This window comes from Magnolia sinica, chromosome 1 (genome assembly GCF_029962835.1).
Source record: "Magnolia sinica isolate HGM2019 chromosome 1, MsV1, whole genome shotgun sequence".
Taxonomy (NCBI): domain Eukaryota; kingdom Viridiplantae; phylum Streptophyta; class Magnoliopsida; order Magnoliales; family Magnoliaceae; genus Magnolia; species Magnolia sinica.
Window position 1 is genome coordinate 111,888,915 of NC_080573.1, and position 72,089 is coordinate 111,961,003.

The following is a 72,089-nucleotide window of genomic DNA, read 5'->3' on the forward strand; positions in this document are numbered from 1 at the left end:
CCACCTTGATGTGTGTTGTATATCCACCCCCTCATCAATCCATTTTTCTGGCTCACTTTAGAACATGGCCCAATGAAGTAAAATCTTAGGTGGACTACACCTAATAATAATTTGCCACTAAAAACTTCTTGTGAATTACAAAAGTTTTGGATCAAGCTGATATTTGTATTTTCCCTTCATTTAGGTTGATTGACCTTATCAACAGATTATATGGCAAATAAAACATTAAACTATGCCCTATAAAGTTTTTAATGATATGCATTCAATGACCTCTGTTTCTTTTGGCATGGTTCGCCTAAGATTTTGGGCACATGTCCCAGAATGAGCTGGAAAAATGGATGAACGACATGGATATACAACAATATCAAGGTGGGCCCCACCCACGGTCACCACCTAACTGAATCCATGCCCATATTAAGCGGGTCCTAAAATGTGAACATGCCCTTTCCGGAAATTCAAGTTTCTGAAATGAGGGGTGCCAGCATATTTAAATTTTATTATTATTATTAGAAATTTCTATTTCATTGATTTTGATTTTATTTTTTTTTCAGTAAATCACATCCAACTTTTTAAATTTTATATTATTATTAGAATTTTTTATTTCTTTAATTTTGATTTTTCTTTGAAAATCACACCTAACTTTTAAATTTTATATTATTATAAGAAATTTTTATTTCTTTGATCTTGAATTATTATTATTATTTTTTCTTTGAACAAACCAGTGCCTTCCTGGATGTCTTTACTTTGGAATAATTAAACAAATTAGAACTAAGCCAGGTCAATTAAAACATGTATTTTCCAATTCCAAATTGCTTAACTTAATAATTCAATATTTGTCACCCACTTTTCTGTGGATGGTGAAGAATGTAAGGTTCAATTAGTGTGACTATAGGTTACCATCCACTCAACATATGACTTTCAATCCATGATACGAGTGACATCCAAGCTTTTTTTAATAAGTCAGTCCTACCATGAGGATCACCTCATCCAAAGATGAATTCTCATTAACTAGAAAATAACACGCTGACAAATAACAACATACCAGCGAATTCCACTTGATGAGTGAATGTGGCTGATTTTTTGCACAAGGTCATCCTGATAATGTGGTCGACTTATTCAACAGGTTGAATGTATGCACTTGTGATAAATTGAAAGTGTCCAATATGTAGATGATAACTTTAAGGTCCAGCCCATAACACTAGAGGCTTTTATGAAATGTCACTCTCTTTTCTTTCTTTCTTTTTTGGACTAATTAGATAGAACTAGCTTTAAAAATTCCATAGACGTCAACAGCTACATTTTTGGACATCTTTATTTTATCACTTGTTGTTGTAATCAAGTAATGTGGGTGGGTTTATTTCAAAAAATGACAAAAATGCTCCTGAGAAAAAAATAATAATGGAAGTATAAATAAATACATTTGATACATGTTTTAATGCATGAGTTCACCAATTGAGTTGAGTTTTGAGTTCAAATGCAGTGAAAACTCAACATATTCTGAATATCTAAATTGACAATTCCATATTCTAAAACTCACCATTTGGGACCTTACTCATGCCTCGGTGGTAGACTGACAAGAGCTTCAACATGAGGTCATGGGTTCAAGTACTTCTACTGTGTGGTGTGAGTGCGTTCAATATGTGTTCACTATTATTAAGGTCCTTTGTTGCGCACTAAAATCTATTCAAGCGTGTCCTCCTCTATTGCCTTAGGCAGCGGCTAAAGATTCAGATCTAAGATGTAGTAAATCTTTAACGCAATTAGGAGAAACTTTATCTTTCCTTGCCACCTTATAATTTGGTTGCTTCCAACGGGTGGTGATAAGTCAAATCTTGGTCCATCAGCTTACATAGGATACACCTTCGTTTTCATAATAATAACACTTTAAGTAAAGCTACCAGTTAAAACTTCCTATGGCCCACAGTAATGTTTATTTTCCATCCAACCTGTTTATAAGGTTAATTAGATTTGAATTAATGGAAAATACAAATATCAGCTTAGATCCAAAACATTTGTGGCCCACAAAAAGTTTTTCAAAGTCAATCACCATTATTTTCTGTGGTGTGGTCCACCTGAGATTTGGATCTACTTCAATTTTGAGCCTAAGGTCTAAAATAAGCTATAAAAACAGATAAACGGTATGGATATACAACAAATACATCAAAGTGGGCTCCACGGTTATAAACTGAACGAACTCCATCACGTCCCGACCTGACTGAATCTGCACCCGGTTAATAGATGGTTTGAATCTCATACACCCGTCAAGGATGACATGTTTTTTCAATCATAAACATAAGTAACATATCTGTCATTTAAGCACAAAATTTCACCAAACAAACACAAATGTCGTATAGTACCATTCAAGAATGACATGTTTTCATGACAATCTTCACCGTCCAAATTGTCAGACCCGAATTGTGAATAGAGCATAAGTTTGGATTTTGCCCTTCGAATATGGAAATCTAGGCCACACAAATGGGAACAATGCAAAAAAAAAAAGAAAAGAAAAAGCTCAGAAAAATGATAAATTCAAACTATGTGGCGTGCTTTAGTTTTGTATGCTTGGGATTTAAACCTGATTAACAGGTTTGGAGAAAGATATTGGCCATGGTTGTTGCTTACCGTCTTGGTTGGCATCTCATCCCTATTGTTTCATATGGTGTTGCCCATCTGATAGGTGGATCTAGCTTATTTTTCACCTTGAAGACTAACATCAAGGATAGAACCTGATAGACGGAGTAGATTTTAAATACGTAACATGATGGATTCCACATACCGGATGCTTTGTGCCCTGCATAAAAAAGGTGTGGTGGAGGAGTCCTTGTGTGGTGGGACAAATGTGGGCTGACGTCTATCTTGATTTTTACAGCGCCTTAATGAAATCTACTCCAATCACTTTCCCTAACTATAGTGTAAATGGTCCAAAATAATGAGTCACTGTTCTGATTTATCATGGCCCTAATGTTGCAATTATTTGACTAAGTGACTGTTCCAATTGGCAGATTGCCTATTGACACTACTTATGGTGCTCTATGGGCCCCACGATGATGTATGTATTTTATTCATGCCGGCAATCTATTTTGGACCATTATTTTATTGCATGTGATCCAAAAAATGATGCAATCCAAATCATAGGTGGACCACCCCACACAAAAACAGTGGTGATTGAATGCCCACCACTAAAAACTTCTTAGGGTCCACTGTAATGTTTATTTTCCATTTAGACTGTTGATTATGTCACAAAGTCCTTGGAAAAATATAAATATCAGTTTGATCCAGAACTTTGTGGCCCTTAGGAAGTTTTTAGTGGTTGGCCACTAATTGCTACTATTTTATGTGGTGTGGTCCATATTGAGACTCAAATATTGCATAATTTTCTCCATTTATATCTTGGTTTTATGAACATAAATCATTTTAATATTCTATTTTACTCATGTATGTGTTGCAAGGTGAATTTAAGAGCTTGGATTAAAAAAGGGTGCTAAAAAGTAAGAATTTGATGCTCAAAAATCACCAAGGCAAGGGATGGATCTTAGGAGATCAAGATTGAAGAATTCACATGTTAAAGATCCAAGAAAACCAAGTGAGGAATGAAGAGAATTGAAGATTTAAGTGAAGAATCCTGAAATCGTCCTGAAAAAAGTGTATTATGAAGCTGTGAAGTTTATTTTGAAAAACTGCGCAGCAGGAAGTCTGTTTTAAACGAACTATGCAGCGAGAAGTCTATTTTGAAAAAATACGTGTATTTGAGGCATTTTCTAGGGTTTTCAACTTTGTACAAAAATTGGGGTTCCCTACTTATAAATAGGGCCTCCTAAGGCATTCTTAAACATCATTTAAAGCATTCAAGAGCAATATTTAGATTTTTTTTAAAGAGTTTTTAGTTTTATTAAAGCTTTATAAGTTGTTTTTTTTATTTTAGATCCTTTCTATTTGTATTTTTTTCTTCTTTCTTTCTTGTTGCTTTTTATTTGTACAATTTAATTATGTTTTTCTAAGTTCCTTCTAGCTCAAGCTAGAAGGGAAGCACATGGGTTTATTATTTCTTTAAAATTATGATGATTGATTGTTTTAATGATGAAAAGAATGGTGTATGCATGTTATCTATTATTTAGGTTTTGTTTTTTATCCTCTTGTAAGATCCATATGTTTCCATCATATGAGATCCACATTGATGGATAGGCTTACCCTAGATTAATCAGATTTCCTAGATAGGAGATGTTCTCAACCTGTTATATTTCTTTAATATTTATTATCCTATAGATATTGAATATTTAAAATCACTTGCGCTTGAGAATATATGTCAATGGTGCAAATCCATTATTTTCTAATCTTTCATATCATTTATTAAAATATTTAAAGTGTTTTATTTTCCGATTAGGCTGACCATAGTGCTCAGATCCTAATTGTGTTATCCAAGTCATCATGATTTTGGAACATTAACCTATGTGTGGAACTTTGAAGCTTGGGTGTTTTTTTATTCAGTTGAATTACATCCATTTAAAAATCCCAAGATCAAATCATCAGATTAATTTTTGTTACTTAGTTTGTTTTGCATTTGATTTTTTTTCTTCTCGCAATTCATCTCCCTGTGGGATCGACCCTGTATTTACAGGATATTACTTATGAACCTCTGCACTTAGAGGCAAGCAATCAAGTTTTTGGCGCCGTTGCCGGGGAGAGATTGAGATAGATCAGATCTGTGCAAGATAGCTAAGGTAAGTTTTCTTCTAAACCCTTCAGATTTTCTATAGATTTTTTTTATTTTTTATTTTTTTATTTGTTTTCTTATTTTCTTTTTCTTTGAAAATAAATTCAGTTGGGTCTTTCAAGCATTAACTATGACATAAGGTTGCCCTGCTTGGGATTTTATCACCCAAGTGTTATGGTTGTCCTATAGTTGCTGTTTGATCACAAAGATCATCCGCTGAATCTATTTTCCATATTAGCATAGTTTAATTTCTGCATTAGTTTTACTTTTATTTATTTATTTTTTTTATTCTGCTTTGTGGACTGAACCCTCATGGTCGGCTCTGCCACCTGGGTTGTTGATTTATTTTGCTTTGTGGATTGAACACTCATGGTCGGCTCTGCCACCTGGGTTGTTGATTTATTTTGCTTTGTGGACTGAACCCTCATGGCCGGCTCTGCCACCTGGGTTGTTGATTTATTTTGCTTTGTGGACTGAACCCTCATGGCCGGCTTTGCCACCTGGGTTGTTGATTTAAGTTTTTATTTTTATTTTAAGTATCATACTTGCTATTTGAATTAGTGGTATTTGTTGTGTGGTATGAATGGTTTATGTCCCGTTGGAGTAGAGATCAAAACAATCGACTCTCCTCTGAAGGGGGACTAGTTCCATGCCTTGATCATTCACTTAGAAGAGGCACTCAACATCACTTGGATTTCATGGCAGACCCAGTTAATAATCCAAATCCAAATATGCCAGATCCAACTATAAATCAAAATAATCCTCCTGTTGAGGATGAAAATGAAGTTCATAGGAATGTGTTAAACCAACCACGGACTTTACGTGAACATTTACACCCTGAGAGATCAACTTTACCATCTTGTATAGTGTTCCCTGCTCACACAGGGAATATTGATTTTAAACCAGGTGTGATTCAATTAATTCCTAAATTTCATGGCTTAGATTCTGAAAGCCCCTACTTGCACCTCAAGGACTTTGAGGAAGTAATTGCAACGTTACAAGTAAACAATGGCAATAGGGATGTACTTAAACTTAGGTTATTCTCATTTTCTCTAAAGGATCGGGCCAAAGCATGGCTCAACTCTCTAAGACCTAATACCATCACTTCATGGCAAGTCTTAAGTAGAGAGTTTGAAAAAGTTCTTTCCCGAGCACAAAACAAATGCACTAAAACAAGAAATCATATCATTCTCTCAAAAGGGGAATGGACTATTTTTTCAAGCTTAGGAGCGCTTCAAAGACATTCTAATTACTTGTCCACATCATGGTTATGAACCATGGCACGTGATTGATGCTTTCCGAAAGGGGCTCACCATGGATACCAGTCAGTTCATAGAGATGATGTGTGGTGGAACCTTTCTTGACAAAGATCATTAATGAGGCTTGGAATTTTTTAGATATATTAGCAGAGAATACGCAGACATGAGATGTCTCTGCTAAATCAGACCAAACTAGACCCATTCCTAGAGAAAAAGCGGGAATATATGTCCTAAGAGAGGAAGACGACCTTAATGCAAAATTCGCTGCATTGGCTAGAAAGGTCGAAGCCTTGAAAATTAGGAAGGTTGATATGGTTAAAGCAAACACTTCCTTAGGTAATTTTTGTAGCATTTGTGGTGGTACAGACCATGATACAAAGGATTGTCCAATAATTTCAGTTGCACAAAATATCACGCATGAGCATGATCAAGCAAATGCTATAAATAATTACCAAAGGTCAGTTATTCAACCAATGGGAAACACATATAATCCAAATTGGCGTAACCATCCTAATCTTAGTTGGAGGAATGGACTACAAATTAATGCGCCCAATGCACCTCAAATGCCTCCACAAAATAACTTCTTTGGGGCACCTAACAATGCACCATATGTGCCCCCGCCAAAGCGATCATCTGTGGAGGATGCATTGACCACATTCATGAACTCTCAAGCTCAAATGAATCAGTCTCTAATCCAATCAAATCAGGAATTAAAGACAGCTGTGGCTAGGATTGAGACTCAACAAATGCTAGGGAAAAAGGCACCCTTCCTTCTCAACCTGTGCCAAACCCTCGAAACACACATTTCATTGGAGACTCAAATCCAAGTGAACTACATCATGAACAAGCTAAGGCCATCATTACCTTAAGAAGTGGAAAAGAGGTCGATAACAAGATAATGCAACCGGTAGAAATACCGGAGGATGAGCCACTGTCTCAAGAAAATGATGAATCGGCTATGGTTCAAGAGCCGTAACAACAAAAGGATAAAGAGACTAAGTCATATGAGCCTCCAGTTCCGTTCCCATCTAGACTTCGGAATCCAACTGTCCCCATGAAATATCAAGAGGTGTTGGATGTGCTCCAAAAGGTTACTGTCAATATTCCTCTGCTTGATGCCATTAGACAAATTCCATCATTTGCTAAATATCTCAAGGACTTGTGCACTGTAAAGAGGAAATTAAATGTGCACAAAAAGGCCTTCCTTACTGAGAAAGTGAGCGCTATCATTCAACAAAGGGTTGTACCCAAATACAAAGACCCGGGAAGTCCCACTATTCCTTGTATTATTGGAAATTTTCAAATTGAGTATGTTTTGCTAGATTTGAGTGCAAGTGTCAACTTAGTACCTTATTCGGTTTACAAACAAATGGGGTTAGGCGAGCTTAAACCAACCACGATTACACTCCAACTCGCTGACCGCTCTATTAAGGTACTAAGGAAAATTTTAGAGGACGTGCTAGTCCAAGTGGAGAAATTCTACTTCCCCGTGGATTTTATTGTACTAGACACTGAACCATGTGTAAATGCCAGCGCTCAAGTTCTCATCATTTTAGGCCGCCCATTCCTAGCAACTTCAAATGCAATAATAAATTGCAGGAATGGAATGATGAACTTGTCTTTTGGTAACATGACTCTAAAGCTAAATATTTTCAATCTATGTAAGCAGCCCATTAATAATAATGAGATCCATGAGTTGAGTTTCATGGACTGCTTGATAGAAGAAGAGGAATTAGAACCTAGTCTGACTGAGGAATTGATTCAAGTCATTGGAGACTTGAAAAATTCTGATTTAGAAAAAGTGCTTGCTGAAATTTCTGATGATAATGGGAGCACTACCCCGCAGGACATTGGTATGTACCAATGGAGACCGCGCACTCAAATCCTATCTATCGAGGACTTGCGACCTCTGTCATCACCAACCAATGATCCAATACTTGATTTAAAACCACTACCAAATGAGCTTAAGTATGTATACTTAGGTGAAAATAAAACTTATCCTGTGGTGATCTTTTCATTTTTAGAGAAGGATCAAGAGATTAAATTGTTGAAAGTTCTAAGGGACCACAAAAGAGCCTTGGGCTGGACCATTTCTGACATTAAAGGTATAAGCCCTTCCATATGCACCCATCGGATCCACCTCGATGATGACGCCAAACCAATTAGACAACCTCAAAGGTGTCTCAATCCAAACATGATGGAAGTTGTAAAAAACGAGGTGATCAAATTATTGGATGTGGGAATCATCTACCCAATATCCGATAGTGTTTGGGTAAGTCCAATTCAAGTAGTCCCAAAGAAATCTGGAATAACTTTTGTGCAGAATTCTAATAATGAACTCATACCAACACGTGTCACCACTGGTTGGCGTGTTTGCATTGACTATAGAAAATTGAACCAAGTCACAAAGAATGACCATTTCCCTCTACCATTCATTGATCAAGTTTTAGACAGGGTAGCAGGTCACTCCTTTTATAGTTTTCTTGATAGATATTCTGGATATAACCAAATAGAGATAGCCTTGGAAGACCAAGAGAAAACCACGTTCACTTGTCCATTTGGCACGTTTGCTTTCAAACGGATGCCATTTGGATTGTGTAACGCCCCAGCAACTTTCCAACGGTGTATGTTAAGTATTTTTTCAAATATGGTTGGGAAGTTTCTTGAGGTTTTCATGGACGACTTTTCTGTATTTGGGAGTAGTTTTGAGGAATGCCTCAACAATTTATCTCTTGTCTTGTCTAGGTGTGAAGAGAAACACCTTATCTTAAATTGGGAGAAATGTCATTTCATGGTTCAAAAGGGAATTGTTTTGGGCCATGTTATCTCCAAAAATGGAATCGAGGTAGATCGCTCAAAACTCGACATTATAGCTAATCTACCTATCCCCCGAACTGTTAGAGATATTAGATCACTTATAGGGCATGCTGGTTTTTATAGAAGATTCATCAAGGACTTTAGTGCCATTACTAGACCCTTGACTAATCTTCTTCAAAAGGATGTTCCATTTAAGTGGACAAATGAGTGTGCAAGTGCCTTTAATAAAATTAAATCATCCCTTACCACTGCACCTATCATGCGTCTACTAGATTGGACACTTCCTTTTGAACTAATGTGCGATGCAAGTGATTATGTCATAGGGGCTGTTTTGGGCCAAAGGAAAGAAAAACGGTCCTATATTATTCACTATGCGAGTAGAACTCTAAACTCGGCCCAAGTGAACTATTCAACAACTGAAAAAGAGTTACTTGCAATAGTTTTTGCTTTGGATAAGTTTAGGTCCTACTTGCTAGGATCCAAAGTGGTCATTTTCACGGACCACTCGGCTTTGAAATATTTGTTATCTAAGAAGGATGCAAAGCCGAGACTTTTGAGATGGATCCTCCTACTCCAAGAATTTGACTTAGAGATAAAAGATAAGAAAGGAGTAGAAAACGTAGTGGCCGATCACTTTTCTAGATTGGTGTTAGATGATTCCACTGAAGAGATACATATCCAGGACACTTTCCCTGATGAAAAATTATTTGCAATCTCTAAATTGCCTTGATATGCGGATATAGTAAACTATCTTGTAACGGGAAAAATGCCATATCATTGGAAGTCACAAGATAGAAAGCGTTTTGAAACCAAGGTTAGGAACTTCTTCTGGGATGACCCGTATTTATATAAATATGGGACTGATCAAATTTTTAGACGTTGTATCCCAGAGGATGAAGTTCGAAGTGTTATTTCTTTTTATCATATGGAAGCATGTGGTGGCCATTTTTCTGCTAAGAAAACCACTGCAAAAATCCTGTAGTGTGGTTTTTACTGGCCCACCATGTTTAAAGATACTCATGCTTTCTGTGTTGCTTGTGATAGATGTCAAAGGTTGGGAAGAGTGTCTCGGCGCAACATGATGCATTTATCCCCAATTTTACCATTGGAGATTTTTGATTGTTGGGGTATTGATTTTATGGGTCCATTTCCATCTTCTTTTGGATTTCTTTATATATTAGTTGGTGTGGACTATGTTTCAAAGTGGATTGAGGCAGTTCCAAGTATGACCAATGACAATAAAGTGATCATATGATTCCTCAAGGAAAATATTTTTGCTAGATTTGGAACTCCAAAGGCCATCATTAGTGATGGCGGGTCTCACTTTTGCAATAGAACATTTGAGGCTTTGATGAAGAAATATGGCATCAAGCATAAAGTGAGCACCCCATACCACCCACAAACGAGTGGGTAAGCTGAGATTTCTAATTGAAAAATCAAACACATTTTAGAGAAAACTATAAGGCCAAATAGGAAGGATTGGTCCCTCAGACTATCCGACGCTTTATAGGCTTATAGGACTGCTTATAAGACCCCGATTGGAATGTCTCCATAAAGATTGGTGTATGGGAAGGCTTGCCACTTGCCTGTAGAATTGGAACATAGAGCTTACTGGGCAATAAAGAAATTAAACTTTGATATGGATCAAGCAAGTGGACAAATGAAATTAGAGTTAAATAAATTAGAGGAGTTGAGGAGAGACTCCTATGAAAATTTTAAAATCTACAAAGAGAGGACCAAAGCTTTTCATGACAAAAATATCCTGAGGAAGAATTTTGAACCTCAGCAAAAGGTCCTATTGTACAATTCCCGTCTCCAGTTCTTTCCGGGAAAGTTAAGATTAAGATGGACAGGCCCCTTCATTGTCAAGAATGTTTATACTCATGGGGCTATTGAAATTGAAAATCCACGTAATAGTAATGTGTATAAGGTTAATGGTCAGAGATTGAAGCCTTATGTGGAAAACTTTCATTTGAAAGAGGAGTCCGTCCCTCTTCATGAGCCAGAATATTCAGAATGATGCTCCTGGTCTGACGGAGCATTTGTGTATGATTTATATCATATTCAATTTTTTTAGTGTCACATAGGAGGTGAGTTTTTCATGTCAGGTACTATCCACCCTTTCTTTTATTTTTACTGTTCTCTGCATTACATTATCATTACATTGGGGACAATGTAGATTTTAGGTTGGGGGGTGTGGATAGTCATCCATGTAAAAGTTTTTTTTTTGGAGGGGGTTTCAGTTTATTTTATTATTATTTTTAGGTTTCAGTTAGGTTTAAGTTTATTTTTTTTAGGTTTATGGAAAAAAAATTCTACATTTTCAAAATAATATTTTTATATACAAGAATGTGAACATGATATTTTGCGAATTTCAAAGGCAAATTTAATACTTAGTCTAGGTTGATAGTAGTCAAGAATCTGACAACTGAAAATTATTAACTTGAGTTCAATTATCTAATCACTAGTTTAAAGTGAGTTGTAATTTGATGTACTGAATTCACAATACACCCTAGCTAACTAAGTGAGGAATATGATATGTGAACTAGAATAACGACTTTTGATTCAAACAAGGTTGAATGAACTAGTACCATTGATATATGTTTGAAAGAGAGAATATTAAAGGAAAAAAAAAAGAGTGATGAAAAAAAGAAATTTTTATTATAGAGCATGAATGCAATGACCATAACAATCGTATCAGTAATCCGAAGTAAGAATACCTAAGTATCCATTACTGTTACCATTATAAGTACGATACCTTAAGTTATGAAGCAAACCCGATGGGAATCTTCATCTAAGGGTGGTCTATAATAATGAGGATATGATGATAAAAGAAGAAATGTCATAAAAAAATGAGATAACTAGAGATTTCATATTCTTGGGATGATTGAAAGGAGTTAGGATAGGGAACATGCATACTTCTCAAAGTTAGACTAATGTCACGAAGCATCTAAGGATATTGGGTTATAACTATTCTAAATTTTGATTAGGTCTCTGAACTCAAGGATGTAATGGATTAGAAAATTGAGATTCTAACTAACTTCAGACTTAGGTTAAGTATTGTTTTGTTTTGGAATTCATATGATGAATGGAGGCATAATTGTATAAATTTTATAGTGTTGAAATATTTTTCTTATTTTCAATATTTATGGGTAACATTTCTGTAAACCCTCACGAGACTATAACTCGTCCACTAGGGGAAACCTAGGGGTTTAAAGGCTTGTTGCATATGCTAAATGCAATCGAGATTACCTGTGAAAGTGGTGTAGTTAGAATTTTTTTCATTTTAATTTTATTTTTAAAATTAATTTTTATTCTTATTTTTATTTTTCTTCGCTTATTTTGCTCGGGACTAGCAAAATGTTGGTTGGGGGGTGTGTTGAGACTCAAATATTGCATAATTTTCTCCATTTATATCTTGGTTTTATGAACATAAATCATCTTAATATTCTATTTTACTCATATATGTGTTGCAAGGTGAATTTAAGAGCTTGGATTGAAAAATGGTGCTAAAAAGTAAGAATTTGATGCTCAAAAATCACCAAGGCAAGGGATGGATCTTAGGAGATCAAGATTGAAGAATTCACATGTTAAAGATCCAAGAAAACCAAGTGAGGAATGAAGAGAATTGAAGATTTGAAGTGAAGAATCCTGAAATCGTCCTAAAAAAAGTGTATTATGAAGCTGTGAAGTTTATTTTGGAAAACTGCGCAGCAGGAAGTCTGTTTTAAACGAACTATGCAGCGAGAAGTCTATTTTGAAAAAATACGTGTATTTGAGGCGTTTTCTAGGGTTTTCAACTTTGTACGAAAATTGGAGTTCCCTACTTATAAATAGGGCCTCCTAGGGCATTCTTAAACATCATTTAAAGCATTCAAGAGCAATATTTGAATTTTTTTTTAAGAGTTTTTAGTTTTATTAAAGCTTTATAAGTTGTTTTTTTAATTTTAGATCCTTTCTATTTGTATTTTTTTTCTTCTTTCTTTCTTATTACTTTTTATTTCTGCAATTTAATTATGTTTTTCTAAATTCCTTCTAGCCCAAGTTAAAAGGGAAGCACATGGGTTTATTATTTCTTTAAGATTATGATGATTAATTGTTTTAATGATGAAAAGAATGGTGTATGCATGTTATCTATTATTTAGGTTTTGTTTTTTATCCTCTTGTAAGATCCATATATTTCCATCATATGAGATCCACATTGATAGATAGGCTTACCCTAGATTAATCAGATTTCCTAAATAGGAGATGTTCTCAACCTGTTATATTTCTTTGATATTCATTATCCTATAGATATTGAATACTTAAAATCACTGGCGCTTGAAAATATATGTCAATGGTGCAAATCCATTATTTTCTAATCTTTCATATCATTTATTAAAATATTTAAAATGTTTTATTTTTCGATTAGGCTGACCATAGTGCTCAGATCCTAGTTGTGTTATCCAAGTCATCATGATTTTGGAACATTGACCTATGTGTGGAACTTTGAAGCTTAGGTGTTTTTTTATTCAGTTGAATTACATCCATTCAAAAATCCCAAAATCAAATCATCAGATTAATTTTTATTACTTAGTTTGTTTTGTATTTGATTTTTTTTTCTTTTCGCAATTCATCTCCCGTGGGATCAACCCTGTATTCACAGGATATTACTTATGAACCTCTGCACTTGGAGGCAAGCAATCAGTCCACCTTAGATTTTGATCTAGGTCATATGTAATTTTGGGCTCATGCCCTAAAATGAGTTAATAAAATGGATGAACCGTGTGGATAAAACACATATATCATGGTGGGCCTTATTGAGCATCATCCAGCAACTCACATCATTGTCCATATTGGATGGTTAAAAATGAAAATATCCAACAGTTCTAATTCAACTCCATGGATGGGAGTTTAGGCTTGCTCTCTACGCCTATCCAAGTCCAGCTCATGAGCTTTTGATTTTGGATTTGTTATGGGCTGAGCCTATCAGCCATCCACTCAACCCAGTGATGGACCAGACATGACTATTTGTTGCAACTTGAGGTGAATGGAAACAAACACCTAGCCAAGGAAGTCAAACCAGGTGGACCCTAATTTTAGATTTTAGGCAAGTGTGACAAAATGGGTCGTGCGTGGATGATCTGGGCCATCCATTGTAGTAGTGGGAGGCCCACTCATCTTTTGAGCCCCACAATTGATAAGTGAGGCAGCCATGGTGAATTGGTGATGCATGCATGGGGGAAAAGTGGATGGAGATTGGCATAAAAGAACGAAGATCACTGTATTCAATGTATCTACATGGCCCACCTGACAAGTTGGCTGGCCTGATAATTTGGGGTAGGGATGTTGGCCAGGGGGCCCACCTGAGGAATGGACCTAATCATGCACACTAAAGATATGGAATTATCAATTTGCATATTTGGAATATGCTTAGTTTCCGTTGCATTTGGACCAAAACCCAACTTAGTTCAATTGGTGAACACATGCATAAAAACATGTATCAAATGTATTTATCTGTACTTATATTATTTTGTTTCATAGGAGTATTTTTCTTCCTCTTCTTCTTCTTTTTTCTTTTCTTCTTCTTTTTTTTTTTTTTTGAAATAAGCTAACCCACATTTAGAGTTGGGCATTGAGTCGAGTCAGACCTAGTTAGGGTTGACCCAACTGGATCCGGTTTTGAAATAGGCCTGCCCGAACTCGATACTGAGTCCTGACCCAATTTGAGTCCTAGTCCAGCCTAGACTAATCCGGACTGAGTCCGACCCAGTCACAAGCACCGAGTCAGGTCAAGTCGGCACCAAGTCTAGCAGGGTGCAATAGGTATTTATGGGTTGAAATCACAACTCAAAACCCAGATTCACTTGCTAGAATTGCAGCCTCTCCATCAGCTACAATGCATCTCAGATCTGAAATGTCATATATGATTTTTAAAATATATATGTATGAGTCGAGTTTTGGATCAAGTCGAGTTAGTACCAAGTTGGATTTCGGGTAGAGTGAAGTCAAGTTACTAGGTGACTCAAACTCAACTTGGTTTGAGTTCTGTTTGGACAAAGTCAACTAAATTCAGATTGACTCACCTACTGGGTTCGGATTGATTTGAACGGTTAGACAAGTCAAGTTTACGAGTCAAGTCATCCCATGCCCAACTCTACCCACATTACTTGATTACAATGAAAATTTGTAAAATAAAGAGATGTCTTAAAATGTGATTATTGACATTTAAAGGATTTTTTTTAGTCAACTCTATCTAATTAGGCCAAAAAAATAGGGTAACATTTCATAAACATCTCAATATGTCATGGGTTGGACTGTATGCAACCATATACCGATTGGACACTTCCAACCCATCACATGTGTAGACATTCAACCTAACCGCTCATCAGGTGGACCACACTTGTATGTTGTTATATTGTCAGGGTGTTGTTTTCTTCTGGTGTGGCCCAATTGATGAGTGCATGGAATTAATTTTGGATAAGTTAATCCTCATGGTGGGCCTAACTTATTAAAATGGCTTAAATGTCACTTATATGATAGATTGAAAGTCATATATTGGGTGGATGGTAACCTATAGTGGCATTAATTCAATCTTAGATCCTCCACCATCCACAGAGAAAAATGAGTCACATGTATTCAATTATTAAATTAAATAATTTAAAATTGAAAATTCTCATATATGGAGAATACATGCATGTTTAATTTGACCCAGCTTACTTCTAATTTGTTTAGTTATTCTAAAGTAAAGATATCTACAACGCTCATTCATTCAAAGAAATAGAAATTTTTAATAATAATATAAAATTTAAAATCAAAGAAATAAAAATTTATAATAATAATATAAGATATAAAAAGTTGGGTCATGGGTGTGATTTATCAGCCAATGAATTAGGAAATCAATCAACTTGGTTGAAATGCTGGCACCTTTGTTCCATAAACCTGAATTTTCGGAAAGAGCATGTTGGTATTTTAGGACCCGCTTACTACGGGTGTGGATTCAGTCAGGTTGTGACCGTGGGTGGGGCCCACCTTGATATATGTGTTGTATATCTATATGGTCTATCTGTTTTTCCAGTACTATCATGCCACTAGAAATAGAGGTGATTGGATGCCTCCCATTAAAAACTTTCATAATGTTTATTTGCCATCCAACCTGTTGATAAGGATCAACAGACTTAAATGAAGGGAAAATACAAATATCAGCTTGATCTAAAACTTTTAAGGTCCACAAGAAGCTTTAATGATCAATTATTTTTATTTCCTGTGGTGTGGTCCACCTAAGAATTGGATTTAATTCATTTTTAGGACTAGCATTTATAATAATATGGAAAAACGAATAGACGGTGTGGATATACAACACATAAATCAAGGTGGCCTCTACAGTCACAACCTGAACGAACTCGGTCAGGTCTCGACCTGACTGAATCCGAGCCCACTTAATACACGGTTCGAATCTCATACACGCCCATCATGTGGGCGCACATGGCTTAGGTCACCCCCTCCTGTTTTCAGTTTTTTCAATCATAAACATGAGTAACATACCTGTCATTCAAACACAAAATTTCACCAAACATGCCTTTTTTTTTCCTTTTTTTTTTTTCCTCTAAACACCCACACACACACTCACGCCGTAGAGGGATTTCACCACCTATGGATGCTCCAGCCCTTGACCGGGTGTTGAAACTCCTGCCATTCAAGGATGACGATTTCATGGCAATCTAGTCTGACTCGAATTGTGAGTAGATCATAACCTAAGATTCTGACCTTCGAATATGGAAAATTATGTTGGCCACACAAATGGGAACAATGAAAAAAATGATAAATTCACATGATGTGGCATTCTTTATTTTTGTATACTCGGAGTTACACCTGATTAACGGGTTTGAAGAAAGATTTAGGCCATGGTTGCTGCATACAGACCTGTGGTTGGCATCTTATCCCTGTTGTTTCCCATGGTGTGGCCCATCTAATAGATGGATCTAGCTTCTTTTTTTTTAAACCTTGGAAACTAACATCAATGATAGAACTTGATAGACGGAGTCTATTTTAAATATGCAACATGACGGGGTGCTTGCGCATTGCATTAAATAAATAAATAAATAAAGGAGTTGTCTACGAATCCCTTGTGTGGTGAGCTACGCGTGAGCTGTGCTGAGACATCTACCTTGGATTTTTACAGGGCCTACTGTGGGACTATTGTGATTATAATAGGAACTCTACTCTGGATTATGTCATGCCCTTGCATGGCTGAAAATCAGTCGAAGCACGGGCTCTTTGGGCCCCACCAAGATGTATAAGTTTTATCCACACCATTCATCCTATTTTTTTAGACCATTTTGTGTATCAGCTTACAAAATAAGCAGATCGAAGGCTCAAGTAGACCACACAACAGAAGTGACAGTGATAATGATGCTCATTGATTGAAACCTTCATAGGGTCGACCGTGATGTTTATTTTGCCATCTAATCTATTCATAAGTCATAACATAGACCTAGATGAGGGAAAGCACAAATTTTAGATTCATCCAAAACTTTTATCACCCTTTGAAAGTTTTTAATGATGGGCATTTAATTCCCATTGTGTGGAGCAAATGAACCTTGCTATCTGGCTCATTTTTCAGCTCATGCCTTAAAATGATATGGAAAAATGGATGAAACACATGGATAGAACCAATATATTACAGTGGGCCCACATGGCTTATTTTGTTTCCATTTTTTCCATTAAAACTTTTTGGGGTTTGGATCAAACTGATATTTGTGTTCACAGTTCATCCATGTCTGTGTAACCTTATGATCAGGTTGGATGATCGGCCCACAACCCAGTGAGCTCTAGAAAGGTTTCACATTTGAATGGCACACATCATTATCTGTCTGTTTCCTCTGGTGTGGTCCACTTAAGCTTAAGTTATTCTTCTTCTTTTTTTATTTATTCTCAAAAAAGATATGGTAAATGGATGAACGGCGTGGATCATACACATACATTACGGATATGAATCCGAAAATGAGGCAAATCCAAGGCTCAAGTTGATAAAGAATCTTCTTGCGAGCGCGAACAGGTTGGATGACAAATAAACATCAGGGTGGCCCTTAAGAAGGTTTCAACTGTGAGTTTCATTATCACTGCAGCTTCCTGTGGTGCGGTCCACCTGAGTAGTGGACCTGCCTAATTTTTAGATCATACCCTAAAATGATCGGAAACCAAAAAAGGATAAAACCCATACATAATGGTGGGCTCCACATAACCGCCAGTGATGCATGGTTTTTATAAACACTATCCATTCGCTTGCAGTATAATTTTATGAAACAGGACCAAAAGTAACGCAGCTCTAGGGTTCAAATAGACCACACCACAGGAATAAGTAGTGATAAGACACCCAGATCCATAGCTCAATTTGGCAGACTGAGTGGATATACCTCCTTCAACACTTGAGGTCTTGGTATCGATCCCCACTGGGGGTGGCTAACATGGAGTGTGTGTACTGACATGGGTGTGTACTAACAGGCTAACCCCAAAAAAAAAAAAAAAATATAGTGATAATGACACTCACCATTGAAACTCTCCGAGTACACAGTATGTAATGTATATTTTTCATCCAACATATTCATAAAAGTAATTAGACCTAGATGAAAGAAAAACACATATATCAGCTCGATTCAAAACTCTTGTTTTCTCAAAACTTTTACAACCGTAAGAATTTAATCCTCATTATATGGTCCACTTATGCCTTGGATCTGCCTCAGTTTTAGGCCTATATGTTGAACTGGTACGAAAAATGAAAGAACGGTGTGGATAAAATCTATAGATTGGTGGTCAGTCGGAGCCCCTGCCCAACTGGAGCCAGAAACGAGCAGGGATTGGGTAGGATGCAATCTGCATTCAATAGAAATAACTATAACCAATCAATAGGTGCGTTTTAAAGACCTAATTACAATTAAATGTACAAAAATTATATAATAGTAAAATAAGTCCCACTATAATGTATGTCTTATTCATGTTGTCCATCTTTTTTACCTTCTCATTTTAGGCCATGACTGAAAAGACAAAGCGGGCTATAAGCCCGATGGGTCCCTTACTCTTGCTCTGGTGGTAGACTATCAGGAGTTTCAACCCTCGATCAAGGGTTTTAGTATCCATACGTTGCGAAATCCCACTACGAAACGGCAAGGCTATAAGCTCGATTCACAGTGTGAGCTCCAACGTGCTCATAAGTTAAGTGAGACATGAAAGAATGGAAAACATAAATTTCATCTTGATCGAAAACTTTTGTAGCCATTAGAAATTTTTAACTGTGGGCGTCACTCCGTGGTGTGTCCATTCGAGATTTGGATTGACTCATTCTTTAGCTCACGCCCTAAATAAATATCTCCAAATGAATGGCGGTGTAGATACAACACTTACATCATGGTGTGAAATGGCTAGAGAGGATACAACACATACATCATGGTGGGCATCATTAGAATTGGGTAGCTACGCCAGTTAGCTAATCCACGTCCCTGCTTCGTTAACATTGTCGGCATTAAATGCAGCAAGTGATGATGTAACCCAACAACGCAACAAGCAGGACATCACATTTCAGGCAAGCAGGAAAAAGTAGAATGGATCAGTTTTCGAAAGTTCTGTCGGTTCATAACCATACCGTGATGTCTTTCACTTTGGTGTCGGTCCAATCGCTGCTGGAAGTGGGAGATCGAGTAATCCAAAGGCATTCTTGAGTTTTGAAAGAATGGAAGGTACAAGCTGCTTTTAAAGGCAACACGAGCCATTCCATGTTATAAACGGTGCTTATATTTCAATATAGTCTGTTGTTATTGAAATTTTTTGATACACTGGTAACGTGTGATTGATGATACGCAGGTGCTTACGAATTGCTTGGAAGTTACATGTGAAACTTAAATTATTTAAATTGAACCGTGCAAATTGTGGGTCCCATTTCAGATTTATCCTGGTCTTAAAGTTGCAATTATTCGGCTAAGTGACTGTCTGCAGATTGCAACGGTATTAGATGGTGATCTGTGGGCTCCACAATGATATAAGTGTTTTATTCATGCAGGCCAACCATTTTAGGTGGGCATTACCTAAATCTTAGGTGGACCACCCCACAGCAAAACAACAGTGATTGAACGTCCTCCATTAAAAACTTTCTTGCACATACTGTAATGTTTATTTGCCATCTACCCTCTTGATTATGTCACAAGGACATGAAGAATGGAAAAACAAAAATATCAGCTTGATCCAAAACTTAGTGTTTAATCATTACCATTTTGTGGTGTGGTCTACCTATGGAATTTTGCAACCTAACAATTTACAATTGGTGCATCTAAGGGTGTAAGTTGGGTTGGGTCAACTGTAACTTGAGGAGTTTCAACACCCGGTCAAGGATTCAAGTATCGTGAAATTCTACCCTGAGGTAGTAATAAAATAAAATAATAAATAAATAAAAATTTAAAAATAAATAAATAAATAAATAAGAACACTGGAACTTGAGGTTTGAGGGATTTGGATCTGCCTAATTTTTGGGATTGAAGCCAAACATGTAGTGGCCCACCTGATGGATGATGTGTGGATCTCATGAATTTAAAGTCGTTTCTCACATTATCGGTAGGCATAGGTACGGCCCTGTACCTACACGAGTTACGGCTAGCATTTTCTCTTGAAATAAAAGGGAATAATCCTCTATATGAAACAGAAATCGGAGTACAATTTTATCCTACTGAGTAAACTCAGTTGGAAACACCGTGAATTTATTTGTCTTATCCACACCGTCCATCCGTTTTTCCAGATCATTGTAAGTGGTTGATCTCAAAATTGAAGCATATACAAAGCTCAAGTGGACCATACCACAGGAAACAGTGGTAATAATGATTTCCACCGTTGAAACCTTCCTAAGGCCCATAGTGATGTTTATTTGTCATCCAACCTATTCATAAGATCACAAAGACATGGATGAATAGAAAAAGCAAATATCAGCTTGATCCAAAACTTCTGCGGCCTCCAAGAATTTTTCAATGGTAGATGTTCAATTCATATTGTTTCCTATGGGGTGGGCCACTTGAGATTTATATATATATATATTCTCCTACAATAAAATTATCTGTTAAAATGGATGGACGGAATGGATAAAATACATAAATCACGGTGGTCCCCACATATTTTACTCAGTACGCGGTGGGCTTGCTACCTTCGAGGAAGTGTTTGAGATTCCAACCGTGTATTAAGCCGGCGCAGATTCAGTTAGGTCGGGACATGACTGAGTTCATTCAAGTCATGGCCGTGGAGCCCACCTTGATGTGTGTTGTATATCCACCCCCTCATCCATCCATTTTTCTGGCTCATTTTAGAACATGGCCCAATGAAGTAAAATCTTAAGTGGACTACACCTAATGATAATTTGCCACTAAAAACTTCTTGTGAATTAAAAAAGTTTTGGATCAAGCTAATATTTGTATTTTTCCTTCATTTAGGTTGATTGACCTTATCAACAGATTATATGGTAAATAAAACATTACACTAGGCCCTATGAAGTTAATGGTATGCATTCAATCACCTCTGTTTCTTTTGGCATGGTTCGCCTAAGATTTTGGGCACATGTCCTAGAATGAGAAAAACGGATGAACGACATGGATATACAACAATATCAAGGTGGGCCCCACCCACGGTCACCACTTAACTGAATCCATGCCCATATTAAGCGGGTCCTAAAATGTGAACATGCCCTTTCCGGAAATTCAAGTTTCTGAAATGAGGGGTGCCAGCATATTTAAATTTTATTATTATTATTAGAAATTTCTATTTCATTGATTTTGATTTTGATTTTTTTTCTGTAAATCACATCCAACTTTTTAAATTTTATATTATTATTAGAATTTTTTATTTCTTTAATTTTGATTTTTCTTTGAAAATCACACCCAACTTTTAAATTTTATATTATTATAAATAATTTTTATTTCTTTGATCTTGAATTTTTATTTTTTTTTTTTGCTTTGAACAAACCAGTGCCTTCCTGGATGTCTTTACTTTGGAATAATTAAACAAATTAGAACTAAGCCAGGTCAATTAAAACATGTATTTTCCAATTCCAAATTGCTTAACTTAATAATTCAATATTTGTCACCCACTTTTCTGTGGATGGTGAAGAATGTAAGGTTCAATTAGTGTGACTATAGGTTACCATCCACTCAACATATGACTTTCAATCCATGATATGAGTGACATCCAAGCTTTTTTTAATAAGTCAGTCCTACCATGAGGATCACCTCATCCAAAGATGAATTCTCATCAACTAGAAAATAACACGCTGACAAATAACAATATACCAGCGAATTCCACTTGATGAGTGAATGTGGCTGATTTTTTGCACAAGGTCATCCTGATAATGTGGTCGACTTATTCAACAGGTTGAATGTATGCACTTGTGATAAATTGAAAGTGTCCAATATGTAGATGATAACTTTAAGGTCCAGCCCATAACACTAGAGGCTTTTATGAAATGTCACTCTCTTTTCTTTCTTTCTTTTTTGGACTAATTAGATAGAACTAGCTTTAAAAATTCCATAGATGTCAACAGCTACATTTTTGGACATCTTTATTTTATCACTTTTTGTTGTAATCAAGTAATGTGGGTGGGGTTATTTCAAAAAATGACAAAAATGCTCCTGAGAAAAAAATAATAATAGAAGTATAAATAAATACATTTGATACATGTTTTTATGCATGTGTTCACCAATTGAGTTAAGCTGAGTTTTGAGTTCAAATGCAGTGAAAACTCAACATATTCTGAATATCTAAATTGACAATTCCATATTCTAAAACTCACTATTTGGGTCCTTACTCATGCCTCGTTGGTAGACTCACAAGAGTTTCAACATGAGGTCATGGGTTCAAGTACTTCTACTGTGTGGTGTGAGTGCGTGTAAAAGAGAGAGAGAGAGGGAGATCACCATCCCTACCGGGGGGCCTCACTTCAATCCCCAACGCTTGGATCTGGCTGTATAGATGTCTCCTTGGCGGGAACGACTTATTAAGTTCATGAGATCCACCCATCCATCCATAACGTGGGCCATTCCGTGTTTCGCATCTATCCCGAAAACCAGGCCAATCCAAATCTAAGGTGGGGCGCACCATACTGCTGCTACCTTTGGGCTTTTCCCTTCATCCTAGTGAGAGAGTAATATTGGGTGTCTCTATCATAACCGTTCCCTATGGTGTGGGCTAACTTTAGATGGTCCTGACTTTTGGGTTTGGGTTCGTTTGTGAACACGAGGCCGTGCACCTGATTGAGGGGGTGAGTCTCATACACGTTCCCTCCACGTGGCACCTAAACATATACATGATAGGAACCAATTATCAGGTGGACTCTTTTTTGGGCCGTATGCCATGACTCCAACTGATCAGGCAAATTTATAATCATTTGATTGGATAGGGACCAAAATTTTTTAAAATTTTTAAAGATGGAAGGATCTTCAGTTGGCCCTCCTTTCATAACCATCCATCTCGTCAGCTAAAAAATCCCTCGAAAAGAATGGTTAAGATTGTCCAATCAATGTCATCATTAGGAATGGCGCAGCCAAGGTGTACCCCACACGTTTAGATGGGATTGGATCTTTTAGAAGTAGCCATGCGGTTGCAGTAGTACGGGCTTTTGTGTGCAATACATACTGCATGGATGACTTGTAGCCAGTATGATGGCCAGACGCCCAGAAAATCAGACCTATCTAGTCATCATATGATCCACAGCCTAGAAAACAATGTAAGATGGGGAGTGAAAACAGTCTGGTACTATGGATTGGTGATCTTTGAGATGAGTGCACCTCTTCAAGGGGTTGGATGTGAGCCACTTTCAGTGCGGACTGGTACGAGTATGCACTTCAATTGAATCAATGTGATTTAATTTTTTTTAATTCATTCCTCTTTTTTTCCATGGTTTCCCTCGATGGCACACATCATCATCGCATTTGTATGAAACCATAGCGCTGCTCCTCATGTGGGACCGACTTGGTATCTGCAGGTCTAATATGGACCACCAGTCAAACTTCTATGCGGCCATAATCAAAGTTCAATGAGGAAAGGCCAAACACTGCATGACAGGGTCCTCTAATACAGTACGGAGACAGTTGTAGGGCATAGTCCATCCATCTGAGCCCATTGAATGGACGGCCTGGATCACCAATCTACATGCCCCACCTGTAAAAATTCCATATTTAGCACTGGAAACAGATTCATAACACCGACAAAGTGGACAGGGCTTGGTGCTGCCCACGGCATGGCGGGATTTTATTAGACTGCATGCTGCTGTTAGAGATTTCATTTGTGCGGTACAGGGTGGAGGGGCAGTACCCAGTCTGGGTCATAATACACTTGGGCTTCTGGATCAAAACCAGATGATGGATACAAATGCAATTCCAACTCCTTCAGGCCTGAAGAAACTCCGAAGGCCGCGACAACGAGTCCCTATCTTTCATTCTCCAGGTTTCACTCACGTTGGACTACTAAAGAATGGATGGTCCAAGGCTTGCCGGGCCGTGAGACGTTTGGATGGGTCAAATCTTAACAGACCGTGTAATAAATCGGATAGAGAAGCCCTTGAGCATTCCACATGCCGGAAAACCAAATCCTGCATTAACAACAAACAGAAATACAAATACAAGATTGTAAAAGAATAACAGAGATGCAAAAAACCTATAAGACCAAAGATGACCCCACCTCTAAAGATACGCTTCGCTTGTGGAGGGGCACGTTTGGTAGTTACACCCTCTAGAAAAATATTGGAATGCCGTTTTCATCATGCATGCACGTTTTAAGCACTCTTTCTATGCAGGAAGTAGATTCATTTCACGTGATAGTAAACACGGAAAAAGGCAAAAACCACACCTTGAGTCGGTCGAGTTTCTTTACGGCCCGGATGCTCTCCCTTGAAACTGCTCCTTCTGGCCAATTCAAGCGGACTCCTCGCCTAAAGTACTTTTCTACACAGCGGCTGCATGACCCAGAATCAGAAAGACACAAAAGGGTGATGAATTGGAAGTTACTACTCAATTCTAAGTGGAAATAGGTTTCTCAAGACATCAACACTCCCACATTGTAGAGGAGATATATGCCAACAACACTGGCAGTTGTTCAGCACATATGAGAAGTGGTTGTGCAGCAAAAGAATCACATGCAATAACAAGTGCCTGAAGTATTTAGACTAGAGGGTTTATCATTTGCACGTGCCAATCACATATTATGCTACGCACGAATGCATGTAAAGACTGACCATGGGAGTGCTTCAGCACATATGAGAAGTGGTTGTGCAGCAAAAGAATCACATGCAATAACAAGTGCCTGAAGTATTTAGCCTAGAGGGTTTATCATTTGCACGTGCCAATCACATATTATGCTACGCACGAATGCATGTAAAGACTGACCATGGGAGTGGATCCATCCATGACTGCAAGGCGGGACTACCAAGCAGGCAAGCAAAGCAGGACGGCCACATCATGCCTTTCTCACAGATGAGACAATTGGACTGCTGCCCAAGTCCTTAAAATGGGCTGAGGATGAGTAGCCATACATGGATTGGGGCAGAAAAGGCAGACGCAGCAGCCTAGAAGTCTGCTGGTTCTGCATTTTTGCAGCCAGGCCAAATGGTCTCACTCCTGCATTTATTGCAGGAGCAAACAGGCCCTAACCGTCTTAAAGATTGACACAGTTTCTCTGGCTAAATTGACCACAATCCTCCCAAAATTACAGGAACAAGAGGCTTACTGGGCTTTTCGAATCATATGTTCTGGCAAGGGTCCCAAGACCCCCTCCATCATTGCCAAGTGCTCCAAATTCTCATGCGTCTGAAACAATGCTTCACCCTGAAACAAGCTTCCACAACATCAGAATTGTCAACTAGGAGACTACTCCAATCTGAGATAAGCAGAAACAAAAGTATACAAGAAATTATCAAAACAGCAGACTAACCGAACAAAGCTCAACTAGTATGCAACCAACACTCCAAATGTCACAAGGGTAAGTCCATCCCAAGCCTGTTAAAACAATGCATGATACAATGTGGATTAGAAATATACACTGGTGATGCCTACATTGAAGACATTTTGCCCCAATGGACTAGTGTCATCCATCATCTTAGTGGTGGCAAAACCACGACAAGGATAGAACTTTCACATGCACAGGCTCTATACAAATCTTTTACTCATAAGAGGCAACACATGGATGGACATTCTCCAAACAGAAAAAATAAAATAATAATAAACCCATGAATCTCAACCCGGGGGGTTTCTCAACCATTCCTTCCTAAAGCGGAAATTATAATGTGACAAAAAATAACAATTTGTTAAAAAAGGCACCATGTGTGTGTAACCCTCCTTCAAAAAACATATAAAATAACCACTGACAATTGCCATAGTTACAGCCAAGGCAGCAATTTGGATGGTCGTTTAGCTTAGTAACATGGTATGTTGTGGGGGGCACCACTTCACTTTATCCCAAAATGTCAGTTAAAAGTGCTCGCGTGGCTGAAACCATTACCCATTGTTCTATATCCAGATTATGTATTCTGTGGAAGTTCATTTGGCCTTTGTATCTTTTAAGACTATAGTAAACTTGTATTGATTAAAAACATAGCCTGGCAGTAAATCATCATCATCATCTGAGTAAATGGTAGACACTTGCAAAAGTTTTAAATGGTAAGTGCATTCCAAAATGTAACAAACTATGAAACTGACAGATGCGCTCTAAAATAAAGAAAGAAATAGAGATAAAGGTGCTTTCAAGAGAACCATCTAAATTAATTTCCTCCTGGAGAAAAATCTGAAATATGGTTGCCCAAAGCATGACGGGAAGTGGAGAAGATTCAGGTACAGAGGCGGGGAAGCATCTATTTCAAAATGTTAGCACGTACAAACAGCTAGGAAGCAGGACCACCCCCTGGTTACAAGGTTTCCTATAAGTACAATCTGAAACTTTTGAAACAGATTACCCACACTGCTTTCTATGGGTGAAAAAAATGCAACACTCCACAATGATTTTTAAGGGGTAAAAGAGTCTTGAAGTTATTCCATTCAAATATATTTCAAGGTTACCTGGATTACAGTCAGTCCGGTACATAACTGGCACACAGTATGCTACTTCCTCCAATGCTTGGTACACTAGGAGTAGGAACATGGAGGTGCCTCCAGTACATACACTAACTATATGAAAAATATAGTCTTATATATGAATTGATATTTTAGATTGTCTGTGGAAATGATAAGCATTATTATATACATCCCATATGCATGGTATTATATCATACGCATGCCATTGCATAAATAGAAGTATGAATCTCTACACAAATTATAAATTTTCTTGCAACTTAATCAACACTAAGAGTATATAAAAATTGCATTCTGGATCGCAAATGGCCCATAATCCGGATTGCTCGAATGGATAATGAAGATAAGTTGGCAGTTTAGATAATGTTAGTATATTATTTTCTAAAAGCGAGTCATAGTATCTCACGAGAATGCAAGTAAACAGAAGGAATATCATTTGTTGTCCATGATAAGTTAAATAACTACATTTACCTAAAATAACCTCGGGTGCTCTGTAATGCCTTGTGGAAACGATGGAGCTATGATCTTGACTCTCGAAGGCAGTACTGCCAAAATCAATCAACTTTATGGCACTAGACTTCGGCAAGCACCTGAAGTTCATCTCATCCTGTGAGCTCCTCTGTGGCATCCCAAGCACTCAATTCAACACCATCACGGTTCCAAATACTCAAAACCAGAAATGACACAATTTCTAAATAATTGCCAGACAAAATACCTTGTAGCGTGGAATCTTTACATACTCGGAAGACACAAGAAGTATGTTTTCTGGCTTGAGGTCAGTGTGAATTAGGTGTAAATCATGCATATCTGCCAGATATGATAAAGCACGGAAATTATGTTAAACAAAGAAGAAGAATTTTTAAATATTAAAAAAAAAAAAAAAAAAAAAGAGGCTGTCAAGTTTCCCGAGAAAAAAGAAGAAGCAAGAAGCAGATCTGTGTGAATGTGTTAAGGGAAAAAAATGTAATCAAAATAAGCCAAGAATAATCCACACACATGCTACAGATTCCAAAAGCTGGCGTCCAAACTCCCGGACAAGATCCACAGGAAATGGGCAGTACTTATTTCTCCGTAGAAAATCAAATAAGCTTGGTCCAAGCTTCTCACACACCTGGTAACACCATCGAAGTCCATTGAAAGAGATGATTCAACATTTAGTTCACCAGTACCATACAAATGAACCCCACAGTGAGGAAGCAATTCAAAATATTACTAAGTTTTTTCCCTATTGGTATTCCTTTACCGCGGATTGCATATTACTGGGCTCAAAGAAGCTATCTATGATTCATCTAACAGGAACAACATATAACCATGCAGTACTTCTCCGGGGTGAGGATCTATGTTACCAAGTTACAACTTGGGCGGGGCATTTACACTTTAAACTCAAGTATTGAAAACATGTATAGCACCATCTCCCTACTTGGTAGGAAAGACTGGTGAAGAACATCAAGACCCATAGGCCCTAGGATCCAAATGGGTCAAAACACCACGTCCCACCACATCATTGTCTCGTTATAGAACTCATGACAGGAAATGAACAGCACCACCAGGAAATGCATAGGCTACTGCATTTGATGAGCTTGCCATGGAACAATTTGTCACTGCTACAAGCCAAGGAAGAAGAAGAGGAGGGAATTGTTGAAATGCTTGTGGGCTGAACAGAAATTCATTGAATGACAACTGGCTAGGAAGACTACTCGGAACAGCAAAATATTTAAGAGGCAACCATTAAAGAGATGTTCCACGTTGAAGCTATTCCTTCAGAAAGCTAGTATGTTGGGGCCAAATCAGAGAAGCTACCCCTCGCTTGAGCAAACAAACCATTTTCCACAAAATCAGGTACAGGCCAGTACACAATCATACTTTGTAGTAGAGCACGGTCCAAGAGGAAGCCAATCCCATACTCCTAGCTGCAAGAAAAACAAAAATCCCCAAAGCAATAGCAGGAGAAATCCTTGGACTACTTACAATACATATATGATTTCGGTAATCAAACCAGTTCCGTATCCGCACACATCTGCACCATACAAACAAAAACAGCATGTTATAAGTGGGACAGTTCGACCACATTAGAAACTAGAAAAACTTTCAGTTTTACTCTTATAAACAACAACACATACCCCGAACCACCTCTATCATTGTTAGCAAGATTATTAAGGATGTCTATCTCAATCATAGCAGCATCACGGTATTTCCGTATGCTCCGAACTATCTTGATTGCCACAAGCTCGCGTGTTTCACGATCCCAGCATTCCAAAACACGGCCAAACGTGCCTACAGTACTAGAAACTTGCTTACATAGATGTGAGAAAAATCAACAGCTGAGATATAACAATGCAGTTGACAGATTACCTTCACCCATCTTGCTAAGTATTTTATCTGTAGGAACGAAAAGGGCCAAGAAAAAAAGGATTAAAAACACATGGGAACACTAGAAAGAAATCAGAATGCATAAAATGCAGCATCAGACCATGAAATCATCAGTATCCTTATTTCATACAAGCAGCAGTAAGCACTTATCCAAAAGTGGCAGACAAGTTTATTTACAGAATTAAGTATTTCTGTTAAGTACATGCAGTAGCTCACCACCAAGAAATCGATTGCCATTATAAATAAATAAATAAATAAAAAGGCAAGGGGGCGTCCATCGCATTGTGACCTCTTACCCTTCTGTATTATATAGAACTGTATATAGATCTTTTTCTATAATTAAGTGTTCTTTTTTCCTTTTTTTTTTTTGAAAGATACCTAGAACTTTCAAAGCGCTAAGATAGCACCTAAGCAAGAGCTACAGAAGGAAGAAAAGAAAAAACAGAAGGCAAAACAGGTTACAAGTTTCCCCAACCAGCCCTTAACTTCCGCCCAATCCGATACAAAAATCCTAGCATTATGGGCAACCCAGTCGACTTCACGAGAGACATTACAGAAGCACCTGTTGTTCCTTTCTCCCCAAATAGTCCGGAAGCTGGCTGGAATGCAAAGCCTCTAAACTGCCCTTAGGCTCTTGCAAAGAGCCACCCGTGCCAAGCTAAGAGAAGGTCACTTATATCAAAGGGCATAGCCCACACCATATTGAACCTAGCGATGAGAGACATCCAAATATGACTAGCAAAGCCACAATGGATGAGGAGATGGTTAACCAACTCTTCATAGGCTAAACACAATATACAAATATTCAGGATGATCAGAGAGTGCTTCTGGAGGTTATCGACAGTTAGGATACATTTCTTGCCCACAAGTGAACCAAAAGCTCCGATCTTGGGAGGAGCGCCGTGATGCCACATATAAAGAGTCTTCCCAAAACTCCCCTCTTTCTTTCTAAGCATGAAGTAGAACGACTTTAACGTGAAGCGAGTCAATTTATCTACAGTCCAAATCAGGTTATCACTTTCCCCCACCTTCGGATTACTAGGCTGCAACCATTCCAATAAAGCAGCGTACTCATCCACCTCATCTTTGAGAGACTTGTGGCAGGGCCACAGGGCGGGCACCACACAACTGAATCACCACATAACTCAAAACACTTGTCGATTGTGATGCTCCGATCGAGGGCCAGATTAGCAGCAATTGGGAAACGAACTTAAAGAGGAATATCACCCATCCACATGTTCCCAGAAGCAAATAGTCGCCCCGTTCCCAATAAAGAAAGCCATGCCTTTCAAAAAAGTATGCCTTGTACTGAATATCCCTTTCCAAACTGAGGAAGCTCTATAAATAGAAAAGTTCTTAGTCCACCATCCACCGGTTGTGCATCCATACTTGCTAGCAATCATCTCTCTCCAAAGGGCTCCCATTTTTGTACGAAATCCCCACCACCATTTGCCCGAGAGAGCTTCATTCATTAACTCCAAGGACCGAATGTTGGCATGCCTTCATAGAAGGGTTTGCATAGCTCGCACCATTTCAAAAGGTGGAAGCGTTTTTTCTCCGCCAAGTCGCCCCACAGGAAGTCTCACCTTAGTTGGATAAAGCCTATAATTATGTGTTACATCGACCAATTAAGGAAGAAAAGTAATTAACAGGCAAGTAACAGACAGTGAGAAGGAACGAGAGGGGGAAATAGCAGTGGAGGAAGTGTGGAATCAATAAACAGAATGCATAAAAGAATTACTTGAAATGCATCGACTTGTCTTTCCATCAGCAATGAAGTTACCTCTCAATAGACATGGTATACATGTAAAACAGAAACCGGGTTTGGCTCAGAACCCAAAAAAAAAAAAACCCTATAAAGGCCAAGGAACTTCATGATTGGTAAATATCATGATATACAGAGAATTTCCTTCCATCCATGGAGGGTGAGAGTCCATCATGAGAAGTACCTATGAGCTTTGTCCCTTAGCGTGGGTAGCAGTAGCTGAAGCAGCCAGCAATAATGCAGAAACAATATCCACACTAGCATTAAAAGATTGACACATAGAGATCAATTGAGAGTCATTCGAAATATCGGTATCACAGAATGTATTGCACCCTTGGGAGACAGATACGTATCAGCTATCGCACGGGATATATCGTTTGTATCACGTAATTTATCACACTTATTGGGAAACATGGGGAAACATTGGGAAATTGGTTGAATTTTTCAATGAAACTTCAGAGATTATTAAAAAAGACCTTAATACACACTTTGAAATCATAAAATCTAAATAAAGAAGTGCACATAATAGGTTTCCTTTGTATAGAGTCCTAAGCTATGCATTGTCCGATTGAACTAAGATCACTATATTCAAATGTGATGCATAACATTTATAAATGTATCAAGACATGTATGAAAACACAACCAATTGATAAGGTCATACAGATTTGGATGAAAGACAAACAAATATCACCTTGATGTAAAACTTTTGTGGCCCACGAAAGGTTTTCAATGGTCATCAACCATTGTTTCATTTAGTGTGGTCCACCTGACACTTTTATCTTACTCATTTCTGAGACCATGGCCTAAAATAAGTTGAAAAAGCATATGAACGACATGGATATACAATTCATACATCAAGGTGGCCCCTACAATCAAGCGTCCTACCCACATCACTGGTTCCAGGGTCTCACCCAAGATGGGCTTAGCCCATACCTAGCAAGAGATGGGCGGACGTATCAAGGGCTATATGGGGCCCACTATATTATATATGTTTTATCCAAGCCGTTCGTACATTTTGACAGGTCATTTTAGGGCATGATCCTAAAAAAGAGGAGACTTAAGGCTCAAGTGTACCACACCACATTAAATAGTGGTGATTGAGTTATTTGCCATCCAATCTATTCAAAACATTGTCGGGCCCATCGTGATGTTTATTTGGCCATCCAACATGTTCATAAGGTCATGTAAACCTGAATGAAAGTAAAAAATAATTATCAGCTTGATCCAAAAGTTGTCCCTACCGAAAAGTTATCGATGTTAAGTGTTCAATCTCCACTACTCTTCCTGTGGTGTGGTCCGCTTGAGCCTTAAAAAGGTCTCATTTTTTGGACAGATGCCCTAAAATGATCTTCCAGAATGAATGGACGGATTGGATAAAACATATACATCAAGTGGACCCCAAAAAGCCCGCAACGGGACCATTTGTCTCGAGCTAACGCGACGCAACAGGGGAAGAAGATTGGCGGGTGTACCACACACCATCAATTTGGCTAGTGTGTTGACGTCACCAAGTTCTGTGGTTTCCATCATGAGGTATCTGTTATATCCAAACCGTCTATCTATTTGGCGAGCTGGTCATAAGGCTTGAGCCGAAAAATAAGACAGATTGAAAGATCAAGCGGACCATACTGTAAAAAGCATTGGGGGATTGAACGTCTACCATTGATACCCTTTTAGGGATCACAGAAGGTTTGGATCAATATGATATTTGTTTTTCCACTTCATCCAGGTCTATGTGACCTTATGAACAGAATGGATTGAAAATAAACGTTATCGTAGGCCCTACAAATGTTTTAACGGTGAGAATCATTGTCCCCACTTCTATTTGTGGTGTGGTCCACTTGAGCTTTGGGTATGACTCATTTTTGGGCTGATGCTCTAAAATGATCTTGGAAAATGTATAAACGGTGTGGATATAATAAATACATCATTTTGGGGCCATTGTTACTTTGATCTCCTTTGGACCGTTCAAACAACTTGGAGCTGAGGAGCGTCAGCGCTCATCTTCGCACGACACATACCCACACCAGTTGAGTAGCTAGATTGGCTGTTGAAGTGATGTCACCAAGTTCTGTGGGCCCCACCATAATGTATGTGTTGTATCCACATCATCCATCATTTTGGAGAGACCATTTTAGGGCATGAGCCAAAGAATGAGGCAGATCCAAAGCTCGAGTGGACCCCACCATAGAAAACAATGGGATTGAATGCCCACCATTAAAAACTTCTTGGGGGCCACAGAAGTTTCCGATCAAGCTGATATTTATGTTTTCCCTTGATTCATGTCTGTGTTAACTTGTTAACAGGTTGGATCACAAAAAATTCTCATGATGGGCCCTAGGAAGGTTTCAACGGTGGGCATCACTGTCTCCACTGTTTTCTGTGGCAGGGTCCATTCGAGCTTTAGATCTGCCTCATTCTTTGTCTCATGCCCTAAAATGATCTCTCCAAAATGATGGACAGTGTGGATACAGCACATACATCATGGTGGGACCCACAAAACTTGTTGACATCACTTTAGTTGTGAATCTCGCCACTCAACCTATGAGTAGTTAATTCGCTCGCATTTTCATAACAGAAAAGGGTTCCAGAAGGACTAGAACCCTAAATCTCTCTACGAATCCCCAAATTCCCTCAATCAAACCTAAATCTATAAGGTTTTTTGCAAATTTCTTATCGAAATCTCGTGCGCAATTTGAATCTAGCTTCTATTCGAAGAAAAAAAGTAAGGAAATCGAGATTGTGGAGCTTAAGGCACACCACTGTGGATTGATCGAGTGGCCCACCAATTTCTACTTCCAATCACACAATCTCATTCTACAGGTACTGAAATCCCCTCTGAATTAAAAGCTTTTCCCATTTTTTCTTTTTTCTTTTTGATTTTTTTTGTAATTATGCAAACCTAAAGGGATAAATCTACAGATAATATATGTGATATCGCAAAAAATAGTGCGATATTGTGCGATATATCGCACGATACAAAGAAATCTATTTTATTTGTATTCCTGAGGGGTTTCCGGCAGATATCGCATCGTTGGCCAGCAATAACAATAATATCAGCCAATAGTATCGATATTGCGAACACTGCATGCCGGTATGCCATGTGTTGTGCTCTCCTGGAACACATGTACAATATGTCAATCGTCCAGTAGGTGGGTCCCTTTAAGTAGGTACCTATGTGCCTAGAATCAACCCATTAATGGCCACAGTGATCAAAACAAATCAAGGGTTTCATGAGCTTGATCTTTCATCATCCATTCAATTTTAATATTGTAGGGCACATGATGAGTGGTCTAACCGAATTTTTGGGCCCCAATACAATGGCATTCATTGGATGGACACATTTTGGAGTGACACATGTTAGCTAGTGGATGGGTTACCTTATACAAGCCTGTGGGCTTAACATTAGTCAAGTGATCGAACCATTGATCGATGATCAAGTTGTGTTAAATAAACCTTATTACCCGAAATGACTTACATTTTCGCACCGTCTATTTTTTTTAAAGATGTATTTTGCATCGTCTATTGATTTTAGGTATTCCCTTATTTTCTCCATTAGATTACTCCATAACTATCCTCGTCAAATCATCAGGTGAAATCCTCCTATTTATTTCACGATTGTTACATTAATAGCATAATTAGTTTACATTTCAAATGTGTTATATTTAGAGTCTCCTTTTTCTTTAATTATGCCAGCATACATACCTATGTACTGTACAATTAATAAATATTGTGTGAATTCAAGTAACTAAATTAAAAGGGATTCTAGTCATGTTGCATTCATGGCATGTTCATGTGAATTTTATCTATATAGTTGATCCTGATCAAGGTATTCCATATCTGTATCGGTTGGCGTAACGGTGCCCACCGATACGGATATAGATACGGGGGCGTAACGGCCCATAACGGTGCAAAAAAAAATTGCCGAAAAAAAATGAAAAAATATGGATTAAATCCGGAATATTCTAAGTATTCCAAATATGCATTCATTTATAATTTAGAACATGTTTATAGTGGTATAATGATCCACTCTTTGGTGAGAATGCTATATCGGGCTGTCTAAAGGATTTATGAACCTAAAAACCTAGAATTAACTGCAAACCTTTTATATTTAGTTTTCTAACTATAATACACACACACACACACACACACACACTCTATAATGAATGTGATATCAAAACATCTTATATTTTCAAGTTTTCCTTTTATTTATTGTGCTAGTGCATTGCATACTTCGTGACTCACATATATTTCAATTCAATATATAGATTTAGGGACTTTTGTATCCTATTATGTAATTCATATAACTAACAATTTGATATCATTTTCCTCAATAGATCTTTAAAATAATAATAATAATAATAAATTGGGGTAAATAGTATTATCAATTCGGAGCTGATTAGGGGACCATTTGATGCCCTAAACTAGCCTCAAATTAATGCAATCTATTGGCACTTATCCCACTAATGGATTGGTGGACATTTATTGGACAATGAAAAATATCAAATGGTCCTATTTCAAAAAACAAGTGTCTACAAACTAATAGTGAAAATTGTTCAAACAATTTAATTTTGGGATTGTGACTTAGCAACAATGGTCCCAAAATTTAATTGGTTAATTTTGAGTTGATATATACCTCATGGATAAATTTTTAAGGCCATTTACGTAGTGTTCACTCGATTATGTATATATACATGTCATCCATCCCTTTTGTCAATTCATTTAAGGGTATTGGAAAAAAAAAAATTTGATAAATCAAGATCTTAGGTGGACCACTAGTGGGCTAGGCGGGCCACCTCGATATATTTGTATATCCATGCCGTCAATCCATTTTGCCAACTCATTTTAAGGCATGGTCCAAAAATTCAGGTAGATTTAAATCTTCAGTGGACCACTAGTGAGCATACCTTTAAAAGTGGGGCCCACCTCAATGCATTTGTTGTATGTCCATGTGGTCCATCCTTTTTGCCCACTTATTTCAGGGCATGGAGCAAAAAATGAGGTTGATCCAAATCTTAGGTGGATCACAAAATGGGCCTTAAGAAGATTTTAACGGTGGGCATTCAATCCCAACTGCGTGGTCCAATTAAGATTTTGATCCCTTCATTTCAAGGATCATGCTTTAAAATGAACTTGAAAAATTATGGATGGCATGGATTTACCATACATAAATCTAGGTGGGCCCCACCACACGTAACAAAATAGTGAGTGTGCACTATGCAGCGTGCACTACAGATTATAAAATTAAATTAAATTTTTTTTAAAAAAAAGATAACCACATGGTTGTTTCACAGCCATGCCAGTCCATTCATTTTTTCTGGAAAAAGAAAAGAAGAGAGGGAAATGAAAAGAAAAAAGGGAAAGAAGAGAGGGGAACGAACCGAGAGATAGAGAAGAAGAAGAAGAAGAAGGGCAGCAACTCTACAGCAGCGCCACAGCTGCAACCGCAGCAGCGTGTCGCAGCCCCATGATAAGAAGAAGAAGAAAATTGGTGAAAAAAAAGGTATGTTTTCTTTTTCTTTTTTTTTCCCCCTTTTTTCTTTAGGGTTATGGACCGTAACATTTGTTACAGTATCATAACGGCCGTTACAAACCCAAAAAATAGAGATGACCCATTTCGGGGCCAAATCACGTAACGGTTGATACCGTTACCGTTACGTATCGGCCGTTACAGCCGAAACGTAACCGATTTGGGATACCTTGATCCTGGTAGTACTGCTTTCAGATGCAGGTTTTACCCATGCCTGCCAGTACGGAAGATCGTGGTGTGCTGTAAAGGTCGCTATGTAAAGGCAACGGTGGCAACCGTTACACATTACGGGGTCGTAACGGCCGTAACAGCCATTATGGAAAAAAATGACCCGTAATTGCCATTAATGACACGTTACGACCCTTATAAAGGCCATAACAACCTCGTAATTATCTGTTATGGGGAATATACAGATTTTCCATATTTTTTAATCAACATTATAGGGTAGATACAGGTTTTTGGAATTTTTTTAATAAAAAAAGAGACCGTAACGGACATTTCAACCTATATCGTAAAGGTAACGGTGGTGGCCATTACGGCCACTGTTACCGTTACAGGACACCTTGCGGCAGATGCCTACCCAAATGGTAGATGCAGTTGATGTCTTTCCAACCTATGCAGGTAAATACATCCCCTACCCATGTTGCACACATGCACTCCATATAAATAAGATTACTGAATATAAATATATGCTCTGTTTACTATCTATGATTTAATGTGGCGGAACCTTGGTGGGAATTTCTCACTCAGCCTGATTAGCTCAACCTTTACTTGTGGAAAACCAAACAGATGTAACTAAAGATGAACTGGTGGCGCAAGGTCAAGAGGACGTGATCGAGCCATTGGATGACCCTCAAAACGGATGGCCCAACTTGTCAAAGGAAGAACTAGTTGCATTGGAATAATCCAATTCCCTTTTCATTTTGTTACTGAGGTTGTGAACTTGTAATAAGATCCCGAATGGGTGGGTCAATAATCGAACTCCTTTAACTTTATAAGTATTATCTTGGAACTTAGATCAATTATTTCATTATAGACTTTTGGCTGCGATTTTTATGATATTATTATTTAAGTACACATTGTGTACAAGTCACATATCAAGGTGTCAAGGAACATGAGATGATAGTGACGGGGGTCCACTACCATGCAAATGGGCCTTGGAAGATGTGCACATGCATGATTCTTGAGGTGGTACCCTATTTTTGTCGCCCAGGATCATAGCCCTTGAAATGGTAAAAAAAATTAGTCATTTGCAAGCATATTAACTTATAAATATGGATATTTAGAGGCCGATAAAGTTAGAAACATTCTGATAATTTTTTAGAATATACAGCCTAGCAAGTGTGCGATAGATTTTTGTGCCCAAAACTTCATGTCTTCATCTATTGTGTCTATTGATTATCATCTTCTTCTCCTCCCTACTTCACATAGGCAGTTTTCTTTTTTCTTCCAGGTGGCGACAAGCTACTCTAGCTAGAATTAGAAATGAATGCATTAAAGGGAACTTAGGAGTAGCCCAATAGGTAATAAGATGAGGAAAGTAAATTTTGATGGTTTGATAATGTGCAACGGAGACCAAAAATTGCACCAGTTAGGGGTGAGGTAGTTCAAGTTGAAGGTTCTAAAAGGGTAAGGGGAAGGCCCAAAAGGATGTAGATGGAGATGGTAACAAAAGACTTGATGATATGGTTTAACTGAAGATATGGTCTTTGATAGAGTGGAATGGCATAAGAGGATTCATGTAGCTGACCCAACTTACTTGGGATAAGGCATAGATATGATGATGAAAGAATTACTCTATCTGGGCCCAATATAGGTCGTGCTCAATCCTATAAATTGTAGTAGGCCTACAGATTGGATGTCGGCCCAATTTGAGGAAAAGGTTTGGCCCAAGCCTAGAGTTTACAGAATTTTCTACTTGGGCCCAAGCCTAGACTTTACAGAATTTTCTACTAAGTCCTCACGAACCTAGGATGCTTATGGTATCAATCAATGAGCTTCGCTTCGAATCAAAGGGCTGGTTACTAGATATATCAGGCCTGAGCCTGACTATCTGGCTCAATTAATAAACAGGTCAGACTCGGGCTGACCTGCTCCAGGACACACATGGCTTGTTGCCACCCCTACCACCTATGTCATGCATACCAACCCTTCTTCTACTTCTGATACTAGAGTCTAGAAAACTACCAAAAAGTAGACTAATTTACTACTGAAAATTGAAAAAAAAAAAAAAGAAAGTGGGGTTGTATATAGCTGCACCTTAACTCCACAACTTCAAAGGATTCTACAACCAAATCCGTGATCTTTTCAATATCACGGCCAACATAGACAGTGTTCCAAACAACATACATGAGGAACAGTGATGCAATAAGATTCTGTAGGGGTGGGTTCCTCACGCCATGCTAAGGTGTGGCTACAGTACTGCTACTCTACTACAGCAGCGTGCTGCAGTGATGTTACGATATGTTGTGTTAACGTCAACATTGTTTCTCTTGAATCCTAGTATAGATTGTGTTAGTATGAGTTAATATTTTTATTTTCTACTACAAAGCAATGTACTATTAATAGATGGGTATGAGTAAGAGTGTTTATGACAAGGTGTTTGCACCAATAAGGGATAGTTTGAGTTTAATTTCGAAAACTATGTATTTCAGTCTATAAATAGGCCAGTAGTTCATGCATGCTAAGTAGATTCTATGATTTATGAAATTAGAAATTGTTTCTTTGAATTCCCTACAATGGGATTCTTCTTCCCAATGTGTGACGCCAGAAACCGTAAATGCGATTCTGTCAGCTTCGTGTGGTGTATCATTTTTATGCTTCGAATCTGGTTGGTGTAATGCAGTTTCTGCAATTAGTTTCAATCTCTTTGATCCTATTTGCATTTAGACAACCTGAAGAGAGACAATTAAGAAGAGAAGTACAGCTACGGTCCACTTTAAACTGAAAAGTACCCAAGATGATCATTAGGATCTTCCAAGCAGAAATTTCAGCACATCGTCCACACATGGTGAGGGACAACATGCCAACGGTTTCAATCATCAAACCATGGCCCCCACTCAAACCAAAAAAGAAAAAATAAATAAATAAATATATATATATATATATATATATATATATATATATATATATATATATATATAAGAGAGAGAAAAAGGGCCACTCACATCTTGGAGTGAGATTCTCTCCAAGGTTGAAAACGTAATGGCCCTCGCGATCGTCGTCCCTCCACGGCGGCGATGGGACCCGCGCCAGGGCAGCATCAGACCGAGGAGCCTACACAGATCCACCGACCCACAAATTCCAACAGCGTCAAAAATCCCCAGCACATGAAAAAACCCTAACACTCACCTCACGAAAACCCTAATTTCCTCCGACAACCCCTCCTTTCGGCAGGGCCCGCCGCCGTCGCCGGAGAACCTCCGCCAGAACCCTAACCCTAAAAACCCAACTGCTCTGAGAGATTCGAACAGACAGACCTCTGGCTGCTGGGAAGTAGGCGCGGCGTCCCACGCGAGGCGAGGGCGTTTCCTCGTGCGTGGCTTCTCCTCCTTCCCTTCCTCCACGAATCCGACGGTCATCATTGATTAGGCTTCCTGCTTTCTGCAATTCCTGAGAGAGAGAGAGAGAGAGAGAGAGAGCGCTTGTACGGGATTTTGTAGGGAAAAGCGCCAATCGCCAAAACCATTTCTTTTCTAGGTTGGTGGGTATCGTCATAGGACACTTCGGATCTTAGCCGTTGGATTGGGATCCTTTTGGGACCGAAATTGCTTATACCATCAGCTTCATCAAGGATGGCAGAAATTTAAAATAATAGTAACAAAAAACCTAGATCAAATTATTTCAATCATCATTCAAAGTTTATGGACCGACTGTACACGAAATAGTAAACGAAATGTTCAAAAGGTTAAAGCATTCTAAGAGATTTTATTATTTGGCCATCCACCATCCAAAGTGCACCCATGATATACATGGACGGTCAAATGACCATATAGCCAGATGCTAAAGTCATACATATTGTAATTAATGCAATGATAGGTGTGCTTTTTTAACCACCCACCGTTCTTACCTCCAAGGAATTAGAAGGACAAGAAAAGGATGGCTCCGGTGGTAAGTGACTTATATCTTATGTAAGTAATTTCAATTTCTACTTAATCAGCACATAAGCTTGTTTGATAAATAATATATTTATGAGTTCAAAAAACAAAAAATTAAATGTTTGGTTTCCAACATGGGAGGAATGCTCACTTGCATACCTTCTTATGTGAGCACATGTGCGCACCTTTGCACACATGTCATGGGCACATAATCTAAATGGCCTACATGATGCGGCACCGTCGAAACCTCATAAGACCAATTTTCAGCCCGATTCAGTACTTTGGTAGGATATAGCAAAGAGAAATACAAATCAGTAGAGAAAATTTCCTTTTTTCATGGCTCACTAGAGTTTTGTATCTAGCCAAAAGTTAGGCTTGTTAGGTTTCAAGGAGTGCCGATCACGTAAGCCTTTCAGATTATGTGCCCATAACACGTGTAAAGGTGCACACATATGTTCACGTGAAAAGGTGCGCAAGTGAGCATTTCTCTCCAACATCATGTGAGTACTTATCCTTTCATTTTATTGGGTCTATCCTTAATATCCATCATCCCTTATATGGGGCTAACTTTGGATGTGGACCATTCATTATATTGAGCCTACCTTAGCCCTATTTTTAACGTAAACCATCCATCATGTGAGGCCTTCTTTCAATGTAGTAGTCCACCTTACGAGGCTCACTTTCGTTGTAGATCATCCATCATGCAGGGCCCACCTTGGATGTGGGCCATCTATCATATCAAACATTGGACTTGAGTCATCCACCATGCAGGGCCCACCTTTAACATGATTGTCCATCATTTAGGGCCCAATTTCAAAGTGAGTTTGTCTGTTATGCGAGGCCCGCCTTGGATGTGGGTCATTCATCACCGAGGGTCAACCTTTGATGTGAGTTGTCCTCATGTGGACCCCACATTCAAGATTCACCACGCATCAATGGACCCACCTTTGATGTGAATTGTCCTCATGTGCGCCCTACATTCAAGATTCACCACCCATCTTTGATGTGGACCGTCCATGGTAAAGGGCCCACCTTCAATGTGGGCCACCCATCATGCAGGGCCCGCCTTGGATGTAGGCCATTCATCATTAGGAGTTGACCTTTGATATGAACCATCCATTATATGGGCTACCTTGGTGTGGGCCATTCATCATGTGGAGCCTACCTTCAAAGTACACTGCCCTTCAGCCCATCTTTGACATAGATCATCCTTCATGTGGGCCTCACCTTCAAATGTGGGTCGTTCATCATGCAAGGTTTGCCTTAGATGTGAGTCATTCATTATTAGGGCCGACCTTTGATGCAAACCACCCATTATGTGGGGGCCACCTTATTATGGTTCGTTTGTCATGTGAACCATTCATCATTAGAAGTTGACCTTTAATGTGGATCATCCATTATATGGGGTGCCTTGATATGGGTCATCCATCATGTGGGGCCCACCTTCGAAGTCCACTACCCATCAACCCACCTTTGATGTAGACCATCAATCATGTGGGCCTCACCTTCAAATGTGGGTCGTTCATCATACAAGGTTAGCCTTAGATGTGGATCATTTGTCATTAGGGTTCGACCTTTGATGCAAATCTGAACGGTCCATGTGATGCGGAATCCCATGAAACCCCATGTGAAAAATTTTCAACCTGATCTAAAATTATGGTGGCCCATAGCAAAGAGAAATGCAAATCAAGGGAGGAAACTGTTTTCATTTTTCATGGCCCATCAAAGTAAAACTTGGTCTTGAGGGGTTTTATGTGGGTCATCCATTACGTGAGGCCATTTTTTATGTGCATCGTTCATTATGTAAAGAGAAAAGTCGAAAAGTAAAAATTAAAAAATGAAGAATTTTATGCTAATAGTTATGAGTAATTTTAAAGTGTTAAGTCGTTTTTGAAATGGTGTTGATAGAACTAATATAACTTTTAAAAATAACTTTTTTTTTCTATAACTTATTTAAAAGGATTATTTATGAGTCAACAAGTCTGACTAGAGTACATCCCTACCGTCTTGTCTAATAAGTGGAAAATGGAGGGCTTAGAGTTAAAGGTACTACCCCCAATAGAAGTCGGTATTAGCACGACATGTCGGGATTTTTAAATGGAGATGGGACCTGCTCAATCATATACATATTTAGACTCAATAACTTTCAAACATATTTTGCATGACTCCATCTTTAATAGTTATCTGTTGCCCAATCAAATCCTACCATACCACACCTATACTAACTTTATATAAAGGTGGAAGCAATGCCCAATCCACATCTGACTTAGACGACGGTGGGGGGCTAATCAGACCTTCATTACAAAGATAGGTTGGTTGGCGCCTAATGAATAATGAATGAACCACATCACTTAGAGGCAAAGTCCTCAGGTCAAGTATTTGCATGATTTAGACTTTGAAAGGGCGTGTCGTCCAACTAAAGCTCTTGTATATGGAAAGCAATTCAATTTGCTAAAGTAAATCTCTATTGTGAAATTATGTAGCCTATGAGCAATGGTAAGAGATTTGGCCAAGTTTGGCAACATGGAATGGGAGGGATTTGCAGTTTTTTAGGCAATCGGTAGCTATGAATTGAAGGAATTTATATCCGAGAGGAATCCAAAATCTTCAAAATAGCTGAATTCCACCTCAAAGCTCTAATTTCAAATCCATTCAATTTCGTGCGAACTAAAATTCACTCAATTCCACAAGAGTTCAATTTCAGGTTACTATCAAAACGAGCCTTTATTCTCTGACCAATGGTGCATTGGCTTTTAAAATATTTCATTCCCGAACCAAGCCATGCATCTTGTGGTTGTTGTTGACGCTATGTTATTGCCCAAAAAAAAAAAAAAAAATTTGAAATGAATCGTTTAGCAGCTTACCTAATTAAAACCTCAACAATCTCATTCTCAATAAAATTAACAAGTCAAATGCTCACCCAACAAATAACTAACCTAGCTCTCATCCACATGTGGGCCTCACCTTAAAATTAATGAGCCCAAAAATATTAGTTGGGGCCTGCCCTACACGCCTAGCCTAAATATTTATCAAATCCCTTTTTCGGAAGATGAATTTTCCAAATCAATTCGTTGATCAGGTGGACCGTAAACGCACGTAGAAATATACATTTAGAAAAATAAAAACCAACATTCTACATGCAAGATGCATGTATTGCCCAACTAATGATTTGAATGAATATATGTGGAGTAAAATACATGATTTGGATGTATTGGAAATATTGATTTTGCATTGCTTGTGATATAATTGGAGGCTACATTTAATATGGTTTAATGAAAATGCGCCATGTGTATATGTCAGATGCATGCTCCTCATCGCAAGAATTTCTCCTCCCTCCTTTGGAGATGGGTCCCACTAAGTTGTTGGTGAGAAATCCACCAAATCCACCCCATCCATCACTTTCTCTAGCTCATGTTAAGAAAATATTCTAAAATAGGCAAATCCTAAACTTAAGTGGACCACACTTTACGAAATGGAGGGGATGCAAATGCACACCATTGAAACCGTATTAGAGCCACTGCAATGTTTAGATACCATCTAAGCCGTTCATATGGTCATTCTAACTAGGGATGAATTGAAAATATAAATATAATAAGATTGATCCACAACTTCTAGTCCCCCATATAGGTTTTAACGGTAGGTTTTTTCCGTAGTGTGGTCCACTTGAGATTTGGATCTTCCTCGTTTTCTCAATCATATCCTAACATGAGCGAGACAAACGAATGGATGGGTGGAATGCTCAAGGACTCAGTGCCTGCGGGCCCATGCAGCTTCCAAGTGGAGGCAGTAGCTCACGTCTCCTTCCTATGTTGTGCATGCTAAGAGAGTTATGATCTATTCAATCAAGGTTAGGCAAAAGGAGTGGTCGGGTATCATCTACATATGGTATGGACAAAAATTGAACGGTTGACGTGATATGGAGAAAAAGTTTACCTTTTTCTTTTTATTTTTCATTATTATTATTATTATTTTGGTTTAGGAATGCTATAAATTGTGTTGTGAATGGGCCTCTCTTCATGCCATGACTTGACTCATGGCCTAGTGATTTTGATTGGGTTGGATTTAGGTTGGGCTATGACTGGGCCTCATATGTGTTGGAATCGCATGCTAACATCTCGGTAGCATTTCTTTGATGAAAACTAGCAATTAGGATTGTATGACTGGCTTGACTTCTAGCATGGTCCCATTTTGCGGGGTTCACCTTGTTGGGTGCAAAAGTGTCATCCAAATAGGAATCAAACAAGTACGGAGATAGAAAATTCGAGCATGCACAGAGAACGCAATGATTTACGTTGAAAAACCCTTGTTAGGAAAAAAACCACGGCACAAAGTGACAATCAATTTACTATGAAAACAAAATTACAAGAGATACCTTAGAGTTGAAAACCCTTAATCCCCTTTCTTCAAACCTTATCTCTCTCTAGAACGAGTTTCAATTAACTTAAAATGCATTAATCACGTATTATACCCGTATATATAACACGGATCCATAATTAGAAAAAAAAAAACTGTGCAATTACATAAAACTGCATAAACTGACGATAGGACCTTCGATATGATCGACTCCAATTGAGGGTCGTCGATCAAATCAATCACACTTTCAATAAAATTGAAAGTGCCCAAAATCATCCAGAGAACAAACTCGTATTTTTGAATTTTCTCGATCGAATTAAGAGTCATTCAATCGAATTAAACAAGACCAAAACAATCCAACAAGCAATTAGGGAAAAATTGAAATTTCTCGATCGAATTGATCAAGTATCAATCATATACATCTAAAATTCCTGTTCAGAATAGATTAAAGATACCCGATTTCAACAATCTCCATTGTAGCTTTAATCTCCATGGTCCAGTACTCCAAGCTGTTTGCTTCATTTCTAATAGTCTCCATCATAACTTCATTCCCGCTTCTTGTGCACACTTCGTCTTTATCAAACCTTTGTCAAGCCCAGAGAAGTCGAGAAAAACCTAAACTTCTCTAAATGAACCACATTCATAAGCATGCATGTTGGTCGGATTCACACTGGTATGGATCTTCTCAGGAGTAACATCGCATTCCTCAAGCACATGTTGGATAAAATGATGATGAACATCAATATGTTTAGTATGAGAATGATATACCGAGTTCTTTGCTAAATTAATTGTGATTTTCCTATCATAGTTCATAGGCATGGCTTCCTGCTGAAGCCTTAACTCATTCATAAATCTTTTCAACCAAACACCTTCTTTAAATGCCTCTGTCACTACCATATACTTAACTTCGATTGTGTAAAGAGCAACAACATACTAAAGCTTCAACATTCAACTAATTGCTCCACCCACTAATACAAACGAATAACTAGAAGTTGACCTTCTATTATCCACATTCCTTGTGTAATCGAAATCCACATATATTATTAGTTTTTCTTCTAATGTTTTAAATATTAAGACATATACCTTCATACCTTGTATGTAACAAAATAGCTATTTCATTGCTTCTTAGTGTTGCATGTTAGGGTTAGACATGTATCTGCTCACAATACCTACTGCATGTGAAATATTCAGTCTCGTACATACCATGTTATACATCAAAATGCTAGCTACACTCAAGTAGGGCAAACAAGACATATAATGCTTTTCTTCATTTGTAGTAGGACATTGATTCGAAGAAAGCCGAAAGTGAGCAGCATGAGGTGTACTAACCAATTTAACCTTATCAAATTAGAATTTGATTAAGATGCTTCTCCTGAGACAACCATAGTCTGCTCTTTTCCTTGTACTTGTGTAAGTCGATGCCGAGAATTCTTTTTGCAGCCCCTGAATCTTTCATTTTAAATGTCTTGAATAATTAAGACTTTAATATGTTGATCTTAGACATGTTAGAGCTGGTGATAAGCATATCATCAACATACAATACAATAATAATAAATTCTCAATTCCTCAGTACTCTGAAGTAAACACAGTGATCGAATTCACTTACAGTAAACCATTGACTCAACATAAAAGAATTAAACTTTTTGTACCATTGCCTATGCGACTGTTTCAGGCCGTATAACAACCTCCTCAACCTGTAAACATTATTCTCTGGCCCCTGTACCTCAAATCTTTCTGGTTGCTTAATGTAAATATGTTCTTTCAATACTCCATGTAAGAAAGCAGTCTTTATATCCAACTGTTCCAGTTCGATATTGTATTAGGCAGCTAGCACCAACACAAATATGATGGATACCTGTTTAACCACATGTGTAAATATCTCGTTAAAGTCGATACGCTCTTACACATAACCCTTCACTACAAATCTGACCTGTACCTATCATGTTTCTTTCGATAAATCCACTTACATTTTATCACTTTCCATTTTACGGGAAGCTCCACTAACTCTCAGGGTTCACTATTGTATAATGAATTCATATCATCCTGCATCGATGTCATCCACTTATCTGCATCTACATTATCTAAAGCTTCCTGAAAAGTAGAAGGGCCCCCCTTATTCGTAATGAAGACAAATACAACATTTGAGTCATCTTTGTACCTCAACGGTAACTTGCGATCCTATGGTGGATTTCTCATAATAGGTAGCGGCTCCATTGCTCTTGTACTTCTCCCTACATCTTGACTTCTTTAAGTGTCTTACCCTCATCAATTTCGACATCAATCACTACTACTTTTTCCATTTTCTTGTATTCATACTTACAGAACAATGAATTCTCATTAAACTTGATATCCCAACTCATTGTGATTATTCTTGTGGCCCAATCATACATCATGCATCTTTTCACACCATTACCATAGCCAGCAACGATACATTTCTTCGCCCTTTGGTATAGCTTATATATCTCAACAAACGGTACATGAGAGTAAGCATCAGAACTAAATACATGCAGCCATGAGTAGTTTAATCATTGCATTAACGGTTTTTTAATCATGACTTCCAATACATAAAAGTGCCAAACATGTCGGATTTATTCTTCATAAAATAAACCCACATCTTTATAAAGAAGTCGTCAATGAATGTTGCATTGAATGATAACCCCCCTTTAGAAACCACATGCGGCGGCCCCATATCTTAGAGTGCACGTAATCCAACGGTCATTTACTATTATGTTTTTCGATTTTAGTGCTTACATACAATTAAATCAAAAAATTTAAAAGTAGCAATTAAACCATGATCTAGGAGCACCTTCATACCGCACTCGCTTATGTGGCCTAGGTGTGTATGTCACACACGTGCAAACGTGGATTTTGTCATAGACGCTAGAACTCCACCAAATACAATATTCACAATCAACCTGTAGAGATTGTCACTCCTTTGTGCCTTCATAATAGTGAGTGACCATTTTAAAATTTTCAGGACACCATCATGATCGGTAAACTTGTATCCTAGTGCATTCATAGTACTTGGAGAAATCATATTTTTCTTCAAATCTGAAACGTGCTTCACATCGGTCAGATTACGCTCCACTCCATCAAATATTCTGATGCGAAAGAATCTAATTCCAATAATCTTACATGTATGATCATTGCCCATAAGAACCAAACCATCATCATACTCGTTGTATGTGGTGAACCAACTTCAGTGAGGTGTCATGTGGTACAAAGCCCTCATATCTAAAATGCACTCCTAATAGAAGCAACTCATTTTAGACATCGATAATACATCACAACCATCCGAACCTTCATAGGATTTCGCTGAATTGGTCTCCTTTGTAAAATTATCCAAATTGTCATCCTTATGGGTTTTAGAGAACCGACAATCCTTTATGTGTCTGGTCTTTCCACAATTCCAGCACTTCATCTTACACTTGCCCTTACACCTGGATCTCGATTGCAATTTTTTTTCTCCACTCAGAAGTTCTCACCTAGCAACTAACGCACCATTGAAGAACCCTCGCTACCATTCTTCTTTCTCAATTACTTCGAATGAAGGGTTGATATAATGGTTTCGACGTCAATGATCTTTCTACCATGACATAGAGTATTTATGTGATTCTCATAAGACTCTTAAAAAGAAAAATTCAATGGGATTAAGGCTTGATCTTTATCATCAATCTTCACATTCACGCTTATCAATTTGCAAAGTACTTTATTAAAGTTGCTTATGTGTTCATTGAGATTTGCCCCTTCATCCATCTTCATATTGTAGAACTGTTTCTTATAACCAGACGATTGAAGAGCGATCTCGTCAAATAGAGAATCTCCAACTTCATCCATAATTCTGTTGTAGTTGTCTCAGTGATAACATTATAGAGTACCGCATCGACCAAGCACAATTAAATTGAGCTAATTGCCTTTTGATCTAATTCATTTCACTCTTCCTTACTCATAGTATCAGGACGATTCGCTTTCCTAAAGAGTACCTACTGTAACCTTTGCTAAATTAGAACGGCTTTGATCTTCACCCTCCACAATTTAAAATTATCTTTACCTGTAAACTTCCCTGTTCCAAACTTAATATTCATCCCCTTTGATGTCATATCTTCATAATCATTTTGAAACCCAAACCTGATAACCCAATTTCTCTGATACCACTTGTTGGGTGCATGAGCTTCACCTAGGCGTGATCTAGACATGAATCAAGCAAACACAAAGATGAAAATTACAAACATGCATAGAGAACACAACGATGTATGTAGAAAAAATTTGTAAAAAAATAAAAATAAAAATCACGGCACAAAGTGGCAAGCAATCCATTATGAAAACAAATTTACAAGAGATAGAATCAACTTGTGTACAAACTCTAGATGCCCTTTCTCCAAACCCTAACTCCCTCTAGAACAAGTTTCCAATTACCTTAGAATACCATAATCTTGTCTTACACCCGTATATATAATTCAAATCTAGAATTATAAATAAAAACTGTGAAATTATGCAAAATTGTATACACGGTTGATAGGACCTTTGATAGGATTGACTCCAATCGAAGGTCGTCGATCGAATCGATCACACTTTCGAATAAATTGAAAGTGCCCAAAATCGTCTAGTGAGCAAACCTATATTTTTGAATTTTTTCGATCATATCAGTAGTCTCTTCGATCAAATCGAACATTATCAAAATAATCCAATAAGCAATTGAGAAAAAATTGAAATTTCTCAATTGAATCGAAAAATTCATATTCCACCTAAATTAAATGCATCCAATTTCAATACACCTAATGACCGTTTAATATTTATATACACACACACGTATAGCATACCATACAATTAATGGTTATTAAAAGAATGGTTAAAAGTAAAATTGTAGGTGGTCCAAATTCGAATGGAATAATATGATGGTTAATATTATCTTAGTGAATTTTTTTTGCTTATGCTCCATTTAGGGTAGGACCAGCAATCTGGACTGTCTAGATTCTCGTAGAACTCGCCATTTTTATTTTTTTTTTGTTTGAAAGAGTCGCTGTAGATCCATCCTCGACCAAAGGATCTCTGCGTATACACGAGTCTCCAATTTTGACAAGTGGGACCCAAATTAGTGATCCAGACCAGTGGTTTTCAGGAACCAATCAACGGATGAACGATCCTTCGAAATTATCCTTTATAGTACAAGCCTAACCTATACGGACGGTTGAAAAAGAGAAATAATGCAACGACCCACGTTCAACTGAAAAGGGGCCCAAGATTAGTGGCTAGGATGCTGTGGAACATTTCCATCCAAGATCGTGGGGCCCACTTCTTAGGATGCAGAGCCTCTGAGCCAAGAGCAGCTTTATTTGATTGCGAATACGGAAAAGAACATCTAGAGCCGTTTTGGGCTTTCTTCTGTTTTTCTTGGTCAAAGCTCAAGTAAGCTGGACGAACTTTCACATGCATCTCCTTCTTTCCCACCAACTTGTTAGGTTTTTATAAAATCAGAGCCGTGAAAGGGATGGACCAGATTATGAAGATGAGATATTTTATAAAATTGTTATAATCCAGACATTATGTGAGCAGACCTGTGATCATTTTCTTGCAAAAATTTTCAGTGCGTGAAAGCGAAGAAGAATGATAAACAGAATTATTTGAAAGGTGTGAAGTTTAAAACATGTCTATCCATGATTCGTTGATGGACGGACTGGATTGATTCATCACCCTTCCACGAGTAGAAATGGACAGATGGACCTAGTCATTCTACAGTACTACGACTACTATCTTCAAATGCAGTCATTCAGACCGTAACATATGATGGGAATTTTAGGACGCGGATTGCGTGGTGACCTCAACACCACGCAGCTACGTGGGGTCCAAAGTGATGTTTTTGTTTTATCCGCTCCGTCCATCCATTTTAAGAGATCATTTTAGGGTATAAGATAAAATTAAAGAATATCCAGAGCTTAAATGTTTCCTGAGGTGTGGCCCACTTGAGATTTCTACATGATTCAATTTTCCACGTACAGTCTAAAATGATCTGAAAAAACGGATGGACGGAGTGGATAAAACACATACATCACAGTGGGCCAGACGTAGCTACGTGCGTTGGGGTCACCAGACAATGGCCACGTCCCAAAATTTCACTATCCCCAACTGGACTATTTGTACAAGTGGGCCCCACAGATTGATGATCCAGACCGTTGATGTGGTGTAAAAGATAGTGGATAGACCAGTAGACACCATTAAGAAGATCAAGAAACCAATCTCCACATTCAACTGGAAATGCCCAGATATTGGATGGTTAGGATCTAACAATCCATTTAGATTTTTGGGGCACGATCCATTCAAGCTTGATCACCAGATCATGGGCCCCACTTCTACAAAATGAAAAACAAAGGCCATCAGGCAAAAATACAAGAATCATCGACAGATAACACTAGAACACAGGCAAATTCCATTAATAGAATTTCGACCACACATCCATTTACATGAAAACCAATCAAGCGAACCTTCGAAAAAGGCTCGATGAATCTGCGAACCTCATCGAGAAGGACCGGGACAGGTTATCAGGCTCGAGAGATCCTGACCCTTGATCGAAATTCTGCAAATACGTGTAAGGATCATAAGTTGGAGTCGACGATGAATCGGACACCCTTCTCCTCTTCCCTTTCTTCAGCCTCCTCCACAACACTAGCCATTTTGGTGTGTTTTGAGGGCTCGCCGGGAAATTCAACGGTTCAAGATTGTCCTCATCTCTTTCAACGTACTTCTGGCCAAGTTTCACACTCCTCCGGCTAGAGCTACGCCAATTTCCGACGTCGCCGGCGATATACGTGCAGGATTTCTGCTTGGAGAGCTTGGGACCCCACTCCATCGTACCTGGCAATGGTGCAGATGGATGAGAGCGGGGATTTATATATATATGTATATATAGTTATATACACGTTTATGTTGTGTATAAACGGTAGTTGGTTTTTCAACGGTCTAGATTGGCTTGCTAGGCTTTGTTGAGTGACGGCTCGGCTTTGACTCGACAGCGGGCTGAATTTGTTCGCTTCGTTTTGCATCCGTCGCCACATAACAACCAGCGTCTGTCACAAACTAGTGGGACCCACATGATTAGATGGTCAGATCATTTGAACTGTCCATTATCTTATTCCTGTTATAATAAGCTATAGTTCGATATTCAAGTTTCATCGGTGATCCTAGCCTTTGATTTTTAGTGTTGAATTCGATCCATTAAATTAGTGATGATCAAAATCATCAGTTAATAGTAATTTTCAAAATATAAATTTTATATTATAAAATTCACATTATGGACGGTCCCGATATACGGATAACTTAGCACGTGGGCGATAGTGGATAGCGAAACACAATGGACAGTACGTTGCGACAGAGGAAAAATGAACTCGGACTTGTCTGCTCGCCAAACGCTAGTTATTTGATACACTGGCAGAGTATTACTATTTGTACGCATTCAGACATCCACCGCACATTTGGAATATAATCACCAAAATCCAAACTGTTCATATAGTGGGACTACTTCATATGTGGCACATCTCAAAAAATTGGATCTATCCTACAATCCTGACCTCTTAGTAATGGATATTTATTCTTTGAATCGACACAGTTGAATGAATTCATTTTAATCAGCAATGTTGTTAGCTCATGGGAAAATTTACGGTGATCCTATTACTGTGATTTATATGAATCCTCGGCAGTAGGACCACTATTTGAATAGTTTGGATTGAAAATGTATTTGGTGGTGACCAGAACCACCTAGCTAGGTGGTGTTGGCGCTGTGGGGCCCAACGTATTATATATGTTTTATATCTGCACCGTTCATCCATTTTTTCATATCATTTTAGGCATAATCTCAAAATTGAAGTAGACTTTAAAGCTCAAATGAACCACACCAGATGAAACAGTGGGGATAATTACACCCACTGTTGGAACCATATCAGGGCCCATCTTAATTTTTATTTGCCAACCAAGCTGTTGATATGGTCATATACTCATATAGACCTGGATGAAGGGACTACAGAAATATCAGCTAGATCCAAAAATTGTGTGGCTGTAAGAAGTTTTTAATGGTGGGCCTTCAATCACCACTGTTAACCGTGGTGTGGTCCACTTGAAGTTTTAATCTGCTTCATTTTTTGTCTCATGCCAAATGGATGGACGGCTTGGGTAAATCACATACATCACGGCGGACCTATGAAACGAGTAAAGATGCTGTGTGCCTGAGTATGGATGGCCATACTCTGCCAGAGTATAAAGGAGACGTGCAACTGAAAAAGAGATTGGATTCCTGCACTTTTTCAGACATTTGGTGAATGGATCAGCTCTAAAGCCAATGACAAAAGTCACAGTGGTTAGGTGTTTAATCAGGGCGTTGGCTTCGGTGGATCCTTGACTGTGGGGCTCATCTTATGTATATTCCTTACATCCATACCGTTCATCCGTTTTGAAAGCTCATTTTAGGGTGCGTTACTGAAAATAAAGCATATCTAAATCTCAGGTGGACTACACCACATGATGGGGACCACATAGTGTTTATTTGCCATCCAACATGTTGATTAGGTCCCAAGGACCTGGATGAAAGGCCACACAAATATCAACTTGATGCAAAACTTCGTAGTTTATAAAAAAAATTTAATAGTCAATCACTACCATTCCCTATAGTATGTTTCACCTGAGAGTTGGATCTGCTTCATTTTTGGGATTATGTTCTGAAAATGATCTGTGATGGGCGGCATAGATGTAAAGAACATACATCACAGTGGGGTCCACAGTCAAGGATCCACGTATGGCATGTGCATGGAAGGACGGATAGTGGGGAAATTGGGAGAGGCATGAAGGAAAAGAGTGCCGTTGAGACATCTCACCCACAGAATAATAAAGTCTTCCCTGCAGGTGCACGTGATTCATACTTACCTTTTTTTCAATGTCCTTGATAAATCAAATTGAAAATAACATATCCATACTAAAAGGTACAATGGATGTATTAAATAGAATCTATATCAATATATGTACGAAATAGATTCCATATGATATTTATAGTAGATTCCATACAATCATTGGTTCACAAATACCTAATACTATGACAATAATAAGCTATAAGCAAATAAGAAGAGTGGCATATATTGCAAAAACTTGATTGGTTTTTGCAGGTAAGATTTAAGTTGTTTAAAAGCTAATTAATGTGATGGATTTTGAAACAAAGTATGGACAACTATCACATTTTTTTTTTTCATTTTCAGAATGATTCGGACTTTATTTAAATTTATTATCCTTACTCTTTTAACATTCAAAATTCTTTGATTGGAAAAGATTAGTAGATAGGCAAGCTTCTTTTGGAATTTGCTAACCATCTAAAAATAGGTGATTGCTTTTTTAATTAATGGGGTTGCTTTGGCGCTAAATATTGCTTATCTACATGCCAATGTGATGTGGAGCAGGTTGCGGACACTTTCTTGGCAAAGATGGACCAAAGAAGGCTTGATTGGAGGCGAAAGTGATCAGGATTGTTGAAATCTTAAAACAAACATATCTTGCAAACCAAAATGAGTTATTCAATGCATAACATATGATTTTGGGAAAGGAGAAGCTACTTTGGCTAACCAACCTGTTTCATTGGGTTGCGCATGCCGAAATTGTAAGATTCCATCATATTGACAATCAAAATTCCATTTATTTTCATTTCGACTATTTATAGTAGGTTTTAGTTCAATCATAACTTTGGATCCAATGATTTTTAAGAGTCGTGCCATATATGAAAAGGGCTTTGAGAAATTAGGAGAATAACGTGATTAGGCCAAATTGGACACTTACTATTTTTGGTTGAAAACCATGAAGTCTAATAGAAATCACGACCGTCTATAAATAATAAGTTTACTGTTTATAGTAATTCACATTTTTAGGGAGTTTGAGTTGGGGGTTTGATTCTGAAACTTCTTCCTAGATTTGATATCATTATTTGAAGAATTATAAAATCATTTTTTATATCATTAATCAATTTATTTTTGAATTTATTAGAAATTATTTTTATTTTTATTTTTATATTTTCCTTCGCATATTCAAGGAATCTCTCTGAGGAGTACAGAAAAGCTCCATGGATTTGGAGTAATTACCCCTAAGGAAGATGGTGATCAACCATATCACGTGCATTCATGCATCACAATGGCTCATAAAGACCATACCAAATAACAATTACTAAGATGGTAGCAAAAATATGCAAATATGCCTACATGTGTATGGCTATCCACAAGTCATGTCCTAGAGTATTAGGCTCGTTTGAGTTTTTTGGGTCTAGGTCCGATCGTGTCCTGGTCTTGTCTTCTAAGACTTGGACTTGTGTTTAGGGGTGTACACCGAGTCGAGCTGGCCTCAGTTTGACTCAGCTCAGCCACTAGTTGACCCCAGCTCGAACTCAGCTCTGCTCGATCCTTGAGCCTGACTGGCCAGCTCAGATCGGTTTAGTCAGTAGCTTGGGCTAGTTCGAGCCGAGTTCGATCCAAGTTCAAGCCAAATTCGAGCCTCTGCGGCATTTTCAAAAACACATGCAATGCACTCTCAATTTCTCACTACATGTAAAACAGTAGTGGCTATTTACAAGTATTTTAGCAAATACCTTATATGTAACATCAAAATTAAGGAAAAATAGTATTTGTTTCATATACATACCTTCTTTGCCACTAGCGGACACTTCGTTGAGTCATTTTCATCAAACACTTGATGAGCAACATCAATATCAGAGTAACCAAGTCACCGAACTAGTTTGATCCGAGTTGAGTCAAGCTCAGGCAAGCTCAAACTCGGTTTGAAATCTTTTTCGAGCTCAGAAAATCAGCTCGGCTCGAACTCAGCTTCAAACTGAGTCAAATCGAGCTTTTTCGAGTCGAGTCAAGCGAGCTAACCGAGCTATCTCGATTCGTGTACACCCCTACTTGTGTTTAATTGGGTTGGAGTACCTTTCAAGTACGCATTAGGCCTTTAAACCTAGGTTTTCAGTACTTAGGTCCCACCAAAGTGCTTTTGTAGTACATGTTAAAAGCAAAATCATCATAAAATACACTAACTTAAAAAAAGTTAAGAACTAAATGATATTGGATGCACACTGGTGATTTGTCATTGCAAGAAATGAGCATGGGGATAAAGGAAAACCATAAGAGGTTTTTTTTTTTCTTTTTTCTTTTCTTAAGGAGGTGAGGAAACACTATATATACTATGAGATCTCTAGATTTGGTGGACTGAATTTTTTAGGAGGAGATGATTTCTTTATGGCCAGGGCTTGAGAGGAAATATAAAATTTTCAAACTAAAACTCTACATCTATATTTATAAGCTTCTATTTAAAAGAAACTACTAATTAAAGATGAATTCTAATATCTTTTATGTTATGATGGGTATGACTAGGACTCTTCATCATGACCTTGTGACATAGCATAGATTAACCAAGGCATAAGATTCACGTCCAAAACTAGCATATTCATCTACAATTGTACTATAATTGATTGGTCGCTTATAGGTAATTGATCTTATAGCATGTGTAGCTCAATTCACACATTGTGAATAATGAAGTGCTCATTACCTGCATGATCATTATGTAGGATCCATTTGATCAAATAATGATCCAACCCAATGTAATATAACACATGCTTTCACAATCTAATAGAGTGTGTGGAGTCAATTATGTTGATTTATGTGAAATCTCATTCTAATTATCTCATAAATTAAGATAGAGATACATTTCCTATGCACATGCACTTCATTATGCATTAATCCTACTATATATACTTATACAATGGTCTACTCCATGTGAATAGTGGACCGAACAAGCTTTTAATAGAAGAACATTGGCCACATCTTATCATGATAGCCATTTTGAATATTTATGCGTATACATTATCACTAAACAATTACATCTATGAATGTAAGATCCAACAGAAGAAAATCTTCCTATAATTCAATAAATAAATAGATACAACATCTATCAACAATCAATCGAAGCACTACACAAAGTCTAACACAAACACGTTTTTTTTACCTTTATTTCTTTGATGAATGGGCTCATCAAAAGTTTCGACATGAGGTCATATGTTCGGGTACCCATTGTGGTGAAAAGGTGAGTCTCTGTGAGGTGTGAGCGTGTGTGTTAAAAAAAAAAAAAGAAAAAGGACAAGCATTCCTAAATTTATTAGGAAGCAGCATTCTGTGAATTAATAATAAAGAGAAATGATCCATTAAGCTAAGTGCGTGTACCTTACCATACACCTAATTACATTCATGCTTCCTTGCATCCGCATTATCAATCATGACTGTCCATTTTGCCTGACCCACTTTTCATAGGCTGCCTTGAGAAAACCATGCTGATGGGATGATCTAAACTGTTCAGTCACTGACATGTGGAAATGGATGTACCGGATCATTCCTTAAAGAAAGGTCCATCCACAGATGTCGACAGACATCCGGTTTGCTGAGAATTTAACAAAGTAGCCGAAGAAGAGTGGACCACATGTGATGGTCGGTCCAGATATTTGTTGTGGATGCCAATAAATCCAAATAAAACTACGTCTTGTGAATTACACCTAGATCCATCCGATAATCTCCAGCACATATGGATACAACCGAAAAAAATCTACGGATGGGATGATCCTCACCACTGGTTTGTAGTCCATCGAATTGGAAGGCTACGATCGTTCTGTATTACCATCTTGAATTATGGTCTGTCCATATGGGCCAGATGGACGGCTCCGATAATTATCCATCTGTTATTTATAAGATAGAGATAGAGCGTGTGTCAAAACTCCTGGACAACAGAACCATTCGTGATACTTCTTTGTTGAAACAGGATCATAAAATACTTTTCATTTTAAATTGGACAGTTTAAATTTACTTTTGATTGGAGTTCGGTAAATTTGGACAGTTTAAATTCACTTGTATTCCACATATGGAATTTCTAATACCTGCGTATCACAATCACATTCTGACAGAGTATCAAAGTTTTGGGAGCCAATTAGGTGTTACCTACCCTGACCGTGTGGGGCCCACCTTGATGAACTTATATATCCATGCCGTCCATCCATTTTTCTAGATCATTTTAAGATATGATCCGAAAAAATAATCAGATCCAAATCTTAAGTGGACCACACTACTGGAAACAGTGATGAATGACCATCTTAAAAAATGTTTGGTGGCCATAAAAGTTTTAGATCGGGCTGATATTTGTATTTTGCCTTCATCAAGGTCTGATTGACCTTATCAACAGGTTGGATGTCAAATAAACACTACTGTAGACCATAGGAAGTTTTTAATGGTGGGAGTTCAATCACCACTGTTTCTTCTGGCGTGGTCCACCTGAGACGTAGTTCTGTTTAATTTTTGGGATTACAAGCTAAAATGGGCTGGAAAACCTGATGGACGATGTGGATATACAACACATCATCAAGGTGGGTGTTATCTGGGTAACACGGTTACACTTGATCCGTTCCTAGTGGAAGCCTGATGATAGCTTCGTTTCGGCTAAGAGCTGACTGAGCTGCGTCTTCCAGCTGGACTGTGGATCAGAAAAGGCTGCGCTCGCAGCGCATGATAGTCATTGTCAGCAAATCGTAGTCAAAACTTCAGAGTTGCGAGATGAGACCGTAGCCTTCAAACCGGATGCCATCTTCCACCTTTACAGACGGAAAAGCGGCGATCCACGTCATTCGTGCTGGCGTGGCATACGTGTGAAATATGAAAAAAGGGGCTGCTCAAGGGGGGGAGGGGATTAGGTGAGACCCCAGTTCCACCGACCTGGGTGTGACCCTCACTGTGGGGCCCACTATGATGTATGTGACTACATCCACGCCGTCCATCCGTATTGAAAGCTCATTTTAGGGCATGATGCAAAAAAATGAAGTAGATCCAAATCTCAAGTGGACCATAATACAGGAAACAGTTTTAATAGACCATAAAAAATTTCTCGTAGGCTACAAAAGTTTTGGATCAAGCTTATATTTGTGTGGTATATTAATACAGATCTTTATGACCTTATCAACAGGTTGGATGGAAAATAAACATTCCGGTGGCCCCAATGAAGTTTTTAGTGGTGGGGATTCAATCACTACTCATCCTGTGATATGGTCCACATAAGATTTGGATATGCTCAATTTTTGGGATTATACCCTAAAATTAGCTTTAAAAACGGTTGGACGGTGTGGATTCATGGAAAATACATCACCGTCAGCCCCACAGTCAGGGATCCTACCCACCTCGATGGATCCTGGGTCTCTCACCTAATCCGCCCCCTGGTCCAGGTAGGACCGGAATAGTCTACACTACCTGTTCCACGAGGGCTTAAAATACCAAGTTTTTGGTGGGGCCCAATTTTTATTTTTTCTTTATTTGGGTAAAATCCAAGCCGTCTATCAGGTTCTATCCTCGACATTAAATCCAATGGCTAAAATTCAGCTAGATTAACGACCAAAATAGGCCATATCCTATTGAGCAACGGGTATGGGATACCAACCGTAGGTTTGTTTTTAGCCCACCACGTTGTTTATCTTTCATCAAACCCATTGATCAGGTGTATCTCACAAGGATAAAGAGAATATATATATATAAAAAAATCTGCCTGATTTATAACTCAGGCAGGCCCCACTGAGTGAACATCCATGGGAGTAATTTTACATTTTTCGTTGGTGTGGCCCATATGAGGTTATTAATTGGACTTTATCTTTTGGATTCCTTAAAAATAATGGTTGTCACCTGATGGAAGGATCAGATTTTATATATACAACATGGAGGACCCCACAGAGCGTGTGTGTTTTATGCGTGGCCTAGAGCAAGTGTCGTAGACAATTCCGGTTTTTCTGTTTTCCACTCTTCACCTCCCGTTTTCAAAACCATTGCGTTGGACACGCAGATTCGGTGCATCCGGAAACCACCGAGGTCAGGAGCGCGGACTGACTCAGTTCGCTTACTATAGGCGTCCTGAGTAAACTCTGTAGGGCCCACCTGTGATGTATTGTCTTATCCACGCCGTCCATCTATTTTTTCATCTCATTTTAAGATATCATCTCAAAGTTGAAGCATATCCAAAGCTCAAGTGGATCACACCACATGAAACAATAGGAAATCAATACCCGCCCTTGAAAACTCTTAGGGGCCATAGAAATTTTGGATCAAGGTGATATCATGTCTGTATTGACTTACGAACAGGCATGACAAATATACATCATTGAGTGCCTGGGAAAGGTTTCAATTGTGGTTTCAATTGTGGTGTGGTTGACTTTAGCCTTAATTTTAGACTTACACCCTAAAATGACGGATAAAACAGACGGATAGTGTGTACAGAGCAAATACATAACAGTGCGCCTCACAGTTACACTGAGTTACTCAATCCATCACAATCCACTTCCTAAGGTTAGTGGATTGATGCCTATGGGATCACTGTGAAACATCTGTTTTTATATCCACACTGTCTATTTATTTATTTTTAAAGCTTATTTGATCCTTGCTCCTGCTCCAAAGGTAGACTCTTACAAGTTTCAACACCTGGTCAAGGGTTCAAGTATCCATAGGTGGTGAAATCCCACTAAGGCGTGAGTGTGTGGGGGTATGTGTGCATGTGTAAAAAAAAAAGAAAAAAAAGAAAAAAGAGAGAAGCCCAGAGCAGGCACAGATGACTCGACTTGGCAAACTCGATCCAAATCGAGTGGCTTCGTCCAATTCGAACTTAAACTGAGTTGAGTTCAAGTCACTCAGTAACTCGGCTCGACCCAAAATTCAACTTGGTACTCGCTCGACTCATGTGTGTGTGTGTGTGTGTGTGTGTAAAGCTTAAATTTTAAGTTTCAGATTAGGTCACAAGTGCACCTAAGTTTTGAGTTGTGATTTCAGCCCATGGATGCCCATTGTGCTCGACCCGACTTGGTATTTGTGATCGGGTTGGACTCGGTCCAGATTAGTCTAGGCCAGACCTAGACTTTGATCGGGTTAGGCAAGCTGGACTTGGTACTGAGTCAGGTTGAGTTTGGGTCAAGCCTATTTCAAATTTGGATTGTGTCGGTTCAGCCCTAACTTGGTCCGACTCGACTCAATGCCCACCTCTACATAAGCCCAATAATAAAGAGATTCAAATATTAAATAGTCACGTAATAGAAAATAATGATGAATGAATGTTCACAGTTAAACTTCCAAGTTGCCACAAACGTTTTAGATCAATGAGTTAGATGATCGATAAACATTACAGAAGGCATTAAAGAAAATTTTATTGATATGCCTCCAATCACCACCATCTCATGTGGTGTGGTGTAGATGACATTTGGATTTACTTCTATTAGATGAGCTGGCAAAATGGATAAATAATCCACATGCGCATGGCAGATTGTGTACTACCCCCTCCTGGACCTAGCTGGAGCACAATGGTCCTATTATTTCAGGGGCCATGACTCAAAAGGAGGCAGATCCAAAGCTCAAGTGTAAGACCCGTATTCTAGCCCGTACCGTCCCGTAGGCTTTCGTGATCCTCCTGGTAGAATTTCGACGACCCGCGATCTTTTATTGGCAGTTGCACGCGACCCCGAGTGGTATCCCATATTCCAGAGTTAGCTCGACCCGAGACCTATACCCTTGCGACCGCGCAGTCGCTGCGATTCCGACGCCGCGTCTCGCTCGCCGAGGCGATACTCAGGCCAGGAAATGTGGGCCCGCGTTCGGTTCGAGAAAACATTGCGCGTCGCAATTTTCAAGAGAATCTCTAGCCTAAATGTCACATCAATCCATTAATCAAGTTTAAGTACACAACCTTACTTAGCCATCCCCTTTTCACCAACAAGGCATGGCACCCATTCTTTTTTTTACCCAAAGTCAACATGCACCATCCCTCTCTCCCATCACCCATCTCTTTCTCACTCCTCTCTCTCTCTCATCTCTCTCTCATTCTCCAAACAACCCCAAGAGCTCCATCGTCCATGGCTTCCATGGAGGAGCTTGGTGTGGCCCACTCTCTACCACCCAATCCCACTCTCCAAAATCAATCTCCACCGTTCAAATGCATCATTTGGAGCTCTAGGATGCATTAATGGAAGAAGAGGTCCAAGCAGATCAAAGGTGGGTGCCCTTTCTTCCTCTTTCTCTTTTTTTTTTGTGTGTGATGTGTAGCCCACTTGGATGGACCCCACCTTGAGGTATGTTTCACCCAAATCGTCCAAATCATGTGGACCCTACCTTATGGTGGTGGAAACACACAAACATTAGATTGATTTAAGAACGGTGGGCCACGCTCATGTGGGACCCACCCTAATGACACGTGGGCCACCTATACGTGGGACCCACCATGATGATTGTGTTATATCCACGTTGTCCAGCGTCCAGGGGACGCTGGACAGGGAGCGGACATGGAGTGCGTGTACTGTTACGGTGGTGAAAAAAAAAGAAAAAAAGAAAAAAGAAGAGTGCTTTGGGGTGGGCTGCTCATGCAGACCCCACCTTAATGTATGTATAAAATCCACGCCGTCCATTTGCCTTCTCAGCTCATTTTAGGCGTTGAACCAAAAGATGAGGCTGATCTGACAATCAAGCGGGCCATATCATAGGAAATAATAATGTTTACTGTTAAAATCCGCCTAAATATTTTTATTCGTCAAAAATATGCTACATATCGGGCTTGTTAGGATGGTCTTGGGGTATGGAAGCCAATGAGTGGAACGGATTTTTCTGATGAGGGCCCTACCTGTGAAAATCAGTGAGAAAACGGCATTTAAAAAAACAATAAACATCAACTGCAGCAGCAGCGCTGCCACTGTCAGTACGTGCAGGCGTTGCCTGCGGCTGGCGGCGGACGGTCTGGCAGGGCCGCACGGCCCTAGTTGTGGGCCCCACCGTGATGTGTTTCGACCATTAACACCATGAATTTGATGGGTCCCCACAATCCAGATGTCCATCCCAAAAATCAGCCTTATACGGGACTCGGTCGAGCCACACCATATAAAATCATGTGAAAACATGCCTAAACATATAAAATCATTTGGTGGGGCCTACTTGAGTTTTGGATGTGATTGAAACTTGGTTTGGACCTCTAAGTTTATGGGACACATATAATGGACGGAGTAGATCTGATTAATGTGGGTCCCACCTAGGATAAAAGAAAAAAAAATATATCTATATATGCATGTATACCTTGACGTCCAGACTCCTGGACGTCCAACGTTAACGTTAAATAGGGAGGCCCCCTTGGCCCCAATTGTGGACCCTACCGTGATGTATGTTCTACATCCATGCCATTCATTTAATAGGTCCCCTTTTATGATGCGTTGATTCCAAAAATAAGTGATAAAAAGTTCTCGGATGGCCCACACCATCACCTTTTATGCGGTGGTATGCCAAGTCACATGGAATCAACTGCTGGGGTCCACATGCAACTTGGACCCACCTGAAACTCAGTTTGGACCCTTAAATTGGTGGGACACACACAATGAACGGGTTGGATTTGTGAACTACATCACGGTGGACCCCAGGACCACATAATCGTACTAAAAGTTTGGTAGCAAATAAATATTACAATGGGCCAAAGGCCCACGTGACCTTATAAACTGGTTGTATGGTAAGTAAACATTGCAGTGGGCCCCTGGCCCATGCCACTTTATCAACAGATTGGATGCAAGTAAACATTTCAGTGGGTCCCATGATCGTGTGACCCTATCATCAGGTTGGGAGAAAAATAAATGCTGTAGTGGGCCCCATATCTGTATGACCTTATCAACAGGTTTGAATGGAAATAAACATTATGGTGGGCCCCAGGTCTATATGACCTTATCAACAGGTTGGATGCAAATAAATATTACAGTGGGCCCTAGGCCCATATGACCCTATGACCAGTTTGGATGGAAAAATAAACATCATGTTGGCCCCAGTTTGGATGGACAGTATGTTGGGCCCTAGGTTGGGTGGAAAGTAAACGTTTTGGTGGGTCTCACTTAAGACCCATTTATGTATGTGTTGTGTCTACAATTGTGAACCTCCATCATGGAATATGTGACTTATCTATACCTTCCATCCCTATGGGACATGTGTTTCATCTAACCGTCCAACCATTTTTGGAAAATGATTTTTAGGTTTGGGACGAAAATAAGACAGATTTATTTATCAAGTAGACCATAGTGCACGGTGAGGATTGAACGACTCTCTTTGAAATCCTTGAGATCTTATGATTAGATTGGATGAGAAATAAATGTTATGGCGGGCCTTGGAAATTTTAGTAGTGGAAATCATAATCACCACTTATATTTGAGTGTGGCTCATTTGATATACATGTGGCCATGTGATGTGGCCCACTTACCATATTTATGGCCCACCTTGTTATATATGAGGTCCCTGTGTTGTGGCCCATTAGATGTATTTGGGGCTCATGGGTCGAGGCCCAATATGATATATATAAGGCCCTTTTCAATGTGTGATTCCGCCATGATAAATGTATCGTATATCCGCACCATCTACCCATCTTGATGGCGCAGGGCCCGCTTGCTGCATGTGCTGGGCCCGCCTACACTGTACAGGCCCACCATGCTGTGTGTACTTCACCCACACCGTCCACTTGTGCGGCCCGCCTAGATGTTCGTATTTTTGTATCCACCTCATCCATAATGTTGGGATAGTGCTCGACAATGTTTGGTTGGCGCCGATTTACATGTATTTGTTTGCACCAGTGCTGATCATCATACGTGGGCCATGGGTGTAGTGATACACATGTTATACCTACAACTATTGAAATGATTTTTGGTGCGGCCCATATAAAGAGGCTCACCTTGATGTATTAGTGCGGCCCATTGCAACGTATTTCTGGCCTGTATGTCGTAGCCTATTGTGATATATTTCCTACCCATTTATTGAGGCCCGACTTGAATTGTATGAGGCCCATTGGTGCGGCCCAATGATGCGACCCACCGTGATGTGTATATTAGGCCCAATGGTAAGGCCCAATGTATCGACCCACCGTGATGTGTAGGCCCACGTGCTGTATGTGTAAGGCCCACCTGTGATGACTGTTTGAGGCCCACTTGTTGGATATTTGGGCCCACCTTATGTTTGACTCCATGTGGACCACTCCTTGGGAGCAATGTTGGTTAAATGTCCACATTACTAGGCAGTGATGGTTAGATGTCCACATTGTGACCCTTCCTTAGGCCTTATCAGGCCCATTCTCATCATTCTCTTCGTGGGTTAACCTAAATAAGTGGGCCCCATTTACCATGGACGGATGGCTCCATGCTACCAGATTTGATATAACCACGGCCGATGGCTAATCTTTATATTATGGTTGATCGACTGTTCATATGACCCAGTCTTGTCTATGTGACCGGTCGTCGGTGTTGATTATCGAATCTGTGTCGGTTCTAATTATCGATGTAGATTATCGGTATCGATTTGTCGAGGTCGATTGTATTGGTTGATTGTCGAGGCCGATTCTCGAGGCTTTTTCATTGCCAAGGCCGATTGTCGAAACCTATATGATGTATATGTGACCCGTAGTTGAGGGCCATTGTGATATGTATTAAGCCTATGATGTATGGTCCATCTGATGTATTCAAGACCCATGTGGAGGGCCCACATGTCTTGTATTTGGGGCCCATGGGCAAGGCCCATTGTGATATGTATTAGACCCATGAGCAGGGTCCACCTGTTGTGTATATGTGGCCCTTGAGTAAGACCCATTGTGTTGTATATTAGGCCCTTGTGTGAGGCCGTGGGCCCATTATATGTTTAACTCTATGTAGGCCATTCCTTGGGGGCAATGTTGGTTAAATGTCCACATGGTCGAGGTCGATTATCGATGTTGGTTGTGGATACCGGTTATGAGTATGTGGCGGCATAGCATCATGATACATGCTCATACGCATCATCTGCATGTTTGTTATGAGAGGTGGTTGATCATTGCATATGTCATTTAGCATGTTGTTATGAGACTCCCTGATAGGTGGAGGTTATCTCACATGAGCACGCAGTATGTGCAGGACTGATGCATGACTGGATTGTATGACTCATGCATCTCGCATTATGATTACTGTATGCCTTAGCTACATCAGGGCTGTAGCCTCCACAGGCATATCGTGGATGGCCAAATAGGACACCGGAAATGTTTGGTTCTAGCATACGGGCGCCATAGATGTCCCTGGGTGAAAATTCCTAAACCTCCGTGGCCAGGAGACGCCCCAACGTCGAGACCGAGTGGATACATGAGCGCCTAAGTGCCGAATACCAGGAGGCCGCGTCTCCCACTGTGTCGTGGTCGGTTGGGAGGGGGTGTGGCCTTACTCGCCCGAGGGTAGGGGGCAATACTAGGCTGAGTTTGACCAGCTCATGAATGGGTCCGAAATCGACGTGCCGGATAGGTATTGGCAGACTATTGGCAAGGCGGATAGTGAGGTTTCTTATGCTCACTTGGACTGTGCGGCTGGGAGAGCGGCAGTGCCATTTGGAGTGTACTAAACCTCGGTGATGATCCTAGAGATGAACTGTACTGATATGTGGATTTAGTGAGTAGGAGTTGCATACTCATTCATACATTCATTCATTCACTATCCACTCGGGTTGGTGGTGCGCAACTATTTGTTACGTGTGCCTTCGCAATGGCCAGGATTTCGGTTGGGGCGCGCGACTAACCTGAGATCAGGAGTTTACCACATTGAGTCTAACTATCCAAATTTAGGTATGGGACTGGTTTGGATAGAAGTCCCTTGTGATGGACCCCATAGCCTGCGATACTACGTACCATCATCCCGACTTCACACTCCAGTATGGTCATTCCATTCGCATCGCATATTGCAGAACATTCATAGCATATGGTATTTTGGGCTATTGAGTCTCTGCATTTATATGGTTTAGGTACGGCTGACGCTATTCCTGTTACTCATCAGGAATGTATATTGTATTGTATCCTCTGCATCTGATATTTAGCTATCTATGATTCCTCATTTGCATAGTGGTTCTATATTGCATATTCTGACATTGATTGACTCATGGACTTGTCCGTATTTTCGCTTACTCTGTTATCGTATGATCTTGTCAATATTCCTGCTTACTTTGATAATTCATGATCTTATCAATATATTTCTGCTTATTCCGATATTATATGATTTATGGATTACCGGTATTTCTGGCCTTATATAATGATGTCATTATGTTGAATACTTGGCACTTACCTTGTACACACTTACACCACCCTCTAAACTTTCTATAAGCTTATGCACGATAGATGCGTGCAGGTGATGTTAGGTTGCAGTAGTGTTGAGCTTGGAGCATGCAGCGGTCTTCTGGAGCTTGGTTTTTAATTATGTATTTCCTTTCAGCATTGTACCCAAATGATTATATTACTGGATATGTGATGATGATGTTGCCTTTGTGAATTGGGTAATCTTGTGGTTATGCTTATTACGAGTTAAATGTATATACAAAAAAAAAACCTCCTTGTAGGACCCTAGGATCGGAATCTGGCGTATGGACGCTAGGAGCCGAGAATGGGGTACTACGGAGGCTGTCAGCACCGGATTCGGCAATCGGGATTCCTGTGAATCCGATTTCAGGGTTTGGGGCGTGACATCAAGTGCACCACACCACAAAAAGCCAGACAATGACTCCACGGATGATAACTTCCTACGGCAACCATGATGTTTATTTACCATCCAACCTGTTAATAAGGTCACATAGACATGCTGGATGAAGGGAAAACATAAATATCAGCTTGATTCAAAACTGTTGTGCCCCTGAGAGATTTTCAGCGGTAGACATTTAATCCTTGCTTTTTCCCATAGTATGATCCACTTGAGCATTCAATCTGCCTCATGTTTAGGCTTATCACCTAAAATGATTTGCCAAAATAGATGGATAGAGTGGATAAAACACATACATCACAGTGGCCCCACAGAGCTACCATATCTAGGTCTAGGTCCTCTCGGGTCAGGACCCGATCCCCGGCCGAAACACATACAACGGTGAGCCCCACAGTCATGGATCCACGACATGGGTGTTCTCCGGATGCACTGAATTCGGTCCGCTTGTGCGACTTCCATAGGTACACTTGGAGGCAGATTGCCTACTGGATGGTGCTCCGTGGGCCCCATCATGATGTGTGTGTTTTATCTACAGCGTCCATACATTTTTGCAGCTCATTTTAGGGCATGAGATAAAAAATGAGGCTGATCAAACTCTCAGGTAGACTACACCGCAAGAAATATTGGTGATCCAACACCCACCATTAAAAGCTTCTCCAGAGACACAAAAGTGGATCATGTTGATATTTGTCTCTTTCCTTCGTCTAGGTATCGTGACGTAACCAACAGGCTGGTTGGTAAATAACATTACAGTGGGCCTTAGGAAGTCTTTAATGGTGGGCGTTTAGCCATCTGCCATGCTTCCACACGGGGAAGTGCATGTCTGAGATGCTGATTGTACGTGTAGAGTTCAGAGTTTGGGATCCTAACAGTTGACTTTAATCATCCAAAATGGTGTTATATTTGGTGTATAAAATCTAATCAAATTAATTTGCGTAGATTTTTCGCAACTGCGAAAGTGTGGGGTTTGTTTCTGATATCGTTTATGATTCTTTCTTATTTTGTTTGGGATTCTTTCTAAAACTATATATATGGGTGTAAATAGAATTGGGAGGTATTCTAAGAGATTCTAAAGCTTTCTAAAAGGGTTCTAGGGTTTCTAAAAGGGTGGAGCAAGGGAGAGATTTGAGGATTACTCAAGTCTGGTAAATCTTTCAAGTCTGGTAAGTCCTTCCTCTTTATAATTTCTGCTTTCATAGTGAAGATTTGTCGTTTTGTGCTGTGGTTTTTTTCCGAAAGGATTTTTCACGTTAAATCTTTATATTCTTTTGTGTTTGTTTGGTGTTCTTCGATTGTTATCCTAGATCCATCTCTGTGTGATTCTGCAGTCCAAAACCCAACAAGTGCTATCAGAGCTATCGTTGGGGCACAGATTTGAATCTGCAGGATTAGCAATAATAGGAAACACCAAGTTTGATATTGAGAAGTACTTAGGCAAAAATTATTTTGAGTTATGAAAGATTAAGATGATTAGCCTATTAACTAAGCAAGGTGAAGTTAAGGCTCTTGAGGAGCGGAAATCGACTATGAAAGATGAAGAATGAGAGACTCTTGATAGTAATGTTTTATCCTCTATCCGTTTATGTCTCACAGATAAGGTTCTCTATAATATTTTGAGGGAGAAAACTACGGCTAAGTTATTGGCAAAGAGGATATCTATGTGAAAAAATTCGCTGAAAATCGCCTACACTTGAAGCTACAATGGTATAACTTCAAGATGACAGAGGGTGGAGATTTAGAGGCCCACATCAGCAACTTTAATAAATTAGTTTGCAAATTGCTGGATATGGAGGAAGTGATCAAAGATGAGGAACAAGCATGTATGTTGCTGAATTCTCTTCCGGCATCATATGAGTCATTCAGGGATGCGATGTGCACCGCAAATAAAACCTTGAGTATCGACACCGTTATCTCATCCCTTTAAGGGAAAGCTATGAGAAAGTTAAACGATGACATGGAGACATCTTTCGATGCATTGATTACGAGAGATAGGAATTTTGACCGAGGTACAACATCTTTAAGACCTAGATCCAATCCAAGGGCAAGGGCAAAGGAAAACTAAAGTGCTGAAACTGTGGGATGTCTGGACACATGAAAAAGGATTGTACCAATCCTAAAGTGAAAAAAGAAAATTCAGGGGCTTCTTCCAAGGAGGACAATGTTGTCACATCTGATGAAGAGGCAAGTGGTGGTGATGTACTGTCTGTGTCCATGATTGAACACTTACACGACAATCATAAAGATGAATTAATCCTTGACACAGGAGCATTATATCACACGTAACGCCCTGAAAATCGGGGGTCGAGCATAGGCCCAACTCCCGAGTTCCAATACATCACTTATGTAAAATAAATAATGATGATTAAATGTTGTCCGTATCAGTACATTAAACATGAATGGGATTATACCAAAACAATATATCATACTCTAGAGACAAGTGAGCTTTGCAAGCAGAAGACTGTAATACATGTATAAGATATATGAACTGTAGTAGGTCTCCGAAGTATGATCATGTTACCATGTTAAATATATACATGTATACTCCCAAAATGTATAAAATGAATATACATGTGTACTCCAAAATACAGAATAACAGTGTAAGGGCATATAGTCAGTGTCCGTGTAGCCCCGGCGATCAAGACATGGCTCACATGGACCCGCCCGATAACTGCATGTAGGAGAATGCCTCCTCATCATCCTCGAAGTCTAGTTCCACCTCGTAGGCATCGCCACCACCTGCAGCTAAGACAGAGTCTGGTTGGTGTGTACAACACCGTCCCAGAACGTGGGAGTGAGTGATCAACTCAGTGGAGCTATAAAGCAAAGGTTAACATGTTATCAATTCAGTCAAAGATTAATAATAAAGCAATACAATAAACATTCCTAAGTACTCTGGTTAATGCAAGGATGTTATGTATTAATGATGTATGCTCTTGCCTACACTCCCTCTGCGAACTTCATCTCACGGTCGCGGCATGCATCCCTTCCATAATGCTCAACTCCAATGCCAAAAGCATATGCAATGAGGTTCATGAACATGATTACCGAGTTCTTATTAGACCTTTTCATACAGCAGGATTGGGAAGCTAAGGTACCTCCCTTATATCATTTCCCGAACAATGATCCATTCTAGGGTCGTCAGTCCTAGTAAATCTCATACGATATTACGGTTCTAGGTCACAACAAAGGGCTCGTCACCTGATCAGTGTAGACCTAGTTTATACTCTAGTTGCTACGGAAAGGCTCGTCGCCTCAACGCAGTCTCAGAGTATGCTGGAGGTCACTATAAAGGGCTCGTCACCTGATCAGTGTAGGCCGACAGCTTGAATACAGTGTCCCATACCACCGTTTTCAGCTCACGAGACGATGCTGCTCATTGGTCACTACGGGGAGGCTCGTCGCCCCAACGTAGACCGACAGCTTGACCACGGTGTCCCATACCACCATGTCCGGCTCATGAGTCTTAGCGGATCGAGGTACCAAGGTTAACAGGATTTTCACTGGTGAGTTTGGTACCTTATGTTCAAGCAGTAATGTCCATACATGGTGAACATATATCGGGTCAATCGGGTTACTTAACGATCTCAACTAGTACGAGCGTACGTCGAGCTGATCGACATAGAGTGCATAAGCACTCCGTGTGGCCTAACCACTGTCGACAACCCAAGTATGACTCGGATTCATTGAACATATCCGGTGAGGCGAAACAACCTCAGCCACCAATCCAGGACTGTTACCGATTGCCTGGACTATACCATAATCCCAAACACACTCCAAATACAATAGGAATACGTATGTGCTAGTCTAAAACAGCATGTAAAAATTAACTTAAATATAAGTCCCATTTAAGCATTTCAACGAACACAGTGTGCATATTAGCGTACATAGGCATTTCAACCATAAAGCACGTAGTAGTGTATAGAATACATAAAGGAAAACTATAACCATGGTTAAGGGAATTGAGAATCCTATCTCAGCACCCTCATTACATGTATTTTAATAAGTATTTCCTCATTAAGGCATTTTATCAAACACTTAGACTATACATATTACATACATGTAATAACTTAGTTAAAACACATGTTATAGCAAATCCTTTCACAAGGAGATGCCACGTATACAACGATCATACATTTACAATCAATAATCATGGCAAGCACGAATCACAATTTCATATTCATTCAAGCATGTCAACAAACACATGGATTTCACTATTTTCAACATAGTTCATATATATGTGTAAAGTACGGGAAACATTGCATCTAAGCATGTGGTATCATTCAAGTCAATCATAAATCATTAACTGACATTGAAAGCCTTGAAAACCATAACATAAACATTTATAGTCCGCACCTTTCGCCGGTAGACTTATAACGAACTTAGTTTAAAAGCTAAGTCTTTGTCTACAGCACCACAACAACCTATAACAGGGAATAGGTTAGCTATTCCACCATTTTCACTATTGAAAACCCTAAAACGGGTTAGGGTTAGATTTTTTTACCTAAGAACGGAATCAGAATCGTCGGAATAGCGACACAAGAAGGGTGGTTAAGCACATGGAGCG

At 39.0% G+C, this 72,089-nt stretch overlaps 1 protein-coding gene and 1 non-coding gene across 3 annotated transcripts; both read right to left on the minus strand.

Annotated features, from left to right (window-relative positions):
* Window positions 1-5,875: 5,875 nt before the first annotated feature.
* On the minus strand, window positions 5,876-5,982 carry LOC131223394 (small nucleolar RNA R71). The gene has a single exon (XR_009160421.1). It is a non-coding gene; the product is annotated as a small nucleolar RNA R71 (small nucleolar RNA).
* Window positions 5,983-24,081: 18,099 nt separating this feature from the next.
* LOC131254188 (serine/threonine-protein kinase AFC3) lies at window positions 24,082-40,168 on the minus strand. 2 transcript variants are annotated; one of them, XM_058255192.1, is made up of 12 exons: window positions 39,994-40,168; window positions 39,682-39,790; window positions 29,202-29,228; window positions 28,970-29,123; window positions 28,818-28,866; window positions 27,846-27,960; window positions 27,565-27,656; window positions 27,321-27,468; window positions 25,717-25,781; window positions 25,513-25,610; window positions 24,637-24,742; window positions 24,082-24,379 (listed from the first exon to the last, which is right to left on the minus strand). In XM_058255192.1, exons 1-12 carry the CDS (start codon window positions 40,096-40,098, stop codon window positions 24,242-24,244), a joined length of 1,206 nt encoding a protein of 401 aa, XP_058111175.1. In that variant the 5' UTR covers window positions 40,099-40,168; the 3' UTR covers window positions 24,082-24,241. The 2 variants fall into 2 exon arrangements, with proteins under 2 accessions (XP_058111175.1, XP_058111180.1); XM_058255197.1 differs by lacking the exons at window positions 27,846-27,960; window positions 29,202-29,228; window positions 39,682-39,790; window positions 39,994-40,168 and having other exon boundaries at window positions 28,970-29,058.
* Between the last annotated feature and the right edge of the window lie 31,921 nt (window positions 40,169-72,089).

Coding starts and splice junctions, on each gene's coding strand:
- LOC131254188 (XM_058255192.1), bottom strand. CDS start 40,098: ATGATGACCGTCGGATTCGTGGAGGAAGGGAAGGAGGAGAAGCCACGC. Junction 27,469..27,564: donor TAAAGATTCCACGCTACAAG/GTATTTTGTCTG, acceptor GGGATGCCACAG/AGGAGCTCACAGGATGAGAT. Junction 25,611..25,716: donor TACTAGTTGAGCTTTGTTCG/GTTAGTCTGCTG, acceptor AGCTTGTTTCAG/GGTGAAGCATTGTTTCAGAC.